Below are 53484 nucleotides of genomic sequence, written 5' to 3'. Positions count from 1 at the left end.
CTGAAGACTTTAACCCTGTTAATTAGCACACTCACAATCCGGCTTTGTGTCTGCGTCTTCCACACAGCAGTGTTCATATTCATAACGCACTTACATGTTCTAGATATGCATTCAATTTGCAACTGTAGGTTAACAGGTCATCCATCTTGCTTTCAAATTTAACATTCATGGATATTATTTACATTGACGAAATTTGAAATATTTTAGCCTGGTAGTCCCATTTTGTTTATACCTTTTGATTTTCAACCGGATTGCTAATGGAAAAATAAGTTATTGCTTAAGGGATTACATATGACGGAATTGTGGCAGGGCGGCTGCCAAACAGTGTCCGTTCATTAACATGAAAAAACGTTGATGAAAATCTTATAAAATTTATGTTGTTTCATGTAACATATACTGCATTAATGTACCGGCCTTTGTCATATACTCAATTACTGTGTCATTATCATAAATTCAAACATTGGAAGACTTCAAAATCGAACCTTTATTACAAAAATTTCTTTTAGCTATATAAATACATTGATTAAACAAAAAATGAAACTATTCAATAATAATGTAGTGAAATAATAAAACACAGTATAACATATATGTAGTGGAATAATAAAACACGCGATGCCATATATGTAGTGGTATCATGTTGATTGTTTTTATTATGTCTATATTTAGATAATTGTATCTTTAATATTTATTAATGACATTTAACTAAAACAATTGTTTTAAAAGGTTCAAATATAAACATCCTCATTCTTCGAATTTTATTAATCGTAAATCTTTATAAATATTAACATCGTAAAATAGTTAAAAGTAATTGAGAAATACTAAACATTGCTAAAAGAGAAAAGAATACAAACATATAGTTGTTAGATGTTTTTTCTTTTTTTTTCTTTTCTAAAATTTAAAGTCAACACGTTCTATTAAACGTTCAATATGCATTCAAAACTTATCTTAAACATCTTGTAACTTTTCTTATGCTTAATAACACTTTCTGTCGCAATTTCCTACTCATTACGATATAAACTACAAAGTTTAAAGAAAACCCAACTAACAAAATGAGGTTTACAAATGGTCTTATAAACCTTATCATTTGAATATAATAATTATCATTAGAAATATAAAAATATAATAAGTAACTTATAATCAAAATAACGTAAGCTAATTCAGATATCACATATATTATACAGATAAGAACAACTATTATTGTTGAAATTCGATTCCTTTTCTGAACAAACGCATTATCAGTCCATGGCAGATTACTCCTCAAGATTGTCAATTTGCATGACATGTAAATAGTACACATAACTACGACTACACATGATATACATGTGCAGAGGTTAAATACTAGATAAGTATACATGTAAGTATGTAAATAATAATCTCTATATTGTGAATTTCTACAACAACTGCCATTAACATCCTCAAGATAAAAAGCCAAATTGAGTATTGGACTAAACAGAGTTATGCTAAAAATTAAGATAAAAACACAAGTTATCGCGCTCATTTTGTTATTAAGATATCGCCTGCTCCGAATGGGAAATAAAAGAGCTACTGTTTTCTGAAGACACAGCAACAGAGTCATTAGAACAGAAATAAAGTGGAATAAATATCTCAACTCCAATGCAATGCTATATACAGCGCAATGTGGATACTTAAACATGTAGAGATACAGGGCTCCATATACTTTTGCAATATGATGGAAATTTTGTTGATATGCAATAAAAACTGGGAGAGCAATAAGGATTGCACATATAGTGTCAGATACAGCTAAGGCTGACAAAATTATTGTCACTGGTGTTCTGTTGTGTTTTTGAATGAACAGATATAGAGCAAATACATTTACTACTATAACTTCGGCTGCTATAACTACTTGTGCATATGCTGTATTTCTGTCCGTTATTTGGAATTTTTCATAACCATACAGGCACCTTGACCAAATTTCTAAACAGTTATTTTTAGAGTTAAATTCTATAATATAACCAATCCAGAGGTAGTCCCCTTCCGTTGTGTTATCATATACTCCATCCAGATGACTGTATGCAAGAAATTGTTCTATACAAGAATGCTGCTTGGATAAAAGAAAAAAATATCTTTCGATTGATGAAAAATCAATCACCTGGAAAAATATATTTTTATCTGAGTTTAAGCTTCCCGAAGACAATTTTGTGATCACTTGATTTGTGAAGAAAACAAATTTCCAACAAGAAGTTAAGTTTCTAAGGAACACACTGATATCATTGTTATTAAGCAAATTGTTCTTTGTTTCAACGAATCTTTTAAACTGTCCTGTGCAATAGGTTGAACGATCTGTAAAATATATTCCAACATCGGAAAAGTACGGAAGTATTGTATTTTCAATGTAACTGATGTTGTATGTTTCTAATTGATTGCAGAACAGCTTTCGAAATACAATATTGCTCGAAACGTTATGAAACAGTTTTTTGATATATTGGAACGTGATCAATTTAAAATAGAAATCTGTCAATTTATGTAAACTTCGAGAATAGTTTTTACTGATTTCAATGGCAATCAAATTGGAGTCGGTTAATTTCATTACAAACATATTCTTTGACTTATGCAGAGGATATATTTTTCCAAGAGCAGACGGCTTGATAATCTCTTCTAGATTCGTAAATTCACAAGTCGTCTGATTTTCATACTCTGGAATTAAGAACAAATATTAAATATCAAATTGTATAATAAATATTTAGTCATAATTACTAGTATGGTATAATAAAAAACATAAAATTACATAATATATATTAGTATACGTTGGATATCAATTTTTGTGGATTTTGTTGGAACTTTGACACCACGAAATTAAATGTTCAACGAATACCAAATTTCTTATAGGCTTGTATGCATACTCCGACAAAACCACGAAATTTAATGTCCCCGAACATGTAAAAGAGGAACGAAAGATACAAGAAGGACAGTCAAACTCATAAATCTAAAACAAACTGACAACGCCATGGCTAAAAATGAAAAGGACAAACAGACAAACAATAGTACACATGACACAACATAGAAAACTCAAGAATAAACAACACGAACCCCACTAAAAACTAGGGGTGATCTCAGGTGTAAGGTTTCCTTAGTTCATAAAAATTAATACTCACGAAATTAAATGATTTCACAGTATATTATATTTTTCTGTTCGTATACACTAGACGTATTAGTGACGATCATGTGAAAAAGTTTTAAAAGGCAGACGTAAATATGAATTTGAAAAGCATTAATAAACCACTGTTCCGAATGGTTCTGCAAATACAGTTGATGTTATCTGTTCCTGGAGTCAGCATCCACACTTGACCTTAGTTGAATTTTTCACTTTGCACATCTGATTAATTCTATTCATCACTGGATATTTTGTCAGAATGATTCAAAACAATCAGGTCGCTGATAAAACGTCGCATTGATAAGTTGAAATACGTTGTGACTGATCGACTAAAGTCCGTTTTCAGATACAAAGAGGCTGTAAAATGCTTATCAACTCTTTACGATAAGTATGATGTTGTTCCTGCGGGCAAATCTTAAAATAATATTTAAAACCAATAAGGAATAAATGAGCACTCAGGTAACCCCACAAACAAAAACATATCATTTGACAAGGATGAGAATTTGGCGAAGTCCTTCAATGACCATTACCCTGAACAGCAAATCGGAGGACTTACCTTGTTTGTATTGGATACCTAAGCCTCACAAAATTCCGGTTCATTCCCGGCTCATCTTTCTGTTCGACTAAATAAGTGTCCATTAGATTGACAAAAATGCTGGCAGCAGTGAAAGAGGGTCTTCAAAAATACCATACCAACTGTTAACTCGCGTAGCGGTGTCAACCACAGAGAAACAAGTGATCAGTATGCTAGAGTTTCTTATTTGTTGAATTTGAAGGTAGACTTTTAAAACAAATTTTCGACACTCCTATGGAAACAAACTGTGCGCCTCTCGTTCATAATCTCTTATTTTCATATGAATCTGAGTTCCGTCAGACACTTATCAAATATAAAAGAATTTCATATTCAGACATATTGATGATGTTTTTTTCCAGTAAAGATATCGGAGAAACAACAGAAACTATCAATTTCGCCAAACTTAGTAGCAATAGACCAACTTCACCTACATACGGGATATACATTTCCCAACATATTAGGTATTCAAGATCTTGAAGTTTGTATTCATACTTTGTAAAACGTCAACAGTGTCTTCACAGAGTTTGATGAACCAGGAGTATTTCAAACAACGTCTAGTCCATTTTCTTAACAATTCATCAGAAGCCTGTGTATGATGATAAGATAATATCCAGAAGTAAATTTGTAAATACTTATCTTTGTTTTTACCATATTTTACTTGTAAATAGATTTAGTTTGTTTCTGCCAGAAAATATTCATTCTGTGGTTAAAGTTTTAAAATTCTACTTTCTTAAACTCTCCTGAACCTGTACTAAACTTGGACAAAAGCTTGTTAATGGTCAAAAGCTAGTATTTTACTTACAAATGGACTTAGTTTGTTCTTACAGTTAACATTACATACAGTCTGCAGTTTATCTTTTTTTAAATCATTTATTAGATTCATAAACTATCCTGGATTTTTACCAAAGTTAGACAGAAGCTTCGATCAATCAAAAGATAGTATAGTAGTGAAATACATTGATTATGTTTTCCCTCATTTTCCTTGAGCCTACGATTAACAACAAAAGTAGGCGAGACACTGGGTTCCGCGGAACCCTTACGATTTTTTCCTTATGTGCTTTGTCGATAATTCTTGATGAGCTTCTTCGTTACATATTTGTTTGTTTTATAGTAATTAGAATTATAACACGATTCTGACTGCTGTACCCTTATTGTGTCATTTTTACCTGTTTTTTTCTGCTTGTGTAGTTCACTGATAATTGTCAATATAATGGAATTTTATTCGACTGTCATTTAAGCGAGAGGTTTGGCTACCTACATGTATGACACAATCTTAATTAAATGTCCTTAGGGCATCTAGTTTATGTATTATAATCGGTGATTGTAACATTTCAAAAATATAACGGCAATTTATAAAATAGAACATAGGGGTCAAATGCAGTTTTTGACTTTAATCTCAAATCTAAAGCAGGAAGAGAAAAACTGACATAAGTAAAATTGTTAAACAGGTAAAAATATACCTGCCCTCTTATCTTCAGACCAATAGGACAACTTATTGTTGTGGCTACTGACCCGAAATTGTAAATGTTGAGGAAATTTTACAGTTTTGGTTTTTTTTTTCTTTCATATTATCAATATAAAAACACCCGGAGGCTTCCTTCAGCTTGCACAAATATCATGGATGTTATCGATAGATTTAAGTCAATAATGAGGGTCTTGTAAAAGGCTGAGTAAATTGGATTTGTCAATTCTAAAAAAGCACGATATTGTTAATGTAGACTTTCTTTGCTTGTTTGTTTTCTCAATGAATAGTTATGTATTTGAAAAAAAAAATTCATTTCATAAACTTTGACAAAGGTATCGAAACCTTAGTTTCTTATCAACTTCTGAATTTATAAACGGACTATTCAAAAAAAGTTAATCGTGTCAGTATCGACGTTCTTACAACTGAGCTGATGATATCATTCGAGACTGTTATCCCACCAGAAGCGCTACCGACCCAGTACAAGGTGCAATACAATGCCATACAACTAGCTTTATGTTTTATGACTTACCTGATATAGATCTTACCACCGAGCCACTAGACGGGAAAGAAAATGTTTCGTTCTTAAATGATATAGTATTGTCTGTTTTAGCCTGAACCATTTTGAATAATGTAGTGTTGTTTGCTTTCTTCTCAAACATGTTGATTACTGTAGTATTTTCTGCTTCCTTCTGAAACATTTTGCATACTGTAATGTTGACAGTTTGATTTTCGAACGTGTTGAATACTGTAGTGTTGTCTGGTGCCGTCTCAAACATGTTGAATACTGTGGTGATGTTTGTTTCCTTCTTAAACACGTTAGATAATGTAGTGTTGTGTGCTTCCTTCTCAAACACGTCATATAATGTAGTGTTGTGTGCTTCCTTCTCAAACACGTCATATAATGTAGTGCTGTCTGCTTCCGTCTCAAACATCATTTTGAATACTGTAGTGTTGTGTGCTTCCTTCTCAAACAAGTCATATAATGTAGTGTTGTGTGCTGCCGTCTCATACACGTTAGATAATGTAGAGTTGTCTGCTTCCTTCTCAAACATGTAAGATACTGTAGTGTTGTGTGCTTCCGTCTGAAACATTTTGAATACTGTAGAGTTGTTTTCTCCCTTCTCAAACACGTTATATAATGCAGTGACGTGTGTTTCCTTCTCAAACATTTGAGATAATGTAGTGTTGCCTGGTTCCATACCGAAGATGTTAGAGAATGTAGAATTGTTGGTTTCTTTCTCAAACATGTTAAAATGTGTAGTTTTGTTTGTCTCATTCGAAGCTATTGAACATATTAATAAGCTCAGTACAAGCAGGAATTTATCCATTTGTTTTTATCTGTCTAAACGTTGTCGATGTTTACTGTTTTCTGGATGCTGAGTTTGTGTCCCTACCCGATATAACCGTTTTATACGAGTCAATTTCTTCATTAATTATATTTCCTGATTAATTATCTATATCTTTAAAATATCCAAATTGATTGGTCATAAACCTGTTCATAAACCGAGTTTATCAATACTCAAAAGAGCAATCATTGAACTCTGAATGAACCATACTGTTGTTTAATTATGCAATTTTCAATATATATAAGGTGGAAATGTTCCTTATCTAAACATCTTTTAAAGTTTCATTTCAACAATTTTAATAATAAAGATATAATCACTGCTGAGAGACATCTTCCTGCAACAAGTCATGGAAATTTAATTTACTTAATGGAAATCAAAGAGCTCGTGAATTCTTAATACTTTACTTTCAATTTCATTTTTCTTTCACTTGTACGCAAAGTGTTAAGGGAAAGTCATTTTGTTACTATAACAATGTTAAATACAAAAGTTGTATTGTGCCCATACGAGGGAATAATAAGAACAGGCAACAGTAATAATGTAAAAGTAGTGAGTTTGATAATAACAAATGATTAAATCACAAGGTCTAGAATATGGTATGGAAAATGGCGATTACTGGTGAAATATGAGATGGATTGATGGTTGGTTATTTAACATCAAGTGACAAATCGTTCATACATATTCATGTCGAGAACAAATAAACAAAAATTTTTGCATGCATGTTGAGAGGAGAACAAATTTAAAAAACAATAAGTTAAAAGTGTTTTTCTGGGATGATGATTAGGAAAATTTGGACTGCCACGGGAAAAGGAGGGTTTGTGGATATGGACATGATTTTTACCTTGCAAAGGCCAATTACTGACCCGACAAGACTTTGTTACAGGGTTCCGTTACGTGCAAAGATAGTGTCAATTTATCTACAAGAGACATTTGATTAGGCGTCCCTATTCGTGGCTGACGTAGGTGCGAAGGTTTATATCAAAGACAACCTAAGGGACACAGCTTTTCAGCGAGTATCGTACTGTCAGTCGGAGGAAGGCTTAAGTAGTCATAAGTTTCACAGTAACCAATTGGGAAAAATGACAAGGAAAAACTGTGTCCGACTTCTGCTTCAATCGATAACAACATCAATGTTTAAAGATGACCTGAAGTGACCATATTTCTATTCCCTAATGACGTTTGGGGGTTATGTTCTTAATTTTGAGTAGAGCAATGGTTATTCACTGGTTCATAATATTACTTATTTATAATTATTTAGCAAAAGTTTGAAAGTTTCCCTTGACACTCATTAACTAATGATCGTTTAAAATCTTCTACTTAGTATTTGCAATGATTAAAATATCGCCGCCGCTCTGAGACCAAATAAATGATAAATTAATACACCCAGGGTTTCCCCTGTGTCAATTATTTTTTTCGCCACCTCTTTCGCCAAAACAATATATTTTTCGCCACTTTATAATTTTTTTCGCCAAGTAACACAAATATATTTTTTTTTTTTAAATTTGTCTTTTTTTCAGCTCCCCCCCCTTTAATAAGAAGCCGGTTTTTACAAAAAAAAAAACATTTTATCACTTGAAATTGATCACTCGTGTAAGGTGTAGTCATTACATTGAAGGGTTACTCTCATGCCAACCTTTTGAATAGATTTCTTCATAACGACAGTTTTCTTTTCTAGCCTAGACCATCGTAAATAAGTAAAACTATGATAATGCTTGAAACACGTGTGTCATTGAAACGACTTTAAAGTACCCACTCAAATCAATTGTCTATATCAAAGTTAAATCCTAAAGTTTTAAATCAGAGACCTTTCTTGCTTTTCAACATTTTTTGTCATAACAACAGTTTTCTTTTCTGGGCTATCATTAAAAGAAGGTGAGACGAAGGATCGAGAGGAAGCGTCAAAATTTTGCTTCAAACACGTGCATCGCAAAGTGGTTAATAAATCCCTTTTGTGACATGTGACAGACGCCATTTATCCATATCATTTTGTCATATAATACAATACAATCAACACCTTTATTAATTATTCCTTTGATGTCGATACCTATTCAATCAGCTGATTATTGATTTTCTGTCAAAATCTAAACGAGTTCAAGGTGAATTCGTAGTATTGTCTGATCGGATAAAGTCCGAGAAACCCGAAAAAAGTAAATAAACAAGATGGCTGAAAATAAATCGTTATATATTTCTTTCGCCAATGACGAATTTTAATCGCCACAATTACTATTTTTCGACCGCCAGCGGAAACCCTGAATACACCCATTACTCCAAAATCATTAACTTTCAATTCATAATACTCTCGCTTATATGCATAACCATCTCTGGTTTTCGATATGGCTAATAATCGTGGTACTACATGAATAACAATATCACGCTGTCAAATTGGGGACGATGCCACAGTTTCAGATGTAAATGTTATAATACATTTACATTATTTTTCATTCCCCCACAAAATATTTATAGTTGCTTTCCGATACGGCATATTAACATTACAGGCTGATTTAATTTGCATAAATATTTCTAGAAAGATTTACCAACTTTCCGTTTTATTTAATACAATCCTTTTCTTAATGCTCTATTCTTTTTTCATATTTAACAAATAAATTCTCTAGTATTCGATCTAAAATTGGTATGTAATATTTTCACATTTAGCTTAAGGGTCACTCATGGCATTATTTGGCACTTTATGACTTGGTACCAATAGAATAAAAGTTCGGTTATATTTGATTTCTTTTAAATGTAAAGGATTTTTAGAACCAACTGGTTTTAAAGTTTGTATTGCTCATGACAAGAAGGTGAGTGAAAATATTTAATGACTGTTTATCTGTCTGAAGAAGAAACACATTGCATAGTAAGAACTTTTGCCTTAGCTTCTGCACAAAATATAAATGCAGCAGGATGTGAGCCGAGTTATTACTGTGTGGAAAAATCAGATTTGTTCTGTTTTATTTCAGCATAATGTTGCTAAAACTAAAGAAGGTTAAAGCCTTGTATTTATATGAATGTTAACTTTCTTTTTTTCCCGACCGTGCAAGGGCTGTACAACCAACAAACTTCCATTTGTTTGTTTTTCTCAAGATAAACACACCTTAAAGTGACCATATTTCTACTCCAGGTCACCTTTAGGATATGAAAAGGATGATACTACAGACCTCGACATGGTATAAAATAACAGTGATCTCAAATGACGACTTACGGGTAGGTCGGGCTTGCAAGTGTAGTCACTTCGATGACCATATGGGGCACACACAAGCTGATCTAAAAAATCTTACCATCACAATCATAGACCACAACGAGGGTTGGTCGAAGGTCGACAGAGTCGCTCGGGAAAGATTTTGGATAAAAAAGTTACGGACAGTTTCCCAAGAAGGCATAAATTAAAAAAAACATAGAATGAGTCCCTCATTTTTCTGTCATCACTTGTTTCCAGTAACTCCGGCTCTAGTACTGGCTTTACAGTTCGAAATTCTTTTTTAAAATACCAGGGCTTCATTTATTCGGAATGGATATAAGTACGTAGCCACGTTCAATTATTTTACCTCATTAGATCAAACTTATTTTTCTAATCATTATTAGACTGCTATTCGTGTGGGAGACTTAAATAAAGGCAACAGTAGTATACAGCTTTTCAAAAATCGTAAATCTATGGACAAAAAACAAAATCGGGGAAACAAACTGAAACTGAGGGAAACGCATTAAATATAAGAGGAGAACAACGACACAACATTTAAATGTAACACACATAGCAACAGACTCAGACAAAATCCGATGAGAATAACCAATATAACATCAAAACCAAATACATGAATTTGAGATAGAAAAGTGCCGTGACACGTCTTATAGTAATGTGAATTCACACTCAAATATAGGAGAAAACAAACGACACAACGGAAACACAACGTAAAAATGTTACACACACAGAAACGAGCTATGATATAACAATGGCCATTTTCCTGACTTGGTACAGGACATTTTTAAAGAGAAAAATGGTGGGTTGAACCTGGTTTTGTGGCATGCCAAACCTCGCACTTTCATGACATTGTTAAATATAACATTAAAGTTTGTTTTGTTCACGCATCGGTGACTATATAATGGAATTTGATGCGACTGTCATACAAGTGAGAGGTTTAGCTAGCTATAAAACCAGGTTCAATCCACCATTTTCTACATTTGAAAATGCCTGTACCAAGTCAGGAATATGACAGTTCTTGTCCATTCGTTTTTGATGCGTTTTGTTATTTGATTTTGCCATGTGATTATGGACTTTCCGAATTGATTTTCCTCTGAGTTCAGTATTTTTGTGATTTTACTTTTTTCTTAAATATGTAGTTTCTGTTGCAATCGCCCTACTGTTGTCAAATTTGAAATATTATACAAACTTGGATCGGTTAGGACATTTTTGATTTTTTTGTTTGAGGACTGCCCTCAATACAGTTATAACATCTAAACTGTCACAACCTTTGGAAATTAAGAGTTGTGCCAGTTCACATCGAAAATAACTATTTTAATTTGGCATATTTTTGTAACCTTTGCGCCGTGTTTGGAAATTTTAAAGTTGTATCAGCTTCTGTGGTGTTCGCTTAAATTGTATAAATTTCGAGATTTAGAAAAAGTTTCTCAGTTTGAATATTTTGACATGATTCACTTGACATCGTGCTATTATTAAAGAAGGATATCTGTTATCCGAAATATCAAATATTTGATCATTTTATAGATATTTAATGGTGATGTTGTACCTTTTTTGACTGGTTATATATTATATTTTGTAGTGTACAGAATCATATTACATGATCCATCGCCCTGTAAGATTGATCGTTGACTATTTATTCAGTCATTATATATATATAAAACGTCTGAATAGTAGTCAACGATTTTCCCCACGAGGGCGCTGGATCGTTACGAGTAACGATACATTTACACAATAGAGAGGTTTAGCATCGGAACTTGTACGTGTGCGTGTACGTGTGGCTAGGGAAACCACCCAATTTCCTGAGTATTACGTCATCGATTTTGCCTGGCGTTGAAACGTACAAGTCAGGGACAACTTGTAAAGTGGCGGCTACACGAAGGTAAGAACTTGTGGATTATTTTTCGTCAAACACATATATTCGTGAATAAAATTGAATATGTACAGGAACAATAGAATGTACTTGAAGTATTAAAAGTATTTTGAGCCATTAAAACGTTTCTATGACATCAGGATGGAACGTGAATGTGGGACGTACTTGACGGAAAATGGCGGCATATTGAAGGTTTTTCAATTATCCAAAAATTACAATATAATAACTTCTAAAATTATTTTATAGTTACCCTATAGTGAACATGTTCGGCGACGAATAGTTCAGCAGTTTAGAATCATTTCAAGAAGCAAATTCACTGATTTTAAGTTTGTTAAAAAAAAGGGGGGGGGGCGTGAGCAGGTGCGTGAACTAATGATGCTGTCAAATTGTGTCTTTTACGATTGAATGAGAGACATGCAAATTCATAGGAGTCTTGAAATACTTGCAGATCTAAACTATTAAGGAGAAGCCCCGCTTTTGGTGCTTTAAATATTTTTTATTTCAGTGAAAAAGGGGGGTGAATCAACTATTTTTGTAACTCTTGAAATGTGTTTGTCCCTTTTTAGAAACTGCAAATATGACATCTTTCACTAGTGGCAGTAGAAAAAAACAAGTCAGATTCCAGACAAAAGATGACCTGGTACTACTGAGAGAGGTCCTGGCTAAAAATCCATTTCAGAACAAGTCTGCCTGGAACGAGATAGCATCAGCCGTAGCAGATACCAGATCTAATCTGCAGGTGGATGCAAGACGCGTCCGGGGGAGAACACATTTGCTGATAGATCAGCATAAAAAAAGCAATGCTGACTCTTTGAAGAGGTATTTATGCTTTTAAGTTTATAACCATTTTGAGATTTATTCAAGCATTTGTCAAGGTAGAAAGTGTTTAAGCCTTTTTTCTTATCCGTTCTCTCGAGATTCCTTCCGCCTGACTGCTGCTTCCCTCTCCTTATTCCTCATAAATCACTAAAGCAATTTTTAGTGCAAACAAGTCTGTTTTAAAATGTATATCATATGCAGCTATACTTCCATTTGTGTGTAGTTTTTAATAATAGTTACTATATCTTTTACAGGTTGCTTTTATTTATTGAGGAAGGGGAGGGGTGGTAAGTAATTATGTATTTCGTCAATTCAAGGACAAATGGCATAGCGCGTAGGTGGGTAACAGCATATTTCATTTCAGGGCATTTTAAAGCTGGCTATTTGTGATAGGCTTTGCTCTCTGTTGAAGGCCCTACGGTGACCTATAGTTGTTAATTTTAATGTCATTTTGGTCACTTGTGGATAAATGTCTCATTTGAAATCATACCACATCTTCCTTATTATATATATAGCATGTGATATACAGTGATGACACAGTCAGCAAGTAAACATATAGTTTAAGATGGCCAATTAGTCTCGAACGTTAAGGAACAATCACCACTGAGAGTATAGGCTCATGCTATAGCTGGTTTGTTCCAAACTTTGTTATCTGCTCTTTGGTAGGGTTGTTGTCTCTTTCACATGTTCCCCCAATACCATTCTAAATTTTATTAACATCATAACAATGATCCAAAATTTAATGTCTCTCCTGTCTCCAATGATACTTGGGGACCAACTATTTGAAAGCCCAAAACCTAACACATGTTTTAACAAATTATGTCTATATTTCAGGTGATGATGATTCTAACGATGCCACCCCATCAAAGAGAAACAGTTCCGGAAATATAGTTGGATATCTAAAAGAAAAAAATGATGCCGAGTTGATATATAGAAGGCAAGAACTTGAAGTTAGAAAACAGCAACTTCAATTGGAGGAGAAAAAGTTCAAAATAGAGAAACATGAAAGGATGCAGAAATTGGAAAATGACAAACAAGAAAAAACACTTATGTTTGAGCTGCTGAAAAAATGTTTAGGTGACAGACATTAATAGAGAAGCCATATTTCAAATCATCAAACATAATAAATATATTAACACAACTTATTATGAAAAACTGTATCTTATAATATTTGTTGTTTTACCCACGGTTGTAAATGCTAAAAGGGAGATAATCAAATTTACTGGTAAGATAGTGCAATGATATATGTTAAAAGTGTCTTAATGAGGTTTACTGTGTGGCCATGACTGGTATGCATAAAGAAGAAATCACTCTAGCAATTTTAATTTGAGAAAAGGGTTGGGCCGCAGGTTTCCTGAAATATTTTAATTACAGTTCTAGTTTGGATAGTGGTATTACATGTTGCTTACTTATAAGATGATAAAACAAGAGATACCTATCTACATTCTTTCCGAATTGTAATATGTGTATTACTATGAATACATCGAACTATGCGAGTATGTCAAAAGAGAAGTAGACAACCGAAATGATATTAAAACAAGGTCAATCAATTCTAAAAAAAAAAACCTTTCAACAAGACACACAAGGACTCATTAGTTTTGTCGTTGGAATTGTTTTACAGTGTCATTTCGAGGCCTTTTACAGCTGACTATACGGTATGGGCTTTGCTCATTGTTGAAGGACGAACAGTGACCTATAGTTGTTATTTTTTTCTGCGTCATTTTGGTCTCTTGTGGAGAGTTGTCTCATTGGCAATCGTACATTTTTTTTTATATTCAATACGTATTAAACTAAAAACAAATGGAAATCAAGGAGCATGAAAAACAGGAATGATATTTGTTGTTCTGTAAGGGTAATGAGGTTCTGCTTCTTGCTAAAGTAAGACCCCCTCCGCATTTCTCACACAACGTGTCACTAACCTAGGTGTGTTGTCAGTAATGTGTCATTCACTAGCCATGGGCTGTTGTCAGTAACATGTCACTAGCCTAGGGTGTTGTCATTAATTTGGCACTAGCCTAGGGGTATTATCAGTAATGTGTCATTAGCCTAAAAGTGTTGGCAGTAACAAAACTTGGTCAGCACAAAAGTAATGATCAGACAAGGTACAATTACAAATGGCTGAAAACATCTTATTTTTAAGAGTTGCCGCAAAAGTAAACTATGTCATCTTTAGGAATATACAAAGAACACAAAAGGCAACAACAAGTATATGATAATTGTTTTTTTTTTTTTTTTAAACTATTTAACAAATTTAAGACAAACTTAACATTCAGCTCTTCAATGAAACGTCAAAATGATTAAAAAGCAATAACGATAATTATTTGCCATCTGGAAACAATGGGAAAATTGTCAGCCCAATAGGTATTCCTCTAATGTTGGTGGTGATACATCGAAAAATATCCCGGTTTCACTGCCATAAAGACAGGTATGGCAATTTGTCAGTAGAACTGCAACTTTGTAATACTTTCCCACGGGTTGCTGATATAACTTTAGATTTTTCATGTAGTCTAGAAATGCAAATAATGACAAAACTTTCCCAAAAGCCCACTCCACACAAATGCGTACTGCTGACATTCTTTTGTTGAAAATCATTTGATTCCTGGAGATGACTCCGCCTCTGAATGGTGCAATTATTTATCCATCAGTCACCGGATATGCCGGGTCACCATAGATGCAAAATATTCGCCCCTGTTGAGTTGTCATATGGACCCTCATTTGTGCTAAAATGTCACTTTCACGTAACATTCCTGCGTCATGTCGACGTCCTTCTATGGGACCAAACAAGTTTGAGATGATCCCAGTAGGGGTAACAATGCTTTGAAATTTCAAGGCATGTGACCTTTTGTGGCCATTAAACACAAGTCTTTGGTTTTCCTGTGGTCTGCATATTGGTCTAACAGTACCGTCGATAAAACCCCAGCAGCTATCTAAAGGCCCATCACGATTGAAAACCGCACCTGCAAAACGTTCTAAACACTCTTGTGAGAGCCAACTCATGTTGAAGTCTGAAAGAAGATGACAATGATTGTCATGTATGTAATCGAGAACTTCATTGATAATGAGAGAAAGTTCTGTTTTTGATCTGCCAAATATATATTCTAGATCTTCAAGGCGACAAGGGTAGGCAAGTCGTCGTAATACCATGCAAAGTCCACCAATACCTCTTGCCGTGGTGCGATTACTACATACAACTTTCTCTGGTATACGCAGGGCGCGACGAAGAATTTCAATATCATCTTTATCAAATCTAAAAAAAGATCGACACTGTTCATTTGTAAGTTTTTCAACTTCTATACCTGGAAAATTGCCCTTTTCCTCTTTACATAATGACAAAAGCAGTAATTCATCGGAGTCTTCTAAAGCTGCTAACACATTCAAGTTTTCCGCCATAGTTATCAAACATATAACAAAGACAACTATTCTTTGTTTTCAACCAATGAGATAATATTTTGCATAACGTCTTTTACACGTACACGTATACGTACTACTTTGCTAAACACACCGTGGCATAATAAAAAATTACGGGTACGTGTACTTCTGTTCTACACGTACGCGTTCACGCACACGGACGTTTGCTAAACCTCTCTAATAAATAAATTATATAAACGACTAAAAGAGTGTACACAACAACTCCAAATACAAAAAAGGTAACTATAAATGTAATTATTTATAAATATTTCGGATCCTCAGTGAGATTCTGATGTTAAATGAATCATCTTAAGGTCTTCTTAGATTAAACTGTTTCAATCTTGAAATTTATACAATAAAAAAGTCAAACCGAACATCAGTTAAGACGCTTGCACCATTCTAAAAAAAATATTAAATATAAAATAGGTTATATGGCTTATTACAACAGAGAGTTCAAATATATGCTTTAAATACAAATAATAATGTATGATATGAACTAGCACAATTCTAAAACTATAACGGTAACGACAATTATGATGGTACAAGAATGATTACGTCAATAAAATTACCAAATAGACAGCACTGAACGATCTAAATTGATAAATATTTTAAATTGACAGAGTAAAGTAGCTGCAACAGACTCTGAGTATTTAAACATCGCGAACAAACAACTGTTAAAACGTAATCATAAGTTTTGAATAGGTATAACTAGAAGAACGTGGCTTGGTACTTATACATCCCCCAAAAAATTAAGCAATTTAAATGGGTATCTACAAGAAGTTTATTTAATGGATGAGAAAGGTTAAAAAATAGAAACAGAAACTGTAATAATGAGCAATATAACCTAAATGTGAAGCGCTACATGGAGTCGAACTACATCTTTTCATTTATCCCATTTGGTGCCAAAGTTGTTAATTTCCGTATCCAAAACCTTTCCCGAGCGAGTCTTTCCTCCTTAGACCAAGCAGAGTTGTGGTCAATGATTTTAATGGTCAGTCGATTGAGATCTGCCTTAGTGTGGCCAGGGATCTCAAATGTCGACTGAGAGGGAGGTCTTGCTTGCATTGGTAGTCGCTACGATGGCCGTTCATTCGTTTGTGAAACGGCTGTTCTGACTCGCCAACATACTGTTTACCACATTTACACTGTAAGAGATACACAACATTTGAAGTCTTGCAATTAACTTTGCAAAATATGGTGTATTCTGTACCAGTGGAGTGACTGTTAAAAGTCTGGGTATCCAGTATTTGCTTGCAAGTCAGACATCGTTCATTTTCGCAACCCTTGCAAGAGCCCCCAGATGAAGAGCCTGCTTGAGAGGATAAGTCAGGTCTCACCAGCAAGTCTTTAAGGCTTTTGGGCCTACGTAAAGCCAGTACAGGTGGCTCGGGAAAGATCTTGGATAGTTTACGATGTTTTTCGATCTCTTTCCAATTTTCGCGGATTAGGTGAGATAAGTTGTCAAATTTTGGATGGTAAGTCAACACAAAAGGCACCCTCTTGTTGACCTTTTTGTCTTTATATTGTAAAAGCTCATCTCGGCTAATGTTGTTATCACGAGCAAAACCTTTATCAATGTCTTTTCTTTTGTATCCCCGATGTTTAAGGTGACCGCGAAGTTCTTGTAAACGTTTTTTTGCAATATCGTTGGTGGAGCAAATCCTTTTTAATCGTATGGCCCGGCTGTAGGGAACACTCTTGGTGCAGTGTTTGGGATGACAACTTAAAGGAGATAGATATTGATGTTTGTCTGTGGGCTTACAATACAGATCAGTAGATATGTTTCCATCCCTCAATTTCGTTGTAGTGTCAAAAAATGTGATCTTAGAGTCAGAGATTTCATATGCGAATTTGATTGAGCATCGTTGGGCATTGGGCATCGTTGGCATGATGAATGAACAAATTGAGTTCTTGTGCAGTATTGTCCCACTTCATGTCAATATCGTCAATAAATCGGAACCAAGAGAGGGGTTGATGAAGAGATTAATTGAGAATTCTCTGTTCTAATTTCCCCATAAAAATATTGGAATAAGACGGGGCCATCTTTGTTCCCATTGAATGTGAAGTTATTGCATTTTAATACCAAAGTTAGAATCTGGATGAGACATTCAGTTGGTGGATGCAATGTGTTACGAGAGTTCCAGACTTCCCTACAGGCTTCAATACCATCGTCATGGGGAATGTTAGTATAGAGGGAGGTAACATCAAGCGAGACAAGGATCGTTTCAGGTGAAAGAGGGTTCAGAGATTCCATTTTCTTAAGATAGTGTGTTGTGTCTTGAATATAGGATGGTAAATTTTCTACATGTGATCTCAGATGAAAGTCAATAAATTCTGATATTTTCGCTGTAGGGTGGTCATTGGCAGAAACAATTGGTCTACCTGGATTATTGACTATGTATTTTGGGCAGAAGATAGAAACGCCTGGGCCTATTTTTTTCAGGGTTTAGATATTTAAATGTGTCTTCATCAATATGTCCCTGTTCACACATGTTTTTTTAGGTTTGTGGTGATCTCTTTGTTGAACTGTGGGGTGGGGTCAGAGTCTAATTTCTTATAAAATCTCTCATCAGAGAGTTGACGTTCTGCCTCTTGAATGTAGTCACATTTGTCCATGACGACAAAAGCGCTACCTATATCATCTGGTTTGATTATAATGTCGTCTCTGTTCTTAAGTTTCCGCACAGCTTCATTTTCTTCAGACAATAAATTGCCGAATGTTTGGGAAGTGGCAGTAGACAGATGTGTTACGTCGGATTTAATTTTGTCAATTATATGTTCCAAAGTTGCACATTTACTGGGTTTAGGAATCCATGAACTTTTTTTCCTGAATCTGGGAATATCGACATCTTCTTGGTCGTCATCTGAGTCGAGATCACTTGTGTCACTATCAGTGGAACTTTTTGGGGTGTTCTTATAAAAATATTCCTTGATTCTGAGGGATTTTGCTAGCTTGTCTAGGTCATCTTCCAAAAGTAAAGAATCTATTTTGCCCGGCGTGGGACAAAAATTAAGACCTTTTGACAGTACCTTAGTCTCGGTCGCCGACAAAGCAACTGAAGACAAATTGACTACAGTGTTTGTAGAGTTCATGCAACTTTGTTTTTTCCTCCTGAATCGACGATTGCGTTTTTTTTTACCGGTAATGATGGTACGATTGAGAGTTAAGGTAGTCTGCTTTCTTACAACAGTGTCCAAAAGTACGCCGTCTCGTTTAAACTTATTTACTTGATTTTTGTGTAATTTCCGGGATTCAATGCGTAAGATGTCATGAAGGCGCTCGTTAATGGTGAGCATGTCAGGACCGGAAAGTTCTTGGCATGATTAGTTGTAAAGATGGTTATAAGTACGTTGTAAATTTAAATGTTTATGAGACGCTTCAGCGTGTAATAGATCCATCAATTTCATGGAACTACTGTGGAGAATATTATTCAATCTATCCATAAATCTGATAGATTTTGCACCGGTGGTAAGGGGTGAAGCTTTCAAAATAAGCACCTTCGGAACAATACCCTGAGACAACTAAATTTTTAAATTTGATACATGATGTTCGGTTTTAACTATTTTAAGACTCAAAGCTCTAAGCTTTTTAAAAAAAAGACATAGTTTGCCTGATGGTAAGGCTGTAAGGAAAATCTGAACGGGTAATAGATCACTCGATACAGACTAAAAATTAAAATATATATAAAACGTCTGAATAGAAGTCAACGATTTCCCCCACGAGGGCGCTGGATCGTTACGAGTAACGATACATGTACACAATAAATAAATTATATAAAGCCTAAAAAAGTGTACACAACAACTCCAAATACAAAAAATGTAATTATTTATAAATATTTCGGATAACAGATATCCTTCCTCAGTGAGATTCTGATGTTAAATGAATCATCTTAAAGTCTTCTTAGATTATTAAACTGTTACAATCCTGAAATTTATACAATACAAAAGTCAAACCGAATATCAGTTAAGACGCTTGCACCATTCTAAAAAAAAGAATAAACATGAAATAGGTTATAAGGCTTATTACAACAGAGAGTTCAAATATATGCTTTAAATACAAATAATAATGTATGATATGAACTAGCACAATTCTAAAACTTTAACGGGAACGACAATTATGATGTACAAGAATGATTACGTCAATAAAATTACCAAATAGACAGAACTGAACGATCTAAATTGATAAATATTTTAAATTGACAGAGTAAAGAAGTTGCAACAGACTCTTAGTATTTAAAATCGCGAACAAACAACTGTTAAAACGTAATCATAAGTTTTGAATAGGTATAAATAGAAGAACGTGGCTTGGTACTTATACATCCCTTAAAAAATTAAGCAATTTAAATGGGTATCTACAAGAAGCTTTTTTAATGGATGAGAAAGGTTAAAAAATAGAAACAGAAACTGTAATAATGAGCAATATAATCTAAATGTGAAGCGCTACATGGAGTCGAACTACATCTTTTCATTTATCCCATTCCCAAAGTTGTTAATTTCCTTATCCAAAAACCTTTTCCGAGCGAGTCTTTCCTCCTTAGACCAAGCAGAGTTGAGGTCAATGATTTTAATGGTCAGTCGATTGAGATCTGCCTTAGTGTGGCCAGGGGATCTCAAATGTCGACTGAGAGGGAGGTCTTGCTTGCATTGGTAGTCTCTACGATGGCCGTCCATTCGTTTGTGAAACGGCTGTTCTGACTCGCCAACATACTGTTTACCACATACACCATATTTTGCAATGTTAATTGCAAGACATCAAATGTTGTGTATCTCTTACAGTGTAAATGTGGTAAACAGTATGTTGGCGAGTCAAAACAGCCGTTTCACAAACGAATGAACGGCCATCGTAGCGACTACCAATGCAAGCCAGACCTCCCTCTCAGTCGACATTTGAGATCCCCTGGCCACACTATGGCAGATCTCAATCGACTGACCATTAAAATCATTGACCACAACTCTGCTTGGTATAAGAAAGAAAGACTCGCTCGTGAAAGGTTTTGGACAAGGAAATTTTAAAACAACTTTGGCACCAAATGGGATAAATGAAAAGATGTAGTTCGACTCCATGTAGCGCTTCACATTTAGGTTATATTACTCATTATTACAGTTTCTGTTTCTATTTTTTAACCTTTCTCATCAATTAAATAAACGTCTTGTAGATACCCATTTAAATTGCTTAATTTTTTGAGGGTTGTATAAGTACCAAGCCACGTTCTTCTAGTTATACCTATTCAAAACTTATTCATCTGTTTGTTCGCGATGTTTAAATACTCAAGAGTCTGTTGCAGCTACTTTACTCTGTCAATTTAAAATATTTATAAATTTAGATCGTTCAGTGCTGTCTATTTGGTAATTTTATTGACGTTATCATTCTTGTACCATCATAGTTGTCGTTCCCGTTAAAGTTTTAGAATTGTGCTAGTTCATATCATACATTATTATTTGTATTTAAAGCATATATTTGAACTCTCTGTTGTAATAAGCCTTATAACCTATTTCATGTTTATTCTTTTTTTTAGAATGGTGCAAGCGTCTTAACTGATGTTCGGTTTGACTTTTGTATTGTATAAATTTCAAGATTGTAACAGTTTAATAATCTAAGAAGACTTAAAGATGATTCATTTTACATCAGAATCTCACTGAGGAAGGATATCTGTTATCCGAAATATTTATAAATAATTACATTTATAGTTACCTTTTTTTTTTGTATTTGGAGTTGTTGTGTACACTCTTTTAGGCGTTATATATATATATATATATATATATATATATATATATATATATATATATATATATATATATATATATATAACGTCTGTATAGTAATCAACGATTTTCCCCACGAGGGCGCTGGATCGTTACGAGTAACGATACATGTACACAATAAATAAATTATATAAACGCCTAAAAAAGTGTATATATATATTGTTTAAGATGTGGATATTTTTTACAAATCTTGGGTACAAGTTTATACAAACAAAGTAAGGAAGCCAAAGTTTTACTCTACAAGCATTGTGAAATTAGCTCTAATTAAAATTATAAGGAGCTGTGGTATTGAAGCCAATGAGACAACACAATATTATATTAACCAGAGTTTTAAGGAAGTTGATGTAAGCAGTTTATGTTATATGACCTTTCGCGAGAGGGAAAACGAACGCCGTTACGGCAAAGCCCTATATTGAAAAGAAAAAGAAATAAACGCCGTTATGAAAAAAAAAAAAAATCAAAAAAAAAATCTGTAAAGCAATTAAATCGAGAGAGCCAAAGACTTTATTCATGTATATAATCATTATCGCCATTTCCAGTTTTGTCCATTATTTTCATGACACAGCAAAGTTATTTTCAAAAATTCTTTGGAAAAATTGTCACAGTCACTGTGTTATTCCTGTTATTATCCGGACATTATATTCATTTATATAATCATCCTCTACCTTTTTATTTACACTAAATGGTCGCCTCTTCAGTGTTAAGAAATAATTTTTAATAAGCTTCCTATTCTATTCATGAGGAAATTATAATTAATGTACAGCATTTCATCATTTCTTATCATCCTAAAGTCAAAACAAAATTCGTTTTCCAAGGAGTATTCTAAAACATGATCAACTGATTAACATTCGGAAAGACCTTCGGAACACCTCGTACTTGACCCAGTCGACAATTTGAAATGAAAAGGGGGGGGGGGGGAGACAGTTTGACAATTGTTTCAAAAAAGGATATACATCCATCATATGATAAGGTAAGACATTTTAGTTATTTTTATTACAGATGTTTTGATAAGAATAATGACACAAATAAACTTAAAACTGTCGAAATCACTGTCAAATTGTCGTTCAAAGTTCTCACAAAATTCGTTGGGAAACCGCTACGAGAAAATGGCATCTCCTTATATGACTTTTAGTTTCAACATTGATAGTAAAAAAATCATGTTTGTAGTTTCCTGACAATAACTTGTGTTTAAGGAGACTATAAATTTTACAATAGAGTAATTACAAATGACAGCTCCTTAAGTAAAGAAATCTTAATGGCGGCAGTTAAATAAGATATATTTGTGTCTATGTATGTATATGTATAATTTTTTCCCAAACATTTAAAATTATTAGTTTTTTAGTAACAAAAGTATTTACTGTTATAACAGTTGCTACTTAACAATTGCTGCTGCATGTGATCACATTTTAAATATAGTCATTTACAGTCCAATATTGTACCAAATTGAATCATTAATGCATTATAATCATATCTCTAATATAGATGATTGCCTACTATCTAAAGATGATTGGTCTTCTGCAAATCGATTGCTATGGCAGTAGAGTACAATGCATGTGTATTTCCCATGACGTGTTTGATTTAGTGTTCAATTTCAACTTCGATCGTCATACCTGAAATTAAACAAATCACACATGAACAGGTGCAATCAGTTACTTATTGATTGCTTTTTTTTTTACTTAACGTCCAGTAACAATTATATAAATAAATGCACGTTGATGAGGTCTTGGTGTCTAATAAGTAGAACAAGTTATCATACCAAAGGTATGTGATTTTCCGTGGGCAATCCATCTTCCTTCGCCAAACAAGTGGCAAAGGTCTTCACACAGAGCATCGGATTGAGTGTCCCATTTCTGACCGATTATTTATATATTCCGTACAGTCAGGGTGCGGAAATTGTTCGCTGCATTGAAGATCTGTTGGTGACCATCTGTTGTTGTCTGTTCTGTGGGTCTCATTGACACATTCCCAAGTTCCATTCTCAATTTTATCTATTTTATGCATACACAATTCACAGTTGGCAACTCCCAATATTTCTTACTGGTTCAAAAAATACCAAATATGACCATATTTCAATTCATGGGTCTCTCTTTGTGGTTTCTGATTATAGTTGTACTTCAAAATCAAAGTTTTGCAGAATAATTTTTTAATGACCGAATGAGAAGACAAAGCTAGAATGATTACCAGTTTCTGAAAATGGGAAAGCATTTCCCTAAACATGGTCACTGGCATAGTTTTTCTCTTTTTTTACATAAATAAGGCCGTTAGTTTTCTCGTTTGAAATGTTTTACACTATCTTATCGGGGCCTTTTATAGCTCACTATGCGGTATGGGCTTTGCTCATTGTTGAATGCCGTACGGTGACCTATAGTTGTTAATGTCTGTGTCATTTTGGTCTTTTGTGGATAGTTGTCTCATTGGAAATAATACCACATCTTCTTTTTTTTTTATATTAAACATTAATTAATAGTTGTCTGCTTACACTTACAAATACTTGAATACAAACCAATCTTAATGAAAAGTAATAGAAATTGAACACAAGTAGAAAAACTCAATAAAGATCAGAAATCAAGCACTTAAAATAAATTTACCCAATATATCATTTTGAATTGATTTAACTTCCTCTGCAGAAATAGTTTTAGCCAATATTCTGCTCAGTGCATCTGTATACAGCCTTGTTGGTTTATTATGGCGATCAAACCGTGTTAAAAGGTCGCTTAATATATTACACAATTCAATAAAACGTTTCTCTTCGAGTTTAAAGATGCGAGAGTGTTGTAGTTCATTTCTTGTTAGTCTTATGCGCTCAATATCATCTCCGATAGCTATGTCTGTATTATGAATAGTTTCCCATGCCCCGCCCCATAGATTACTAGGAATGTGTTTATTTAGTTTCCTGTGCTCGCTGTACAAGAATGTTATATCACAATCACTCCTTGGACGTAGATTTGGTTTGTCTGGTTTTAATAGGTCATATGAAGCATCAGCCAGAATATTCAGCACGATCATTCCCATCTTTGAAAAATTGAGTTCCTCTTTGGTGAACTGAAAATACGTCAAAAGTAAGCAATTGCAATTTAAAATATGAAAAACATATACAAAAAAAACAAACTTTTGGTTGAATCAATTGTCAGTTAAGTTGGTCATGTACGTAGAAATTTCTCATAGACAGATGAACAGGCACATGTTGTGTTAAATCCTTCCTTTTGTTTTTTTTATAGATTAAGAAACAAAGTGACCTCAATATATTTAAGGTACATAAATATCAATCATAATGTTAAACCATATTGTTTTGATTTCTATCAAATTGAAAAAAAAATTAAACGCAGAACACACGCTTCGATTGAACTAACAAACATTATGTTAAAGGACCTTTTAAATTGATCAATTTCCTTTGTGTTTCTTTTCCTAAAAATCAATGAAAATATAATTGCTATTTGTACTAAATATCAAATATATATATTTTTTAAACAAAATGGCCTGTTTCAGATCTATTTAATGCTTTAACTATGAATCATTGTGATACTGGTTAAATCATCCTAATTTGGAAAATTTTAGCCAGAAATAATGCCATATAAAAAAGTTTCCTTTGAAACATACTGATTAAATTTTATGACCCAGTTTGGGTTTTGTTTCATTCCAAAATATGAACACACAAATATAGTGGTTTATTGACTTGATGACAATTTACAGTGAAGCTGTTTGTGTTTGTTTCCTGAAAAAAGGTTAACATAATACAAAACTCAAAAAGATAATTCAACTAAAGGGTCAAAAGAACATGTGTCGCTCACCTTGGTATATGTGCATATTAAACATAGGACACTCGCTAACATTGTAGATGCAACAAATACTATTTTGTTGATCTTGTATTACTGATTTTTTGTTCTGTTTGGTTTCTCTCTATCTTCATATTCAAAAAACAAAAGAGGGAAAACAAGCATTTTTAGGGAAAACCATTCCTATGAATATTGACAGTCTACTAACTAAATCGGCAAAATTAGATTTATTTTTAGATCTTGCCTTGCTGATCGTTTTTGTTATTTAAAGTGTTTATTTCTCTACTATAATTCAAATCGTATAACGCATAAAGCAAAATGTAAAGGAAACTGTAATATTCTCTCGGGCCGTATGGCGATAATAAGAATGAAAAATTTGGAGGCAGCGTGTTATTTGTATTCCACATGAATAATAATACAAATAATATATGGGGTTTACATAAATCATATCAGACTGATATCAAAGGGAAGTAACTCAACGAACGTAAATCAAAGTACGTAGAGTACTATATTAAAATTGTTACATCTCCCTTCTCAACACAAATAAAAGAAAATAACATGCACAAGTTATACAAATACAATAAACAAATTCAAATTGATGTTCCAATATAAATTCAGTGTTCAATAATTGTCCTGTCATAATAAAGTTCATTTGAAAGCATAAAAAGACAAAAATGCATCATGTATACACCATATATGAATTAAAAAAATATAAGCATATACAAGAAGTTACATTGATTCAATGATTTAAGGCTTAATATACATCTCGATCTTGTAATGTATATACCATCAGAAGGATTTTGTTGGGTGTCTGTAGTTTCTGTATCGCTCGTAATTTTGGGAGCGTTATTCATGCTCGAAGTGGGTTCGGCTAATTCAGGGGAAGTTAGTTTTCATGTGGTTTGTTACAAACAGGGGGTACAATTGTGTCATTTTCACCAGTAGTAAGGGGTACTTCCTCTCTGGTTCCTATTATATGACGCCTATTACGTCTATAAATACCATCATCTTGACTGTCTACAATGTACGACCTACTAGCAGGGTGTTGACTAGAGATAATAGCAGGTTTCCAGAGTCCATCACTTCCCCTTATTCTGACAGAATCTCCAGCAATTCAATATTTTAATGGTTTTGAGCCCTTGTCATAGTTCTTTTTCTGATAAGACTTTTTACAATCAATTTTACTCTGAACTTCGTTATAAAGGTTTTTTTGTATAATTCCTAAAAAGTGGATGGTAGAACTGATCTGAGTTTTCTGCACATCAGTAACTGTGAAGGGGTATATCCGATATCCAAAGGAGTTGTGCGATACTCCAAGAGAGCTACATCATGTACATATGGGTCTTTACCATCCTTTTTACATGTATTAAAAATATTTTTACAGTTTGCACCGTTATCTCTGCCAACCCATAAGATAGAGGTTAATAGGGACTGGATGTAACATGTTTAAAATCCTATATTTCGCAAACTCTCTGAACTCTTGTGATGAATACTGAGGACCATGGTCAGAAACAACGGTCTCAGGAATAGCAAGTCTAGAAAATGTACCCTTCAACTTATTAATAGCAGGTGTACTTGTAGTACCATGTAATTTATGGACTTCTAAATAGAGATTAATAGAGACTATAATAATCAACTATTACAATGTTACCAGCATTATTCCAAAAAAACAGATCAGTAGCTACAACTTGCCAAGGATATTGAGGAATTTTGTGCGGTTCTAATGGTTCTTTAGCATTACAATTTCTGCTTTACAAACAAACTGAAGACTTTAACACCATGTCCGAAATATCCAATGACAGTGTAGGCCAAAAGAGAACATCACGAGCTCTACGAATACATTTCTCGACTCCCATGTGCCCAGCGTGAATTTTGTCTAACATGAGGGCCCTCAAACTAGTTGGAATCACAATTTTGTGTCCATTAAGAATAATACCACTATTCACAGAATCATCCCTATGATTCCAAAATTCTAAAATTTGTGTTGGGCATTCAGTACGAGATTATGGCCATCCAGCAAGAACTACAGATTTCAAAATATCAAACTGGGGGTCTGACAACGTGACCATTTTGATTTCCTCTAGCTTCTTATCACTAATCGGTAGACTAGAAAACACCATGTGAACTTGTGTCTCGAAGCTATCAGAAAGACCAGGGTAAGTGTCCGACAGAAATTTGCGCGACAGAGTATCAGCCACGGGGATACATTTTTCGGGCAAATTATAAACATCGAGTTCATAACGCTGTAACCGTACAATCATGCGTTGCAATCTTGCGGGGGCGCCTAGCAATGATTTTTTTCATAATTGAAACAAGCAGTTTATGGTTCGTGCAACCCTGATACTACGACCATAAATGTTTTAGTGAAATCCGGTACACCCAAAACAATTGCGTACATTTCTTTTTCTATCTGTGCATAATTTATTTCTGAAGTGGTTCAGGATTTTGAAACATAAGCTACCGGTTTTTCGTTTTGCAGTAAGACTGCGCCTAGACTGTATTTGGATGCGCCAACTTGTAAAGTTAAGTCTTTGGTTGGGTCATAATAAGAAAGAATCGCATCGGGTGAGTTCCTCAAAACCTCCTTGACTTTTTTAAATGCCACAATTTGAGGTTCGTCCCATGCAAATTCAACGTCTTTGTTCAATATTGCTCGCATTGGGCTAGTTTGTCGCAAATTTTGAAAGATAATTGACCATACCCAATATAGTCTGAACTTCAGCTCTGTTAAAATGGGGTGGCATATCGAGGGAAATAACCCAAGGTATGGGACTGTTTACTTTACAAATAATGCGATCTAATTCTGACTTTAAACGGCCACGTAGCGCTACAGGAACGTGCCGTGTGAGGGGGAGGGGAGGGGGTGTTTAACTGGGGGTATCTCCGGATCAATGCGTATTGTTGCGTCACCTGAATCTAGACCGACACCTTTGAAAATATCTAAATAACGTTTTAACACTGACGACTTAGTCATTGGATCAGAGTCAGAAGTACATGCTGTTTCGGTGCTGTAAACCAGTTTTCTTAGCTCATAATCCAAGCAAGACTGCATACCTAATATTGGTGGGGAATTAATATCTAGACAGTAGAATTCTAATTTACTATTAACAGAACAATGTTCACAAGGGAGACAACAGACGCCAAGTGAGGGCAGGACACTGACAATTATAAGCAGTCAAGATACGAAGGGACTTTTTCAGAGTGCCATTGAATTTAAAACTTTCAAACATACGTATAGGCAAAGTATTCTCTCTTTACTTTATCTTTATCATTAATGAAGGTATTTTGCTCATTTATACAATCAATAAAAAACTCTTGGTCACTGCAGTCACTATTTGTGTCTAGCACTTCTTCGTCGACCCTTTGTTTGGATCTGCATACTTGCGCAAAATGATTCCACTTTTGGCAACTGTTGCAATTATTTCCCTTCGCCGGACATTCTTCTTGTTTGGGGTGTCTTCTCCCACAATTTCCACGTCCTTGCTGTGAAGAATAACGAAGGGGTTTAACTTTAACTCGATCTTGGTTGACTGGACCCGTCCTAATTCGGTCAGACGTCTGGCGGTTCTTCCTAGATGAGGCACTGTTATACTGTGAGTGTCTCGGAAGATTTACTTCGTGTACGACTGTTTACGGTTCAAATTTTTTCATCTTCCGCAGTTACTTCCGCATCTTACTTAAATACCTGCGCGATCTGAATAGCTTTTTCTAATGTGAATGCGTCACCTTGGTTTAAGAGTTTTTCCTTCACTTTCGGTTAACTTGTCCCGAAAATGAGACTGTCTCTGATCATCTCGTCAGTGTCCTTAAAATTACAGTGTTTAGCAATGAGCTTCAGTCGAGTGATAAACTGCTCAACAGTGTCACTACTTTGTGTTTCATGTCTTAATTTACACCTTGCAAGTAAAGAGTTTTGCTTTGGTTGAACATATGTAAGCAATTTGTCAAAATGAACCGCAAGTTTCTTAGCACCATCTTCACCTAATTGTCATGTGTTATACATATGCTCCTTTTTCACCAACCCACAACAGTAGATACGTAATTTTTACCTTTTCGTCTTTTTCGGCGAGGGGTCCATCGAGTATAAGTTCCAAGTGTTGTTTGAATTTACCAAGTATCAACTAGATTTGTTGAATCCCAGTTCATCTGAATCTGTGGTACTCCGTTGAGATCAATTTTCCATATTTTTCTGACACCATATACTATTCTCTGGGGACGTATGGCGATAATAAGAATGACAAAATTTGGAAGCAGCGTGTTATTTGTATTCCACATGAATAATGATACAAATAATATATGGGGTTTACATAAATCATATCAGACTGATATGAAAGGGAAGTAACTCAACGAACGTAAATAAAAGTACGTAAAGTACTATATAAATATGTTACAGAAACAATGTTTTTTTTCTCAATATCATAGTTTTCATGATAATATTCAAAAGATTACAAAAATTAACAAAATGTAGTAAAATATTTACTATTTACATGAAGAAGTTTCAGAGATATAAGCCAAAGAATTCAGTTTATTTAATCATGTTAATGTTCTATTTAAAGCCATGCCGGTTATATTAGTTGTTGGGCGGAGTCAAACAAGGTACCATAAAGACGATGTAGGCCAAGTTTGGTATTATTTGGCAACCTTGTGTCAAAGGAGAAGATTTTTGTAAAAGTTGGGACGACGAATGCAAAGTGCTGAATAAGTTCGATGATTCTTCTGGGCAAGGTGAGATAAAAAAGGGCAAGTTCATAAAACCTGATCGATTCAGACGTTTGTCTTTAAATATCAACCAACTGAACGAAAAAATAATCTATACATTTTCTGTTTCAATAATTTTCTTTTTTGAGAACTGAATGTGGGTTTAAAATGCATCGTGGTGTTACATACCCCTGCAAATCTGTCTGTACCTGTTGCATCTGTATTGACATTTGAAAACATTCTATCACCAGCTTTGACATGGACACGTACCTGCAAAAAAAATAAACAGAAAACTTCAGGAAAACATTAAACAAAAAAACTTCAGGAAAAGATTAAACAGAAAACTTCAGGAAAACATTACACAGAAAATTTGTCAATATGAATAGTTCCTATCATTTCTTTACACTCTGGTTGGATAAACATAAGACTGGTTTAATAATTCAACCCGACCAACCAGTCAATGTCTACATTCTTGTGCTTATTTATACCTTTGTTATGCAAAAGAAAAAAGAGAGAAAAGAAAACGGTGATTTTAAAAATAAACTAACCTTGGTGGATGTTCCAGTTCTTCTTATTTCATCGGAGCTCTCTGGGCAAACGTTCAATCTTGGAACATTTTCAGAAATCTGTGACTAAAATTTTTGATAACAAATAAATGTTGTCATGGAACTATTGAAATTTAATTTACACATTCAATCGTTTAAGGATGTTCGCTGTGCTTGTTTTCGAGATATTAGCCATTGAAAATTTGTCGGTTTCAAAAACTATAAAAAATAACAAGGATTTTATAAGATTACGAAATTTGGCTTTTTAAACTTTATGATAAAATTATGAAAAGACAATTTGGGGTTAGGGGCAATTTCTTTCAAGAGCAATACATGGATAAAACCAGAAGATTCCAAAAATCTGGCAAAAGTTAAAAAAATAGAGGAGCAAACATCCTTAAATAAAACATATCTCTATTTAACATAACTATAAGCATTATGAAGTCTCATAAACAGGTTAAGTTCCATATATTTAAGAAATAATTCATGGGGCTCAAGTATATCGTGATTTTACCACGGGATGGCCTTTTTGCGAAATATTAAACCCTGAGCGATAGCGAGGGATGAAATAAACGCGTAAGGGGACAACCCGTGGTAAAATCTCGATATAAATCTATTTCAAGTACTTTCTTAAAAAAAACCCAACATTACCGGAAAATTTGACATTAAAGATTAATTATCCTGCATCTTAACTATGGTGTTACCTTCGACATGGAAGATATACCACTGAAAAAAACATCCATTGGGTAATTTTTTAACATCAGGGCATCTTTGTAATTTTTTGGAATACTTTTACGAAAAGAAATACTCTTATTGTATTTTTGTCAATTGTATATGAGGGTTCTGATTACGCTGCTTAAAACGTTTACCACAGTTGACATAATTATTAATAAAATTCGATCGTTGCCAGCATTCTATTAGATTTTAAAATCGGCAACGGGTCAATTCCTGAAGTAATGTACATGTATTTGTTAATCTTTTTGAATTGGGAATATAAGCGGCACTATATTATATAAAGTTAAATAATCCCTGGCGCTGGACATGCCAGAGGTCAGGGCTGGGAATAGTTGCCAAACTGATATGTACTGATAGTAACGCAATTTCCTAGAAAATATGATCTAGGAGGCAAGACCTCAAAATAGTTGTCAATCTGTCATGATCTGACAAAGAAAAGAAAGTTTGGCAGATTAAAATACAGTAAAAGGTAACGCAGTAAAAATCTTACTCTCTATAACTGATATATACATGTTCACTTACACAAGGCGTTCTTATTACTAGATCTGACCATTCATTGTTGAACTCGTGTGTAGTTGTACATGCCTCGCAATAATATACTGTATCCTGTTCTGCACTAAAATCAATCAGTCCGGTAACAGAGTCTGGGTTTTTCAGGTCACATTTCCACTTTTTCTCAAATTTTACGTTTGACATCTTGAATCTTCTACTTATTATCTTGTTTATTTCCTCTGTCACGAAGGATGCAATGTTTTTGTACATGCCTGCTTTTATTTCCTTTTTGAATTCTAAAATCTGAATTTGTATCAAATTTGGACATGTCATTAAAAGTAGTTTTCTTAACTTTATTGTCTCCTGTAATTCAAAGACAGCAGTACCTTTGAAAAGAGCAATTTGATTTTTCTGCTGTCCAGTGGTATCTACTACTGCAATTTTATACTTCCTGCTCAATGAAGCAATCAAATGATTAATAAGATGTGGTGGTAGAAATCTAAACTTGAAACATAACCAGGTGGATTTCTTGCAGGTATCATTGGTCACATTGAACATCTCATATATGTCATGTTCTGGTTTTGATTTGACCATGCAAGGTACATAGTAGCAAGGTTTTTCAGCAAAACTGCTTCTGATTGCAGGTATGATAATATCAAATTTCTCCATTATATTCAGGATGTTTTCTTTATGTTGATCTTGTTCATAAAGAACAGTCGTTTTATCTTTAAAAATATCTTCTAACACGTCGCTATGTAATATTCCACTAACATGCAAATCTTCCAATTTTTCCTTCATTCTATGTCGGCTTATATTTAATTGAAATTTCTTTGCTGTAACTATACATTTAAAAACGTCAGACAACCACTGTGTATCTAAAACGATAAAATCAGGAAGATCGTTAAAATAGACCAAAGCTCTCAATTCATGGTGGAATTCAAGGAACAACCTGATTTCTTCTTCATTTAATTCCTTCGGTATTTCAGAAGAGATGTCCTTGATATCACGAAAAGAAATAACTGGAATTTGCAACTCTTTCTTTTTATTTTGAAGACGCTTTTCGAGTTGAATAAATTTTAAAGGATAGTTTTTATTCCATGTACTCATTGTGCGGGCTAAGTGGACGATATCTTGTCTTATTTGCTGAAAAACGTAATCATCATCCTCAGTATTTGAAATGAAGTATTCGTGTCTTAAATGTCTACATGCATCATCTGAAATATCGTTGACAAATCTATCTAGATGATCCCTACACGAACTCTCAATCTACAATATGAAACAATTATCAGCACATGCATTCTCAACCTAAATTTAAAAACACTCATTAGCGTTACCAGGCTTATAACTGCGCAAGACACTTATTTTGATTGCAAAAGACTTATCACATAAAGTGTCATGTTACTCTTCTTCCATATTGAGCACGCATTAATATGAATATTTCTGTTTCAAAACCAGTTCACTTTGGGGTTCTCTTTGCAGTCCGCGTTTCAAATATGTCGATTTCTTTGAGAAATTAGAGACAATGATTTAGATTTTAATAACTAAATTTTCAAGTGTTATGAGTCATTTCAGGATAAACACAATAAATGTACATTGTTCGAAAATATAAAACTGATTTGTACTTGCTACGAAACAACAGAAAAGCTCAGCTGATCCTCGCTTTTCGTCCTGTTTCTAAAGCTTATACAAATAAATATTTTATTTTCCGACAACATACATATATTGTATATGAGTTGAAAAGTATTGCAGACCAATAATTATAAAGGCGTTTCCAAGTATCTTGACTGCAGTACAGTACAACTCACATTCTCTGTATTGCGATTCAAGATAACAGCATAATGCATAATTTATGGCTAAATCAGTTTAAAACTTTTTTTGAAGCAGGTTGGCATTTCATGAAGACACTTCTCTGTTTATTACATATACAATTTTATACCACTGCGTCGGAATATTACTGTACATCGGTCATTTTTGAAGGAAATTAACAATTATTGTTTATAATTCCGATACATGTACTTAAATAAGATAAGTAAATCGAATTAAACTAATTTTCAAAACTTTTGTCGGACTAATGTTTACACAGTTTTTGGTGGAGTTTGTGTACCTCAGTCTTTAGTTTTCTGTGTTTGCTTTTAGGGACTGGTGTTTGTCCTTTCGTTTTTATTTTGTTCTTTTAGTCATCTGTATTTTTTTCAGTTGGCTTTTGAATGATAAGTTTGAATAAAATTTTGTTATTCTTCTCATCTCTTTTGTCCAAATTGTCAGTAAATAAAACGGCGGCCTTCAATTGTTATACAGGACGGAACTTTATTGCCTTAAAAGTGCAAATTATACTATTTATATCATTCCCATTAGTTCTAAAAGACACATTACGTTCATTTTTCATGGAAAATATTTGTTGTTGTATAATCGCATTCTTCTCTTTATATAGATTTCCGTATCCGTATAAATAACCAAATAAATAAAAACAACTTTTTTCTATTATAATTTTGTATTCTTGTCTTTCATTCTTGCTATGTGCTGTGTTATACAAAGCATACCGTTTTTACTTTAAGGTATTAGCTTTACTTAAACACAATTATCCTCAGTCTATCGTCACCGATGGATACATAGGAAATAGGCATTCTGCAATCATTTGGTATGCGTAATAAAAGCAACAGTAGTTCACCGCTGTTCAAATGTTATAAATCGCTTGAGTATATCTTTCAATTGTTACGATATTACCGCGCCTGTATTTCCTATTATGATTTCCTTGATAGGGGGTTGCTGCTTACAATTAAGCTATTAAACCAAAAGTTCCAAATGGTGAATTTTACTGACTTCATCATGAGTTGGTTGACCGTTATGGAATAACCGTTTCACAGATGATATCGGATATGTTTCTAACAATCCCCTTCTCATTTCATGAATGTGACCTACCGAGTTAGACTATTTACCGGGTTTGTAATAACACGAGCAACTCGACGGGTGACACATGTGGAACAGGAACTGCTTACTTTTCCGGAGCACCTAAAATCACCCCCAGTTTTTAGTGAGGTTCGTGTTACCCAGGCTTTAGTTTTCTATGTTGTTTCTTGTGTACTATCATTTGTCTGTTTGTCTTTTTTATTTTTGGCTTTGTCGTTGTCAGTTTATATTCGAGTTATGAGTATGACAGTTCCACTGGAACTTTTAGCTTCCCTTTTAGAGAAAACAACTTGGTTACAAACACAAACTGAGTATACATCAACTATAAGGAAAGTAACGGAACAAAAGAAGCACTGAAGTGCAACAAATAAAAGCCAATGCAACATACTTTGAAACGAACTATTTGAAACTAACTGCAATTTTCCTGACTTTGTACAAAACATTTTAAGAAAAGAGTTGTGGATAGAACCTTGTTTTATGGCTAGCGAAAGACTGCTCTTAGTAACAATGTTAAAAATACCGCTTAACTGACAACATTACATGGCAGGAATACAGTACAGAAAATTGCAAGAACACTCAGGACCTAATTTTTTTCACATGATCCTTACAAACCTCTTCATCCTTTGAACACCTGACTTTGTCTTTATGAGAACCAACAAGAATCACGGGTGGATCCAAAGTATTTGATGCACATGTATTTGTATGTTCATTTATTCCAGGAGTATTACTTCCATGTTTATTTAGCTGCTCTCTTGTACAGTAGCAATGTATAGAGTTCATCCACAATTGGAACATATCTACAAACAAATTATTAAAAATCAACATGTACAAAAAATGTACATTGTTAATTGATACATCAATATTTACAGCCAGACATGTACACTTTCAAATATTGTTGATCTCCAAAACATGAATAACAAAACAGAACATTTTTCAATAAATAAGACATGAAAATTATGGCAAATTCCAATGAAACCAACCAGAATAATGGAACTATTGCTTTTTTGTCTGCAAAATAAGCATCATAAACATTTAAAAATCAACTTATAAATCACGAATATTAGATCAAAGTCAAATGAATCCTGTCTTTCAATCATTTTCATATCCAAATATAGAGCTACTTGTCGTAGTATCTCTGGAAACGACCAAACCATGACAATTTTCAACAGACAGTGAATAATTTGAACAAATTTAGTGCGACGTCCATTTTCATGACCCAGTTCATAATTTGTTCAGGGTTCATGTAAAGCCCGTATAAGAGTGCTAGATTTTCTCACTGTATCAAAAACCCATTAGTGGCCTTCGTCGACAGACAAACTAACAGACCGATCGACTGACCGACGACAAACCGACGGATAGAGAGACAGACAGATTCATACAACCCATAACATTCTTTGCAGAATGTATAAAAGTATACAAAATACCATAACAGTATGTTGTACAAATTTTATATTCCTATTATTCTTTATATTTTCCATAGAGGTTGTGAAAACGTACTTTAATTCCACGGTGTAAAAAGTACATTGCAGGCTTATTTGTTGTATCTTCCTACATTGTTTTCTTATCGAAAATGAAATATTGTGAGAAAAAAAAAATCACTGTAATGTTACAGTATCGTAAATAAGCATCTTCCTAAATATTAGACTGAACATGGACCAACTCAATCATTCTGAACGTATTGTCATTCATTTTTCATTTTGGAACATTTGTTTCATTACTATTCTAATGACCAATTGCAGATTACAGTATGCTACTTTATTTATGCTTATGCTGGAACCATCCGATTATTTAAAAGAAAAGCATATAGTACTGTGTCAAACAGGCATGTGATGAATTACGTTGCAATAAAAGGCATTATCGTTATTTTGTGCATTTTTCCTTTGATCTGTTTTTTGTGATAAATTTTCATACCATGCTACTCGCTTGAGATGGAAAATTTATATCTAGAAATTAAGCAAGCACGTGGCGTTGGTAACGAAATTGACATGAAATTGACAACGTGGTCATAGGTAAAATAGCGATAATCATCTCAACTCGATTGCATTTCTCGCTTTCGCCGTCCCGGCTCAAACGAGAAAATCAATCTCGTTGAGATAATCAACGATGATCTATAATTATATTACAATTACTTTGACAAAAACATGCATTAAATAACAATTATAAATAAAGGCATTTATCATAGAAATGCATTACTTTACAATTACTTTTGCAAATTAATGCATTGCATTACATATTACATTAGTCAAAGTTTACATTAAGGAAAAAAACTAAATTTTGCAAACTACACGAAGTCACATAAGATTCTAGCATATTCAATAACTGTTCCTTATACATTCAAATTCAAGTATATAAATCAAGTAAAATGTCTATTCAATACAGCTATTACATTTTAACATCATAAGGGTTTCAAGGTATACATGTATATATCTGTGTTTTCTCTACAAAAAAGTTGAAAATTGTAATATTTAATTAAACTAATTTCACTTCATTTTTATAAATATACATTTGTTTTATTAATTGCAATAATAAATTTTAACTGAGAATATAAAAATGAAGATGTTGTATGATTGCCAATGAGACAACTATCCACATAAGACCAAAATGACACTGACATTAACAACTATAGGTCACCGCACGGCCTTCAATAATGAGCAAAGCCCATACCGCATAGTGAGCTATAAAAGGCTCCGATAAGACAATGTAAAACAATTCAAACGAGAAAACTAACGGCCTTATTTATGTAAAAAATAATGAACGAAAAACAAATATGTAACACATAAACAAGCGACAACCACTGAATTACAGGCTCCTGACAGGCACATACATATATAATGGGGCGGGGTTAAACATGTTAGCGGGATCCCAACCCTCCCCTAACATGGGACAGTGGTTTAACAGTACAACATAAGAACGAACTATAAAAATCAGTTGAAAAAGGCTTAACTCATCAGATGGACAAAAATAGAATGTCTTTCCTAATTAAATAATTAACAAAGAGGTTAAGTGATGACCAAGGGTCAAAATGGTGAAAAGATTTAGTGTAAAACAAACTAATTAGTGGTTTATGACAATTGTAAATTTTCTTGTTTTTTTATAATGACAACCTTAATGTTTTGACACAAAATCAAATACATTTACAGTCATGCTGTTCAAATATAAAAAAAATCAATATCCAAAATGATTATGTTTTTAATTAATCTCCAAAACTTTTTTTTGCAGGCAATAAATAAAATTATAACTTGATGTAATGCAAAAGCTGCTGCATAACATATTATATGCAATTACTTGAAAAAATGTAATAATTTACAAATTAGCATCACTTCATGCCTTGTGTCAAAACTAAACCTGACATAATATTTCCATTCCCATTTCATTTCCTTTTTTTCTACGGAATCATTTGATATGATACAGAAACATTGAAAACCTGATTCTAAAGAAAACAAGGGTGCATAAATCATTATCAGTACATATCAATGTAAAATACCGAACTAAGAGCAAATTTCAAAATACCGAACTAAGAGCAAATTTCAAAATGAAAAGTACCTAATCAAATAGCAATCAAAAGCTCAAACACATCAAACGAATGGATAATAACTATCATATTCCTGACTTGGTATAGGAATTTTCTTATGTAAAAAAAATGGTAGATTAACCATGATTTTAAAGCTAAATAAATACACCGTTCACTTGTACAAAAGATGAATCAAATTCCATTATAATGTAAACAATGTGTGAACAAGATAACCAGACATAATAGGTACAATGTGTAAAATTTACATAGTTTATGCCATCAGGCTTATAATTTAAGACGCCAGATGTGCGTTTCGTCTTCATACGCTCAGGTAAAAAAAGTTAGAAAGAGAAACAAGTACAAAGTTGAAGAGCATTGAGATTCAAAATTCCAAAAAGTTGTGTCAAATACGGCTTACGTTATCGATATCTGAGATAATAAAATCCTTAGTATTCGAATAATTCATAATTTGCGAACAGTAAATTTATAATAATGAACATACACTTGATATTTGTTTTAACTACTGGGCTAAACGTCCACCAGCAGTGGCATCGACCCAATGGTGTAAATAGTTACCAAAAGTACCAGGCTTATAATTAAATACGCTCCTTTCGTCTACATAAGTCTACATTGTTCTATAACCTTATTCACTATAAAAACAAACAAAAAATATGTCCCAAATAAACACACCAAAAAGTCATAAAGACAAAGAACATAAACACAGACGAACGACCGACTCTCAAGAGTCTGTGTCGCTCACTTGTATCTACTTTGATTTTTTGAAATCATGTGAAATAATGTCCAAATCATGTATTTACCCTAAAATGATTAAGGCCAGGTTTGTTTTAATTTGGCCCCAATAGTTAAATTAAAAGGTAACAATTTTAAAAAGACTTCTTAAAATTACAAATAATTGCGACAATAACCCAAATATGATGCCAATTGCCAATTGGTAATTTTAACTTTTTTGAAGACCTTTCATTTCTTGGTATTTTTTGTTTCATACCATATCTCAATCTCTAATGATATTAAAGATAAAAAAAACGTAAATCTTTAGTCATGGCACCCATCTTCGTTGGTCATCGCGGTCAGCGGTAATATTTTGGTTTATCTTGACCTATTTATTTCAGAGGAGACAATTTCTGCAAAAGATTACGAAAAATATTGAAAACTTGACTTTTAAGGGCAATAACTTCTTTCAATGTCAAATGACAATTTTGGTCATGTTGACTGACTTGGAGTTGCTGCACACGTTTGCTGTTTTTCAATGTATCTCTTTCTAGTACAATATTCAAGATAATAACCAAAAAACTGCTAAATGGTCTTTAAATTACAACTTATGGGGCAGAAATCCTACAACTGATTGTCTGATTGATCTGAATATTTCAGGGCAGATTGATCTGGACCTTATGAATACTTTTATCTGAGTTAGATGTGATCTAAATGCTTTAGTTTCAGAGATAAAAGCCAAACACTTCATTTTACCACTATGTTATTTTTTGAGTCATGTTGGTCATCGTGATTGTTGGGCAGCATCATCAGATACATTATTAAAACTATATACCCTCAGAAAGTATAGGCCAAGTTTGGATTAATTTGACCCCGTGGTTGTTGAGGAAACTTTTTGCAAAAATTATCGACGGACACGGCCGACGGACGCAAGTTAAGAAAAGCTCAATCTACTTTCTGGTCCAGGTAGGATAAAAAAACATTTCAAATTTACCATAGCACAAAAGATAATGATGGGATGTATAAATACTGAGCCACGTCAAATAAATATTACCACATTTTAACTAAACAGTAAAACAAATAATTTAGAAAGACAAATCAAACCGCTTTCTTTTACATTTTATTATCCACTATATGTATTTGAAATAGTAAATTATTTTTGATTTGTTTCTTAGAAAAGACAAATATTGGCGGCAAAAATTAAGCTATCGAGGAGTTATTTGTGATTGTTATGTACCAAAATCCTCAACATCAAACTTATATTTTCAAAAATTACATAAAATCAAAATGTCAAACACTTTTTTCATTTGCTTCTTTGGGGATAAGTAATACTGGGTAAATGTTGTCAATTAGAACTATAGTCATAACTTGAAACTAAATGCAGACGGATTTATAATAGTATAACTCTTTAACATAACTATTAAGGTACATGCATCTAATTTTCTACAAATATTGTTTAAATCTAAAAAGATTTGACGCAGATGTATTTTTATTGTAGTAAAAAAAAACTTTTGCGCATGCAGAGATAAGGTTGCATTGATAAAAGAACTGAACCATGATAACATAATGCATATATCATTGTATATTAATTTGTATGCATGTTGTTAGGGGGCTTTTATAGCTTACTATGTGGTAGTAGCTTTGTTCATTGTTGAAGGCCGTACGGTGACCTAAAGTTGTTAATTTCTGTGTCATTTTGGTCTCTTGTGGAGAGTTGTCTCATTGGCCATCATACCACATCTTCTTTTCTAATAAAGTATCCAGGACTTATTTTTCTGACAATATACATATGTTTTCTTATATATTGCATCTATATATATATATTCGAGGGAAAGTCAGTATTACTATATTTCTTATTCAAAGGCAAAAGGCAAAACTATAACTTATATTTCTTATATCATAATCATTTAAACTGACCATGTGCATTTGTGTCCCCAACCTCGTTGAGTTTAGTTACCACAATGTAGATTGCATCTGAGGACAAAAAGGTCTGATGTGTATGGTAGAATTCTTCATCTCCAGCAAAATCCCAAAATAAGAAAGTGGCATACTCCTCTTTGTCAATTAAATCAGCCTGAGATCTTTCTATCATGGTTTTGATATCCGTAACTGCTTGTTCTAATAGTAATGTTTCTTGCACTTTAGGAGATTTAATTTGAAAATCGGTGTCTTCTTGTTCCTTTATTTTAGATTCAGTGGATGCAAGATGTTCGTTAGTAGCTACTGCATTTCTAACTTGAAATTCGGTTGCTACTGGCAGTATTATTTGAGTGTTTTCTGGGGGTTTTATTTTTTCAGGCATCTGAGATAAAGTACTTGATTCCTTTGATTCATCAACACGCCTGTACAAAATGGTAACAAGGTTTTTGTATTTAACAGTGTCTTGAGTTCCCTCTTTAATGGTGGCTATTTTCTCACTTGCAAGCTTTTCTTCGTATGGTTTTAACAATCTTGCATTAAGATCCGTTTCTTCATAGTTGCCTATAACATATTTTAAAATGCAATAATATTCTTCGAACTGAATGGTTTTTAGTATAAACAGCATGAATGAAAAAAACAGTCAAACAATTGAAAACCTGAATTTGAAGGTGAATACTTATTTTCTCGAATTTGGATAGTTTCATTTCAAAACGTCTTATCATTAGTATGAAATTAATGTTGATTGTTCTGGGCGTTGTGATAAGCAATAACATAAGTGCTTGTGTGTTGTTTGTTTGTTATAAACCCATTTCATCATATCTAAACAACAACTTATTTCGAATACATTATAATGATCTTTTCGCTTGGCATTTTTGTTCTCAACTAGACATATGTTTTAAAATGTCCATTAGGATTGCAGTGTGAACAATTACCTATGCTGATACCCATTTCATAGAATCAACATCTTGTGTTATGCAAATATATTTTACCAGTTCTGATGCAATTGAATAAATTAATCTTGTAGAGGTCTTTTAAATTTGGATCAAAGATCATATTGTGTAACCCTAGAAAATTGGAGTTTTAGTTTTCATCATTTACACTTAAACAACCTTTTTGCATTGTTTTTGCATTCACCAATTTTTGCAAATAACTTAATTTAGAGATAACTGTATTGTATTTGAAGCTTTTGTGAAGTCCATTTGTCGTTTTACTGTCGCAAAATTTGTATATCTGGCAACGTTGTTATCTTTGCGCTAATGCAAACTAAACAAAGCATAAAACTTTAGTCATTATTTCAGTGCAATTTTGTGTTAACAAAATTCCGCGAAATGCAATCATCAAATCTCATCATAGTCATGCTTCCGGAATCAAACGTAAACACCGTTCGTTTTCTGGCCTCTTTGCCGAGTTAAGAAAGTAATAAACTGCAAACAAAAGAACAATTCTAGGTGAGAAATGTTAGTTTTTTGCTTATTATTTGCAATTGAGAAATAACATGTCAATACATTCGGAATTCAAAATGTCGGCTACCTTGGTTACAGACAGGGGTTTATAGAATGTTACAATTTGATCAACCAATCAGGAACATTGATACAAAAAAAATTGCTTTAGAATTTTCATTTAACCGCTACTGGTGTCTTTTCAATGTAATCCGATATTCATGAGCAGAACTCATTTTATGTACAACGAATTAGAAATTAAAAAAAAATAAAAAACAATGGTGAAGAAACATCAGCGAATGTGAATTTTCTTATTTATGAAGAGGCTATTTTGGATTTTCTTACAGAACAGGACTTCAGTCGTATGTATACAACCTTCTTTGATGATTTCCAACATGTTGGCTCTTTTGAAAATATATTATTTTATTCATGGTTAATTTTTTTTGTTCACAGATTATAATCATTACAATACTAAAAAGGTTTTCTGAATACCGAAAATAATTTGAGTTTTAACATGACCCATTTAAGTGAGATATAACCTCTTGGGAATCAAATGGAAGTTTCATTTAAATCGATATACATGGCATTAAAAACAATTATTGTAGAACTTCAGTGACGTATCTTAATGTTATGTTAAAAATGGAAGGGGGTTGCAGATTGACAGTTTTAGCATTTTTGCCTGCCTAACGGTAAGTTCGAGATGAGATAATAAAATCCAAATATTATATAATCTGTGTTCATTTTGATTCAGGATAGAAATTGAAATTCACAGAAATCTATTTATTAATTTGATTTTGCTATATAGTTCGTATGATTAACAGAAACATGATAAAAGTGTTGTTAACTCAAATATCTCTATCCTTGAAAATAGAGAAAGAATCAAGTTAAAGTTTAAACATTATACCGTCTAATTTATTCCAAATGCCATCATTAGATTTTGATTTGCATTTTATATTATGAATATCTATTCCGTTTGTACTTGTTATTTCTGCGTTTTTTCCTCCAAAGATTTTTTTCATAAATGAGGTAATGCCAGCACTTTTCTTTCCTTCGTTCAATAATCTTTTAATAAATGACGTTTTTCCAGCACCTTTCTTCCCAACTATGACCAACCGTATGTCTCTTTTTTTCTCAGACCCTGACTCAATTAGTTTGAGATACAAAGGGACATATCTTTTGTCAGCCATCAAATCTATTTCAGTTGGAACTGCAAAACAAGAATTATTATCTTTTAAGAGTGTAATCCATAACAGAAAGTTTTAAATCAACTCATCTAATATACTTGTAAACTTTATTTTCTTATTGCTTTTTTTAGTGAGCTATATACAGAATTATCGCTATTTTGTGCATTTTTCTTTTGATCTTTTTTTGTGATAATTTTCATATCATGCTTCTCGCTTGAGATGGAAAAATTATCGCTAGAAACTAAGGAGACCACGTGGCGTTGCTAACGAAATTGACTTGAAATTGACAACGTCGTCATAGGTAAAATAGCGATAAAAAGATTATCATTGGTCATCTCAACTGTACCAGCTCAAGCGAGAAAAGCAATCTCGTTGAGATGATCAACGATAATCTATAATTATCTACGATAGTAACTCAAATAAGACTAATAGGCAAAATACTGACCAATAAATTCGCAATGATATCAAAGAAAAATACCTTCTGTATGTCGTTCCGCAGTGATTTTTATGGATTTCTCTAACATGGCAGTCTAAAAAAAGAAGATAATGAACTGATATGATATATTGAATCAAGCCACTTTTAGATGTATAACAGTTAACACCTTAAATCTGAACAAAATCCTAAAAACATTACGTACTATATAAAATACCTGCGTCTATGATATAACAATTATAACTCAAATATCTTTTATTTTTCAGGAAAAATGCATTGTTCCATGTAAAACGTATGATGTTTGTTGTAGTTCGAGAATTTTCTTGAAGGCATACTCTTACTTTGCATCATTTGTCAATGCATTGTGTATGCAATAAAAATGAGAATGGAAATTGGGAATGTGCTCAAGAGACAACAACCCGCACATAGAGTAGACAAGAGCCGAAGGCCACCAATGGGTCTTCAATGCAGCGATAAACTTCGCGCCCGGAGGCGTCCTACAGCTGACTTCGAAACAAATGTGTACTAGTTCAGTGATAATGGACGTCATACTAAACTCCAAATTATACACACGTTACTAAAATAAATAAAAATCACACAAGACTAACAAAGGCCAGAGGCTCCAGTCTTGGAACAGGCGCAGAATTGCGGCAGGGTTAAACATGTTTTTTGAGATCTCAAACCTCCCTCTATACCTCTAGCCAATGTAGAAAAACAAACGCACAACGATACGCACAGTAAAACTCAGTTCAAGAGAAGTCCGAGTCCGATGTCAGAATATGAAACAAAAGAAAATAACAAAATGACAATAATACATAAATAACAACAGATCCTATAAGTGAATCAATATTAAAGCCAAAATATGCCATCTTTAATGACCTGCCAACAGTATCTGAACTATATCCCTTATTAATAAGTCTGTTTAAAGGTTTTGTTAGCTTTTGAGGTGAATACTGACTTTTTTGTGCTTTGTAAAGAATATTACCATAAAAGATTGGATGTGAAATACCTGAACGGATAAGATGTCTGCATGTTGAGTTATATTTTCGAATGATTTCCTTTTACTGCTTATAACATTTAGTAAATGTTTTGACTAGTTTGTATATGCAACCTTGATTCTAACTGCAAGAATACTAAAATTTTATTTTTATTTGTCTTTATCTCGATATTTATTCATTCCAACATAGTGTTAATGTGCTATTGTAATTTTTGTATTCCTTTCTTTCCTTTATGTTTATGTACATTGTCTATTGAATGTCAATATGCTTCCTGTTATGTATTTGTGTTCTGTTATATAATCGAATTGTATGATACAGTCTTACAGGTGAGAGGTTTAGCTAATTATTTAAAATTAGGTTTAATTCATCATTATCTACTTAGGGTTATTCCTGTACCAAGTCATTCTTTCGATGTGTTGGTGCTTTTGATATCGCCACTTGATAAAAGACTTTCCGTTTATTTCCTTCGAAGTTTTATTTTTTTTATAATTTGATTTTGATAATGTCTTCGTCCATATTTAAATAATCTCCAATTGATGCAGGTTATTTTGGTATATCAAATATTCATAAATTAACTGTTAACAAAACTTTGAATTTTTAAAATACTAAGGCTTTTCTACCTCAGGAAGAGATTACCTTAGCTGTATGTGGTAAAACTTTTAGGAATTTTTGGTCTTCAATGCTCTTCAGCTTTATTTGGCCCTTTAAAAGTTTTTTGATCGAGCCTCAGTGATGAGTCTTTTGCAGACGAAACGCGCCTCTGGTGTAAATATAAAATTTTAATCTTGGTATCTATGATGAGTTTGTTTATGCAAACGTATAATGAAATTTTCCCTTAAGGTAGCCTGAATCGCAAACCATAGGCTTTTATATCCATTTTTTAAAATTAACTGTGACGCCACTTTTTGTGACATTGCTACATGTGTGTGACACACTGTTTATCATTCTATTATACTGTATTTATGTACTGACGTACATTAATTTTAGGTGTTAATTATAAATATATGGTTAATACGTCGAAATGTACTATTTTGATATTTATTTGTGTATTTCTCTGTCCTTATTGTTCTTGCATTTATTCGTACTATATTCCTGTCACGTAATGTTGTAATTTCTATGTTTCTTTTAACAGTAATATATAAGCAGGGGGTTGACTTACCATAACAATAAGTTCAAAATACAATTTTTCTAAAAAAAAAAAAAAACCTGTACCAAGTCAGATATATGGTAGTTGTTAACAAATTGTGCGTTTTTACATGTTCTATGTTTGTTGAATTGTCTTTTGCATGTTTTGTTTTTGTTACAATTAGTGTTATTGTTGTTCCGGTAATTTCCATACTTATGAATAAAGGCAACAGTAGTATACCGCTGTTCAAAACTCATAAATCCAGGGACAAAAAACAAAATCGGGGTAACAAACTAAAACCGAGGGAAACGCATTAAATATAAGAGGAGAACAACGACATAACACCGAAACGTAACACACACAGAAACGGACCAAGCATCAGACAAAACACAACGAGAATAACAAATATAACATGAAAACCAAATACATGAATTTGGGATAGACAAGTACCGTGCCACGTCTGATCTCAATATCTCAAAAATAAGAGAAAACACAAACGACTCAACGTAAAAATGCAACACACACAGAAACGAACAATAATATAACAATGGCCATCTTCCTGACTTGCTACAGGACACTTTTAAACGGGAATAAAAGTGGTGGGTTGAATCTGGTTTTGTGGCATGCCAAACCTCGCACTTTAATGGCAAAGTTAAATATAACATTGAAATGACAACATAATATTACAGGACTACAATACAAATAAAAAGGAGAACATATTAGACAAAGAAAAACATGATTAATAGATAACAAAAAGCATCAGGTTTAAAATTCAATACGCCAAAAACGCGCCTTGTCAACACAGGACTTACAAGTGACGCCCAGATATAAAAGATCGAAAGTGAAAAAAGTACAAAGTTGTACAGCACTGGAGATAAAAAGTTGAAAAGGTTTCGCCAAATACGGCATTGTTTTTATGCCCGGGATAAGAACATTCTTATTATATAGAACAATTCATGCTATTGCAAACAGTAAATTTTATCAAATGAATATGACAGAGATATACATAAAGAAACTGAAGTATTAACTAATTACAGAAAACTAAACCCGAATACATAACGCCCAGATATCATGGATATAAAAGATCGAAAGTGAAAAAGGTACAAAGTTGTACAGCACTGAAGATCAAAAGTTGAAAAGGTTTTGCCAAATACGGCATTGTTTTTATGCCCGGGGTAAGAACATCCTTATTATATAGAACAATTCATGCTATTGCAAACAGTAAATTTTAACAAATGAATATGAAAGAGATATACATAATGAAACTGAAGTATTAACTAATTACAGAAAACTAAACCCGAATACATAATGCTATTAAAGTTTAACACAGAATAGACACATCCGAATCATTCCAGGCGTCAACGTAATTACAAAAATATGACGTCACATACGATGGCGAAAAGGTACAAACGTTATGCCACATTTGAATTTATGAAATTTAGAAACAGCATGTCGTCACATATGAAAAACTATCAAAGTGAGATAGAATTAGGATTGATTTAAGATTATATCAGAACTAAATACTGATAATTAATTTAAACAAAATGCATATTGCAATACTTATTAATAGCAATTAACTGTAATATATATATATGTCCAGTTTGTTATGAATCCAACTTCAAACGTAAATAATCGTACAAAATTTAATATAATTAATAAAGGCGGTGATTAATTTTTCTATCCGTAACACCTAAATATAATAAAAAGACGTCAACACATTTGACAAAATCCGATGAGAATTACAAATATAACATTAAACATGTAAACTAAGTTAAGTATGATACAGTTTATGTGTTTCCTTCGGTTTTAGTTTATATCCCATATTTGTTTGCTCAGTCGATTTATGACTTTTAAACAGCGGTATGCAACTGTTGCTTTTATATGCCCAATGAAATAATTTGGAAATGCTTCACGAAATTTCTTGGTTAGACCAATGTTTTAATTGTGAAGTGTTGGTTAATACATGTACCTGTCTTGTTTATAAGTTTGGCATGAACAAGTGTTATAGTTTTAAAGATTATTAATAGAAAGTATGAAAATACCTGTCTTGTTTATAAGTTTGGCCTGAACAAGTTTTATAGTTTTAAAGATTATTAATAGAAAGTATGAAAATGACCAAATTAAGTTTTGATGCGCATTGGTGCATGCAAAGTATAGAAGAATAACTGAGCATTTGCTTTCAATGAATCCAAGAAAGTTGGAAAGACATTTTTCGAGTACAATTAACCTGTAAATTGCGGAAAACGCTCTTGCTTTGCCAATCGAACAATGTGAACATTGCTAATGATTGAGCTACGTCGGATAAAAATCAATTTTAAACAAATGTATATCAATAGATCTTTTAACCTATTTCGGGTTGTGAAAATCTCTATAAAAATTCTGTAACTGTTTGGAAACTGGATTTTTATACGAAAATCTATAAACTAACTTAACTTCATCTTTTATTTCTTATTTAAATGTTCATATATAAATCAAAAGTTAAGTAAATGTACATGTATACGTGCACTTGCATAAGGTTGCTTTCCATCCGATTTACCTCAATTATCATTCAGAACTGTTACAGTAACTTCTATATATATATTGTTGACAATGAACACAACTTTAACATGATAAATTTAGCACATTTCTTTATTGATATTTTTGTCTATTAATTATTGTTTCTGCAAAAGTAAACTATTAAAATTCCCAAGTACACAAGATCAATTGAAATTATGTATACATTTATTACAACTTATTGCTATTGACGAAACACATGCTAGATTACCGTTTTTGTTTTTAGAGAATGCTGCATAGAAGTCATGATTTCCAAATTTCAATGTGCGTTTGATTCTTGCAACACTTGCACCGCTGCTTTTGTCGCAATAAGAAAATTATTTTATAAGTTCTGTAGTTACAGTATTTAAAAACTACTCATATTCTGTGGGTTCAGTTAAATTCGTGGGTATCATTTTTTTCGTGGATTGCTGAAAATTTTCATATTCGTGGATACTTGATTTCGTGGTTTTGTCAATCTCTTTATACAAAGCCTTTTGAAACTATGTTATTCGTTAAACATTTGAATTCGGGGTTCAACTCTACAGATGAAACCATGGAAATTTGGTATCCAAAAAATAATAATGATTCCACAGAAGTTTAAAAAACCTTTGTTAATCTGTTATTTCTTGTTAATAGTTTTATGTTTCCCTCCTCAATAAAAAAGTTCTTTTTTTTGCGATCAAACGCACATTTAACAACGCAATTAGTAGTCGGTGTAATTTAATCAATTACCATTTTGTATTCAATTGAAGAAGTTCTTTACAAATTTATTCCTCGAAACAAAAGGACTGCTTTTCTTAGTTACCAATGTGTAATCCATGGAAGGTAGTCTTTGACTTTAGGAGGATACATTTACAACGGCTTGCTTTCCTAATGTACCTTGTATTGATTCGCATTCTTCTGTTAAAGTGTGTATGTACTTTGGTTTATTATTTACTTAGCATTTTTGTTATTATGTACTAGATTTTTTATGAGTATAATTGATTATTTGTAACTGACTGAGATATGTACTTGTAAGTATTCCATAACTTCTCTGTACTGCCATCTTTGTCCTGCTTCTGCTAAGCCGTATGGAGTGTCACCCTGAAATGCACAAAACACAGTCATTTCCTCTTATTTTTCTGTTCAGTAATGCGAAAAAGTTTTAACCCACACCATAATTTACAATAGTTAATGGAAATTGCAAAAGAGTTATATTTTTCGTTTATTATAACAATATTCAGTTCTTGTCATCAAAACTTTTCAGGATACAGCTGAATAAGTGCTCCTCGATTTCATTAAATGGAAATATATATATACATTATATATATGGTTTACGGATTACAAATGTGTCGAGTATTGTGATTGAATAACAAAAAAGATTTCTTAGTATATATTCAGGAATGCCGGGGTATATACGACATTTTTATACCCAATTGGAACCTAAACAAACGTCTTTATAACACATGGTACTATTTGTCGTAGTCAAAAGCTATACAGAGTACTAAGGAATGTCAGAGGCTCACAGATTGTGATACGTGCATCCGTCGACAAATCATTTTTAATTACAAAATCACGCAGTTTACAGTTCAATTACTAAAATTTAATGTTTGAAATTAATACATAGACGATAAAATTATTTTGACAGCAAAATATTGAAATCCTTCCAGTATTACAAGGTTGTGGTGTGAAAAAAGGAAGCAACACATTCATAAAAGCGCATAATATGAAAACTAAAAATCTTTATTGAACAGTTCTAAACGAGAAAAAAAATAATCAAGCATAAAAGTAAAATCACAAAAAAACTGAACTCCGATAAAAATTTAAAACGGAAAGTCCCAAAACAAATGGTAAAATCAAATGATAAAACACATCAAAAGAATGGACAACAACTGTCATATTTCTGATATGGTACAGGCATTTACAAATGTAGAAAATGGCGGATTGAATCGGGTTTTATAGCAATTAACCTCTTAATTATATGACAGTTGCATCAAATTCCGTTTTTTTTTACAACGATGCGTAAACAAAACAGACATAATCGGTAAAATGGTCAAAATATGGTTACAGCAGTCATCACTGTGTTACGATCTCATAACAAAAAAACATTCACTCAAACACAAAAAGCTTCTATCAAATTAAAAATCACACATTCATTGCTTCGCTTGTTTGGCGTCACAAAATACAAACATCAAATAGGAGGAAATTTTGTCGTTCAATGTTTACAAAACAATTATAATTTCACACGGTGAATGGTGGTATGCAGGGTTATAAAATCAAAAGTTATGTTAGAATAAATTACAGAAACAGACTGAGATTTTAAATATCCACAAGTTTTTTAGAATTTTTAAGAATCCATATATGGTTAATACTACTACGCGAGTAAAATAATTTTGTCGTTTGTCGTTCAAAATATTATCAAATTTATAATAGAACAAAAAGTTAATGACGGAATTTTTGAAAGTACAAAGTCACGTTATAAGGACCAAAGAAACATAATATATATACAAAAAACAACAGCAAAAATGAAAGATAATACAAACATTGACTGGATGTCTAAGTACCGAGCCATGTCCAATAGATATCACATAAAACAGACCAAACAGTAAAAGTCATATCAATAATTGAACAAAGACTAATAAAAGTATAATACAACACGTAGTTAAGATGATAATCAACATGAGTACGCAGAATCTATACACCAAGACCATCATGTATTATTTGTGAAGTTGATACCGAATATTTATCAACAAGGTCCTGGTTCAATCAAGATATAAGTCTAAAAATGAGGCAGAGGAAGCGTGTCTATTGTTTCTTTATGTCTAGTTCTTGGGGATATATTACTGGAACCTAATCAGAAAAGTTCGGATTGTTAATGGAAAGAATATCATCAATATATCTGAAAGTGAAATTAAATTATCTGTCTTCTTTGATCATCGTGTTTTGACAAGTGTGCGATTGATGTGAAAATAAGAAGAGAAGACATCGGCAAGGAGAGGCGCACAGTTCGTTACCACAGGAATACCGACAATTTATTGAAAAAAGTCTACCTCCAAATTCAACAAATATGTTGTGAAGAAACTCCAGCATTCTGATCACGTGTTCCTCTGTGTAGCATGTTTACTATTAACAAAATATGCCTTATGGTATCCCAAAGTAATAAATTTATAGCGTATGCTAACATTTTCATGTTCAAAACCGTGAATTAAAATGGATTACACAAAATATTAAGAAACAATTAACATGTAATGAATAAACATGCTGCATTTTGAATGTTTAAATAATACCTGTACTGGTAAAAAACATTAAGACAAGAGTAATCAGTAATATATCTGTTATTCAGGCTCAGGAAATATAAACTTTTAAGTCGGGAAATTTCCCTTTCTGAGACCTTAATTACATATAATATATATTATCGGATATGTATTAATTGACACATTTTATGGAAAGACTTGTTACTAAAAGTTGTCTTACAAGTTGACTGTTTGACCCAAAAAGAGCTTCCCGTTTTTAGATGCTTTTTTATGCTTCAAGAGAAACTTTGCCAAAAATGCAACTTTCAGAATCGACATGACGCTATCTTCAAAGCATCTCGATATACATTATCACGTTTTATCTCAATACCAAAGTTGTATTTCGTGTCGATATCGTATAAACATGTATATGGTAAAAAAACTTTTTATAAGTTATTGATATGTTCATATTGATTTAATTATCGACATGCCTTTTCATATTGGTTCCAAAGATAGTTAGTATGCTAGTGGAACATTCGGATATTGTAATAAATTTCTGGTGATCTTGCTGACTCGGCGTGGCGCGGAAGGTCTGATAAGGCAAAATATATAAATTATATACCAAATTTTGTCGGTTGTACTATATTTCATGTCTTCAACCTTCTCTCCAGACTGATAGTAAGTTACAAGACATGAACTAATACACATACGAATATGAAAGAATGTTTATACAGATTCTTTTGTTTAAAGTTTTGGGAGAAGAATTATAATTCAGCGCGGGGCTATAACGGAGTGATTTGTAATAGTAATCCCTTTCGGACTTGGTTTGTCAGTGTAAGATCACCCACCCGAAGGCCGGAGTCAAGAAAGCCGTTAGTTTTCACGTTTGAATTGTTATACATTGTCATTTCGGGGCCTTAGTTTAGTTTTAACATATTTATTTATAGTGGATTGGGAAACAAATTTTGCAACTTATATTAATCCCTTTCCACTTTGCGGGTGCGAGTGCTGCCTTGTAGCGGCATTAGCCTACTCTTTTTCGAAATCTACAAGGGTGTCTTTAACGTGCAAGAGATATGGCTCTCTCTTAACACGGGTCAGCCATTTATCGTCCCCTTCCGACGGATTATCATCGTTTCCTCAAGACCATACTCGCAGATGGTGTCAAGGGAGAGCCGAAAATTGAGTTCCTGAAATTTTCATCCCAAACGGGAATCGAACCAGGAACCTTTGTGTTAGTAGTCCGATGCACTAACCACTACACCGCGGCTCTCTACACTTCGGGGCCCTTTATAGCTGACTACACGGTATGGGATTTTCACATTGTTGAAGGCCGTACGGCGACCTGTAGTTGTAAATTTCTGTGTCATTTTCGTCTCTTGTGCATAGTTGTGTCATTGACAATTGACAATCATATGCATACCGCACCTTTTTTTTTTATATATATATAAACTTATTATCATAGTGATTATAATGGACATATCTAGAATTTTATGACAGATCTCTGGCAACATACCGATGTTGATATTTAATATAAGAGAACAGAAAAAGGTATACTGTATTGCATACAAATGTCAGAGGGTCAACATTTGGTAATTGGATATAATGAGACTGATCAATACATCACAATTAAATTCGTGATTAAAAAAAGACAGATGCAGCAGAGGTTTATTCCCCAAAGATTCGAAATAGTGTTTTAATTT

The 53484-nt window shown here is 33.1% G+C and overlaps 1 protein-coding gene and 1 pseudogene across 1 annotated transcript; both read right to left on the bottom strand.

The window, feature by feature from the left end:
• Positions 1-14606: 14606 nt before the first annotated feature.
• LOC143055463 (uncharacterized) lies at positions 14607-15771 on the bottom strand (annotated as a pseudogene).
• Positions 15772-22029: 6258 nt separating this feature from the next.
• On the bottom strand, positions 22030-43496 carry LOC143054183 (uncharacterized). Its single transcript, XM_076227096.1, has 8 exons — positions 43198-43496; positions 40852-41415; positions 35307-35491; positions 31818-33053; positions 30564-30647; positions 30205-30285; positions 24133-24586; positions 22030-23154 (listed from the first exon to the last, which is right to left on the bottom strand). The coding sequence occupies exons 1-8, from the start codon at positions 43478-43480 to the stop codon at positions 23123-23125; spliced, it is 2919 nt and encodes a 972-aa protein (XP_076083211.1). The 5' UTR covers positions 43481-43496; the 3' UTR covers positions 22030-23122.
• Between the last annotated feature and the right edge of the window lie 9988 nt (positions 43497-53484).

This window comes from Mytilus galloprovincialis, chromosome 12 (assembly GCF_965363235.1).
Source record: "Mytilus galloprovincialis chromosome 12, xbMytGall1.hap1.1, whole genome shotgun sequence".
Classification (NCBI taxonomy): domain Eukaryota; kingdom Metazoa; phylum Mollusca; class Bivalvia; order Mytilida; family Mytilidae; genus Mytilus; species Mytilus galloprovincialis.
Note: the sequence above shows the minus strand (reverse complement) of the source record. Positions and strands in the feature narration are given on the sequence as shown.

Bases quoted from the DNA above. Each gene is read 5' to 3' on its own strand.
- LOC143054183 (XM_076227096.1), bottom strand. From the start codon at position 43,480: ATGGCTGACAAAAGATATGTCCCTTTGTATCTCAAACTAATTGAGTCA. The intron at 30,648-31,817 runs GTAAGTGAACAT...CAAAAATTTTAG, and splicing joins TAGTAATAAGAACGCCTTGT to TCACAGATTTCTGAAAATGT. The intron at 30,286-30,563 runs GTTAGTTTATTT...TTTTTTTTGCAG, and splicing joins GAACTGGAACATCCACCAAG to GTACGTGTCCATGTCAAAGC.